At 33.0% G+C, this 70,754-nt stretch overlaps 10 protein-coding genes across 14 annotated transcripts; 3 read left to right on the top strand and 7 right to left on the bottom strand.

The window, feature by feature from the left end:
* Positions 1-6,165: 6,165 nt before the first annotated feature.
* On the bottom strand, positions 6,166-7,491 carry LOC122585822 (probable BOI-related E3 ubiquitin-protein ligase 2). The gene is made up of 2 exons (XM_043757947.1): positions 7,148-7,491; positions 6,166-6,860 (listed from the first exon to the last, which is right to left on the bottom strand). The coding sequence occupies exons 1-2, from the start codon at positions 7,445-7,447 to the stop codon at positions 6,360-6,362; spliced, it is 801 nt and encodes a 266-aa protein (XP_043613882.1). The 5' UTR covers positions 7,448-7,491; the 3' UTR covers positions 6,166-6,359.
* Positions 7,492-16,768: 9,277 nt separating this feature from the next.
* On the top strand, positions 16,769-20,024 carry LOC122585113. The gene is made up of 2 exons (XM_043757211.1): positions 16,769-16,989; positions 18,830-20,024. Exons 1-2 carry the CDS (start codon positions 16,861-16,863, stop codon positions 19,895-19,897), a joined length of 1,197 nt encoding a protein of 398 aa, XP_043613146.1. The 5' UTR covers positions 16,769-16,860; the 3' UTR covers positions 19,898-20,024.
* Positions 20,025-20,621: 597 nt separating this feature from the next.
* On the bottom strand, positions 20,622-24,248 carry LOC122606259 (la-related protein 1B-like). Of its 2 annotated transcripts, none has more exons than XM_043779232.1 (6): positions 23,703-24,248; positions 22,647-23,253; positions 22,414-22,567; positions 22,244-22,334; positions 21,367-21,438; positions 20,622-21,236 (listed from the first exon to the last, which is right to left on the bottom strand). In XM_043779232.1, exons 1-6 carry the CDS (start codon positions 24,072-24,074, stop codon positions 21,012-21,014), a joined length of 1,521 nt encoding a protein of 506 aa, XP_043635167.1. In that variant the 5' UTR covers positions 24,075-24,248; the 3' UTR covers positions 20,622-21,011. The 2 variants fall into 2 exon arrangements, with proteins under 2 accessions (XP_043635167.1, XP_043635160.1); XM_043779225.1 differs by having other exon boundaries at positions 22,414-22,573; positions 23,703-24,247.
* A 4,187-nt stretch (positions 24,249-28,435) lies between these two features.
* Positions 28,436-30,490, top strand: LOC122591089 (UPF0496 protein At1g20180). Its single transcript, XM_043763293.1, has 3 exons — positions 28,436-28,449; positions 29,263-29,315; positions 29,442-30,490. Exons 1-3 carry the CDS (start codon positions 28,436-28,438, stop codon positions 30,488-30,490), a joined length of 1,116 nt encoding a protein of 371 aa, XP_043619228.1.
* On the bottom strand, positions 30,459-33,936 carry LOC122585029 (protein Abitram). Its single transcript, XM_043757129.1, has 6 exons — positions 33,689-33,936; positions 32,800-32,848; positions 32,515-32,641; positions 31,864-31,934; positions 31,319-31,391; positions 30,459-30,711 (listed from the first exon to the last, which is right to left on the bottom strand). The coding sequence occupies exons 1-6, from the start codon at positions 33,858-33,860 to the stop codon at positions 30,601-30,603; spliced, it is 603 nt and encodes a 200-aa protein (XP_043613064.1). The 5' UTR covers positions 33,861-33,936; the 3' UTR covers positions 30,459-30,600.
* A 1,111-nt stretch (positions 33,937-35,047) lies between these two features.
* Positions 35,048-36,418, bottom strand: LOC122601078 (expansin-A11-like). Its single transcript, XM_043773853.1, has 3 exons — positions 36,286-36,418; positions 35,500-35,821; positions 35,048-35,364 (listed from the first exon to the last, which is right to left on the bottom strand). Exons 1-3 carry the CDS (start codon positions 36,416-36,418, stop codon positions 35,058-35,060), a joined length of 762 nt encoding a protein of 253 aa, XP_043629788.1. The 3' UTR covers positions 35,048-35,057.
* Positions 36,419-45,245: 8,827 nt separating this feature from the next.
* Positions 45,246-47,878, bottom strand: LOC122579239 (monooxygenase 2-like). Of its 2 annotated transcripts, none has more exons than XM_043751364.1 (6): positions 47,664-47,878; positions 46,948-47,094; positions 46,797-46,865; positions 46,515-46,701; positions 46,201-46,435; positions 45,246-46,103 (listed from the first exon to the last, which is right to left on the bottom strand). In XM_043751364.1, the coding sequence occupies exons 1-6, from the start codon at positions 47,756-47,758 to the stop codon at positions 45,568-45,570; spliced, it is 1,269 nt and encodes a 422-aa protein (XP_043607299.1). In that variant the 5' UTR covers positions 47,759-47,878; the 3' UTR covers positions 45,246-45,567. The 2 variants fall into 2 exon arrangements, with proteins under 2 accessions (XP_043607299.1, XP_043607308.1); XM_043751373.1 differs by having other exon boundaries at positions 46,515-46,680; positions 47,664-47,877.
* A 741-nt stretch (positions 47,879-48,619) lies between these two features.
* On the bottom strand, positions 48,620-51,006 carry LOC122602151 (monooxygenase 2-like). Its single transcript, XM_043774877.1, has 6 exons — positions 50,818-51,006; positions 50,418-50,564; positions 50,247-50,315; positions 49,783-49,948; positions 49,471-49,705; positions 48,620-49,369 (listed from the first exon to the last, which is right to left on the bottom strand). Exons 1-6 carry the CDS (start codon positions 50,895-50,897, stop codon positions 48,837-48,839), a joined length of 1,230 nt encoding a protein of 409 aa, XP_043630812.1. The 5' UTR covers positions 50,898-51,006; the 3' UTR covers positions 48,620-48,836.
* Positions 51,007-51,398: 392 nt separating this feature from the next.
* Positions 51,399-55,227, bottom strand: LOC122603592 (RNA-binding protein FUS-like). Of its 3 annotated transcripts, none has more exons than XM_043776342.1 (9): positions 55,105-55,227; positions 54,482-54,604; positions 53,727-53,807; positions 53,542-53,630; positions 53,364-53,438; positions 53,197-53,258; positions 53,051-53,125; positions 52,576-52,977; positions 51,399-51,901 (listed from the first exon to the last, which is right to left on the bottom strand). In XM_043776342.1, the coding sequence occupies exons 2-9, from the start codon at positions 54,602-54,604 to the stop codon at positions 51,810-51,812; spliced, it is 999 nt and encodes a 332-aa protein (XP_043632277.1). In that variant the 5' UTR covers positions 55,105-55,227; the 3' UTR covers positions 51,399-51,809. The 3 variants fall into 3 exon arrangements, with proteins under 3 accessions (XP_043632277.1, XP_043632293.1, XP_043632285.1); XM_043776358.1 differs by having other exon boundaries at positions 52,582-52,977; XM_043776350.1 differs by having other exon boundaries at positions 52,576-52,974.
* A 14,782-nt stretch (positions 55,228-70,009) lies between these two features.
* LOC122585976 (E3 ubiquitin-protein ligase ATL23) lies at positions 70,010-70,614 on the top strand. The gene has a single exon (XM_043758089.1). The coding sequence runs from the start codon at positions 70,058-70,060 to the stop codon at positions 70,448-70,450; it is 393 nt and encodes a 130-aa protein (XP_043614024.1). The 5' UTR covers positions 70,010-70,057; the 3' UTR covers positions 70,451-70,614.
* Positions 70,615-70,754: the final 140 nt, after the last annotated feature.

The raw sequence follows: 70,754 nt of genomic DNA, 5'->3' as shown, positions 1-70,754 counted from the left end.
TATAACCCATATTCATTTTATACTCTTATTTGAATGTTTAACTTTCCACCATTTTTATTCTTATTTCTTAACTACCATAGAAGATTCACTAATATTAACGAGTGAACAATCACAATCCTCTAAAAAACACGAGTGTATATCAAATGGGTTAATTTCAGATTTACAAACCCTTCAAGTTCATTTCCAATTTTCAAAGCAGTAGCTAAAGCCTAAACACATGTACTCTATTTCTAAACTCAAACAGCTTTCACATTTTTGTCTTATATTGTATGTTTTATATTTCTGGAATTGTTTCAAATTTGAGCGAGCTAATGCTCTTATTTCTGTGCTTTAGTAGCTAAAGTGGCAACAAGTCTGAAAGGACCCGACTCACTCGACTCGATAAAACGAAAATGTAAGATTTTTTTTTTATATAAATAACCCACTGCGTCGCAGTGGGTCGAGAACTCCCCACTGCGCCGCAATGGGAATCCTCAGAACAAAAAAAGAAGTCCCACTGCGCCGCAGTGGGTTTGACACTCTCCCACTGCGCCGCAGTGGGAGGAACTGAAAATAAGGACGAGGAATCCCACTGCGCCGCAGTGGGATACCTGATCAGCAACCCTAATCCATTTTTGACACTTGAACCATCTTGCAATCCTTACCATGACTCAATGAACTTCAAAGCTACATTCTGAAAGTTTCTAACAACATTATAAACACATTTTGACTATCACACAACAATAGTTAGTTTCAAAACCCATGAACACCACCAAACGGGTCATTTACCCAAATTGACACAATTTTCGTCCAAATTTCAACTTCACAACTTTATAACAGTTTTGCACCTGCTCATTTACATAATTCAACAAGAAATAGGACCATTACACCAAAATGTACCAAGAGCTAAAGGAAAGGGACAACTAGGTAACTACACCAATAGATCGTCATCCATCCAAGGATGACCTAAATACCTTCACGAACTTCCAAAATTTACTTCAAGCTCTAATTCAAATTTCTTCAATTCAACAACACTAGTTCCGTCTTCCGAAACTACCTATAAAAGTGTAAACAACTAAAATATAAGCAAAGGCTTAGTGAACATGCTTGCATACATTTATGAATACGAAAGAAGGCAAGTGCAAAGACTTTCACATGTAACCTATGACACCGTCGTGTCACATTTACATGCTCACTTTGCACACTATCAAATACATATATGGATCCATATAAGCTAAACAACATAATCATGATCATCTATCGGGGTTCTTAGGCCACCGGAGGTTCTTAGGCCTCATTCGATCAACTATCGGGGTTCTTAGACCCCGGAGGTTCTTAGGCCTCATAAACAATGCCCCACATGGGCTAAACGCCAAATCAATTACCATGCTCAGAACATTCACATGTCATGGTAATTGACCCAACGTATACACAAAGGTATGCAAGTATACTCACCTCCTCCGCAACAAAGACAACAAAGCTAAACAATAATGCTCAATAAGCTCAACCTATGATCATATCATAAAATGCATAAGCTTTCACTCACAATTTGACTAGCTTAATCTAATCATGCACAATTACTAGCCTTTTCCAAACCCAAAACCCAATCCATTTGTCATTGAGTTACTTTCATTCATACAATAACACTAGGTAGCTCATTCTACCATTTTCATCATTACTTCAATAACTAGAAAAACTCATCTTTTCTCATAAACCTAAATTATCACAAGATCTTATCAATTTCATAATCAAACACATTATATAACTCAATGACAACTAGGTTAACTAAGGAATTGGGGAAAAATTAACCACAATCCAATTTCTAGCAAAACCCCAAATTTGGGTCATGAACCCTAATTTCAAAAGAAAAGATAAAGCTAAATTGGGGAAATTCCTTACCTCAACAAAGAAGACAATTACTTAGGGTTTTCAATACACAATTTCTTCCCCTTTTTCCTTTTAAATTTTCGGCCACCTCCACCACAAATCCACAAACCCTAACTTTTTAATCTTGGTTGATAAGAGTTGTTAATGATGATTATTATTTTGATTTCTACCTTGGGCTTGGAAGATTAAACTTTGATTTAGTGAAAGCAAGAAAAAATGCATGAAGTGAAGAAGAAGAAGAATGAGTGAAGTGGGAGGTGACTCAAAAGAAAAAGAGGGCTGACACTCTTTGGAGATGCCACGTCCCATATGATTTTCTTGGTATTAAAATATCCGCTATCCGCTAAAGTTCCAACTAAATTAACCCCATATCCAAAAATTAAATATTAGGAAATTAATTTAATGTTAAAACTATAAAAAGGGGTTAATTTCTTTTACCTTTAAAATCTTGGGATGTTACAAAGTCGGTAACGACATACAATAGCTATTGTGACATGGCGATGTTTAGAGAGAGGTCAATTGAGTTTAGAGAATCTAAAAGTTGAGGTTTATTGGTTGATGTAATTAATTTTGGTAGAAAGTAATGAAAAGAGAAAATTACATTTTTGGTCCTTTAAGTTGGTAGGATTTTCAATTATTGCCTTTAAGTGAATTAATAACAGAAAAAATCCTGAATTTGGTTATTTATTTCACGTTTCACTCTGTGACTAACAGTCGTCTATTCTTCCTCACTCAAACACAAACCCAAATAACGGTGACCAAAAAATTGAAAATCACGCCTAAAAAATTAAAATTTATATTTATCTTTTATTTCTTCGAATCAGAACACGAAACATGTTGCAATCGACTTAGAAATCAACTGCGCAAGAACCCTAGCCAAAATATATTCGATCTAGACTTGACCGGAAAAACTTGACTCACCGAAAAAACTTGACTCGCCGGAAAATTGTAATCATCGAAAAAAAAGAAAGACAAAACAAAACAATTGCACTTCGAATCTAACCAAATTTAGCCAACTGATTCCGATCTAAGTAATTCCGAAACCAAATACGCCTGGTTTTGATCTTAGATGTGTGTGTGTGTGTGTTGAATGTGTGTTTGTGTGTGTTTCTGAGTGTGTGTGTGTGTGTCGAGTGTGTCTTTCTAAGTGTGTGTGCGCTAAGTGTGTGTTCGAGCCACAGTTATCAAGGTATGTGTTTGAGTGAGGAAGAAGAAGGAGAAGAAGAAGTGATTATGATAAAATAATGAATCTGCTCCATACTTAACGGATATAATAGACGACTGTTAGTCACATAGTAAAAAATGAAAATATGACAAACTTTAAGGTTTTTTTTCAGTAATTTTTTACTTAAAGACAATGAAGGACTAAAAATATAATTTCTCTAACGAATATAAAATAGATATTTATGGGACTGTTTGGATTAATGAAGGCATGAACAGATTTAGAAAGGATGGACAGCATAATGAATGCAACTTGGGAAGTGGTGGTACATTTTGAGAGGAGTGTTGTAAGGAAAACTACAACTTTTTTTGCAGCAGGAGAGTACAAGTGATGCAGGGCAGGACTACTGAAAATCCCAACAGGGGAAAAGTATTTGTCTTGTATATACAGTATGATACAGACAGCCAGTCGGCCAAACACAGTTACATGAAAATAAAGATTTTTATTTTAAACAATAAGTCAGTTGGATGCCAGTAAATTGGGGACTTTTTGCAGAGCAAATCCTCCATTTTCCTATACTACAACCTCCCCACCATCAAATCAAATATACAATTCAGGAAAATGCACTCAATTAACACTACCCCCGTCTAGGCTTTTTTCAAAAAAGCACTGTACCATTATATTTTATGATTTTATCCACAATGTAGGTTCGACGCAGAGATAAACGGGAGATGAAGTGATTGGTGCATCTTAGGAGAATAAAAAAAAAATCCTTTCAAGTTATAAAAAGTTTTAGAATTTAATTTTAAAATAAAAATAAAAATTTATAAATTATCGTCAAATTTTAATCTTTAATTTAATCAAAAAATAATCATCCAATTTTACTACTTCCTCCGTCCCAATTTAAATGTCCTATTTTGACTTTTGAAGTCTTTATTTCGCAACTTTGACCGTAAATTTTTTTGTTTGTGTTATACAATACTTGATAGAAAATAGATGGATAGATTGAGCTTTAGATGTACTTTTTATTGATATAACTTTCATTAGGTATTATGTTGTGGAAACAAAAATATTTACGGTCAAAGTTAGAAAATAAAGACTCAGGAAGTCAAAATTAGACATTTAAATTGAGACGGAGGGAGTACTAAAATCGTGAGCATCTCAATCCTAAAAAAAATAACTTGCGATGAAGTTGACGACTTCAATGGGAGGCCAGATGCCTACACCCAAGACGCTTAGGGGGGCGGTGTTAAGGTATCTTGCAAGCATCTTGGCTCTATTTCGACTCTCATATTATCTGAAAATAAATTTTAGATTTAGAGTTTGTTGAGTATGTAAAGGAAACCTAATTTTTCAAAATAAAAACAATTCACTTTAGGTGGGGTGGTTGTTTTATTTATTTAAGTTACTGTATTTTTTAAAACTAAATTTTAGTTTATTTAGTGAGGGATAAGAAAAGAAATGATTAGAAAATACCTTAATTATTCATTTTTGAGTTTTTTTAATCAAAGAAAAAAACGAGAATGATAGAATAATTTAAGGGTTTTAAGTCCAAAAGTTTTTTTTGACAAATTGGCTAGATTTGAAAGGAAAAAAAAACTTGTGTGTAATTACCACTCTAACCTTCAACAAAACACAATTATAAATGCTATCAAAAGGGTACTTTTGTAAAAGTATATATTTTTTTTATTTCTTTCCCGTAAACTTAAAAATGCATTTTATCTACTACAACTTTTTCTATTTATTTCATTATCTAATCATCTCTTTTATTTTCTATTTGTTTAAAACTCAAGAATGAAGGGTTAAGTTTGCAATCTAAATATAGTTTGGTTTTTTAAAAATAAAATAAAATGATTCAATTAAATTAAACAAAAAGATAAAAGTTATTACATTTCCAAAACTTTAATAAACTCTTTAATTCTTTATGCTTTTAGTCAACAGTCACAAATTTTATACATTTTTATATGCATATTCTCTAACGAACGATCACATTTTATTCATTCCACTACATATAATGTTGGTTAATGGTTGATTTTACAGACTTGATCACATTAAGCCACACACGATGCATTACCACATGACAATCTCATTCAAGAATAGAGAAGAAGTGCAATGCTTTCAATTTTCTATTAGTAACCAGATTCGTATCTAACAAAATTGAAACCTCTTTAGCTCTAAACATGTCTTGGTTTTCACGAATAATGACTTGCCTAAAACACGACGTTACTTTAAAAGCTTACAAGAGGCAATAACGGTTTGACCGGACTAGATCAAAAAATTAACAAATAACTTATCCTGGTCTAATTTTAATAATCAAACTTGATCTAACTTCCATAATCAAATTAACTATCGAGATAATGTGATTAGATCGGTCTAAATTACTTATATGATTTGGTTTTGAGATCATACATATGGATAAGGCTGTCAACTTCGACCCAACCCGAAACTCAACCCAAACCAAAAAAAAAATAAATCAGGTTAGGGTTGAGTATTTTTTGACCCACCAACCTGCCAACCCACCAACCTGATTTTTTCTGGGTTGGGTCCGGGTTAGGTTGTTGGGTTGTCAGGTTGACCCGCCAACCCAATATCTTTAAAATAATTGAATTATATATAATAGTTCATACTCTACATTATACTAATTCATACATCCTATTCTCATTTTTTATATTTCTAACCTAAAGTAACTTCAAATATGAAATAAAAGGAGAATTCAAAATTCTGTGAGATAATAAGTGATGTAGGATGAGGCGGTAAGTTTGTTAACTTTGTGCCAAGTATTAACAATACCCTCGTATTTCTTTTTTTTTTTTACCATTCGTTTTCGGCTTACACCATCAATGATAAAGCTTTATATTGGTTGATTTATTCCATTTTATATTTATATATATTTGCTTCTCGGGTCACATGGGTTGGGTCATAGGTTGACGGATTGTGAGTCAGGGTTGAAATTTCTAACCTGAAATTTTTAGTGGGTTGGGTTAGTGTCGGAGTTTTTCAACCCCGAACCCGAACTCATTGACAACCTGATATGAATGATCATATACAGTTGCACACTAAACAAAAATGTCATAATGCAAAATGAATACAGTACAAATAAAGTAAAAAGGAGTCAAAATTCAACAAGGAAAAGATTCTTTACAAGCGCCAATTTTTTCTTTACATTTCCCATCATCATAACCATAACCATTTTGGATCTTTGTTACAGATAGCATTGCCAAAAAACAAAAAATTGTTTGGTAACAAAAGACCCATTAAAAGTAGTAACATCAAAACCCCATAGTAATTTTTCAATTTTCTGACCATTTTACCCCCCTTTTACTGTAATAATCTACACAAAGAAAACCTCCAAACTTGCTTTTTTTACACTTCCACATACAGGACAAAACCTCAGTAAACTTTCACAATCCCTGCAACAACAGAGATGCCTGCAAGGCAACAATAGGACGCACGAGCTTCTCACGTGACACATCTTGCATACCATCCTTCTTTGTCTTTGTTGTTCATGTTGATCATCCTCATTACCATTATCATTATCACCACCATTACAAACTGATTCTGCATCTTCATGTTTTCTTTCTATAATTTGGCTAAGTTTCTTGCTTAAATCTGTCACAATTGCTTCACTTTCAATGGCTTTTTTCTCCCAATTTTTGGCTTCATGTTCTGCTATTAACAAATGGTTTTGAAGCTCTCTTGTTCTGTTTGTTGCTCTGTTCAAAACTTCATCTTTTTTGTCCATTATTTCCATCATTTTTGACTCATAGGTTTGCATCAAAAGTATCTCCCTTTTTCTTGTTTCTTCATTTAAAACTGCCTTTAATTTCTCATTCTGTTTCAAGAAACCACCAAAAATAAGCCATAAATGCATACCCTTTATTCAAAATAGTCTTTATACAAAAAATAAAAAACAGCCACATAAACAAAATCAAAACTTTAAGGCTTTTATAAGGCTAATGCTAATGCAAATTGTTTATTGAACATGACAATTTGTGAATATTTTCAGAGGATGTACAACATTTCATTATATTGCATTTTAATCTGACTAATAAGTTGTATATTTTGCAAAATCAAGATATTTAAGTACAAAAAGGGCTTAAAATTTGAAGAAAAACTAACCTGAAAATGAAGAAAACAATCCATTTCTAGCCTTTGTCTTTCAAGCTCAGAAGACAAATTTTGATATCCAAGATTCCCATTTCTTCTTGATAGATAATCAGAAGAATTCATGTCAAGCAATCTTTGATCTTGTTGTTGATGATGATATTCAAAAGAAGAAGAAAATGGTTTGTTTTCATCAAAAAGTGAAGAACCAGATGACATCAGAACCCAATCTTGAGGCAAATTAGAGAAGCCCATGTTGTTGTTGTTATTGTTCTGATAAAAATTATCAGAATACAACTGTGCTTGAACAGCCATAATTATAAGAGAAAAGGCCTAAAAAAAAGATTGAATCTTTGACTTTGTTGTTTCAGAGATATGAAAAAAGTTGTCTTTTTTTTTTAATTGAATTTTGCAGAGTAATGTGAAGAAAATGGTAGGTTAAAAAAGGGCTATGAAGGTAGAAAGGTCATGCTCTTTAATTTGTTTGTTTGTAACATCAGAGCAGAAGAAGCATGACTTTAATTTTTTCACTTCTTTTTTTAAACAGAAAAAAATTGCTTTTAAAGTGGCAGTGGTTTAGTTCCCTCTTAAATGGGGAAAAATAAAGTTTTTATTGTTTTTGCAAACTGAAAGAGAAATGAAGTTGGAGGGATGTTTTGTTTTTGTTTGAGAGATATAGAGAGAAAGAGACAAGATGTATAGATATATATGTGTGTATGTATATGTATATGTATATGTATAATGAAGAAATGGACTAAAAATAGTGAAAGGTTGAGAGAGTATTGTGTTGTTTGTTTTTTGGTGGTTAAATTGTGATGGGAGGGAAAAAGTCTGAGGGGGAGAAAAAGAGAAGTCATGCAGATTTTGTGACAGAAATAAAGGAAAAATTAGTTTCATTCAATCAAAGTTTTATTGGGAAATGTGAAGTGGTCATAAATCAATTACCTCAAACTTCTTATTCATATGACGCAGACGTTTTGGGTTTTGATTTTATTGAATAGTAGCTACTTTTATCATATCTTATGTAAACTTATATTAAATGCTACCCTTCTTTAGTTACATCTTATCTCATTTATTTATGCTTTATATATAATAATTTAAGTTTAATTCATTAGATAGATTATTAAGTATTAACTTTATTTTTCTTAAAAAGATTTTTTTTTTCTAAGTTAAAAGGATATATATCTATTTCAAAGTTATTAGAAGATGTGTAACATTAGTTGGGATAATGGTTCTCTCAAATTAAAATCAAAGATAAAAATTCGAATTTTAAATATAAACCTTTAATTTTAATTTAAGTTGAAACTTTTTATCTCTTAAGTTGTTCATTCCAGTTATTTCAACTCTAAAGATAAAGTTGTGACATCTTCATTAATTGTCTACTTGTCTTAATACTAACTCAAACCTAAAACTCCCGATACTTGGTTCACACCAACAAAAGTTTTCACATCTACATGGTCGTTGTGATCTAATGATTCAAAACTCAATGGTTACATTCCTAAAAAGGATGCGATTTAATGCTAAGTTGCTAACTATTTGCGGTAGATAGGAGTAGTGATGCATTGTGGTTAACGATTTGCGATCTTTAACATATGCACATTAAAATCTTGAAACTTTTTCTAACATACAATATGTTTAAACTGTCTAAACAAGTATGAAAAAAAAAGTCTATAATAATCAAGTTATTTGTACGTTGGTTCTTTTTGTATATAAAGTTGATACATAACAATATTTTCAGTGCCCACGCACACTGGTTGAAGTGTGTAAATAGTGATATTCGACCTAATCACAAGTAAATCAAAGCTAGAGTAGAATCAAGTTCTTGAAATTGATCAGTGTCTTGAATGATATTTTTCATAAAACAAAGGCTGATTGTTAGAAGGTTACGTTGGTCCTGCATCGTACGTGGTCATGGCTAAAAATCTGATGAAACAAATTTTACCTATTCACACTGTTTTTTTCTCAAAGACGTTCACGAATTAACCACCTTCTCCAACCTTGGTTGGAGTATCATCTATTTGGTCAAAGCATATAGCCATATGTTTTGATTGTTATGTGCAACGAGAGTAAGTATCCGTGTGTTGTGACGGTGAGATGGTGTGATAGATCATAAAGTGTGATAAATCATAGAGTGTGATAACCAAATGACTTAACCATACGGGTTCCGCCCTCAGATTTAAAATTTCGTCGAATGTATATCGAATGACATTTCTAATGAAAGGTCATGAAATTTAAAAAACACCCATATAATTTTAATAATTTTTGAGATAAAAGATTTTGAATGAATTGGAGAAATAAATGCTTTATGGAGAAGAAAAAAATGATTGGTTGAGATTTAAGGAGAGAGAAGTAGTTTTTATAGTTATTTTAGGTAAATATAGAATATATAAGGGGACATTTTAAAAACATAAATGTTGAAACTTAAAATTTAGAGAGAAATTTTTTTGCTTTATAATATAGTATAGATATAGATTATCTCTACTTCCTAATAAAACAAATCCCCCCCCCCCCCAAATTAAATATTTCTGTCTTTGAAATATCTTTTTGCCCTTGGATTTTTTTGTTTTTTAATGTACGTAACTACCTAAAATCCCTAAGGTTAGGCGGAGCGCCCTAGGGAGAGAAAGGGTACCGGACCGGTACCGGTTGGCATACCGCGACGACCCTCCGGTACCGGTGGGGTAGGGAGGAAGATGGGGGAATGTCGTGCCTCTTCTTGTGCCGCTTAATTAGAACGTTGCCAACAATAAAATAGAAAAAAAAAAAAAAGGGTCCCACATAGTAACGTCTCTTTTCTTTCTTTTGCTGCACTTGTTCTGTTTCTTTTTTTTTTTGTTTCAAACAGAGCACAAATCACACACATATATCATATACACATATTGTAGTTTGGTGTTTTATTTTGTTGTTTATTTTACTTCAATATTGTATCAGTTTTAAATTATTAAGTAAAATATTTTAGTTTTTAAAAATAAATAGAAATTAAATTAAATAGAAAAAGGGGGTGGTGAGACATTCCTTGCATTAGGGGAGGAGAAGCAAAATCGGAGAGGGGAGGGGAGGGTGGCGAGGCGCTCCCTCCAACCTAATAAAGCAGATTGTCTTTCCCACTACTGCCGCCGCATTGCGCGGTTACCATGCTCGTTTATGCTTTACGAATAAGATCAGAACTTTTTTAAGAAGTTACATAGTAAATGCAAAATACTGATGTTATCCATTATCTAGTCTGTTTCAAAGTAAAAACAAAATGTGTCTCGTTATAACTTACCAGTTTACTAAATTGAATGCATGAGCATTTTGGTAATTATATGCGTGTGGGTTAAATAAACCGATAAGTTAATTTGGTTTTAAATGTCGAGGGTATTCGGAGAAATCAAGTCTGATTACTCTTATACAAAAAAGGTTGATTTTATTGGGATATTTTTGTGATATACAACAAAAATTTATTACCAGAAATTATTGTAAATGGTTAAAATTTGTTATAGTTATATCATTTTTTTGGGATATTTTTATGATTATATTTTCCAACTATTTTTCTTGTCAATTTCAAGTTATGTGAGTTTTCATAACTTAATTTGATATTATGTTTAGTTTTTATGATGAAGGTTTTGAGTTCGAGACATTCCAAAGATATTTAAAGGAACTTCACAAATAAAGTGCTCAAGTGAATCAGGTTTGAGTCCTGCAGAGGGGCAGAGTTTTATCCCGAATAAATGTCGTGTTTTCAGGCGGTTTAATTGAGGGTTTCTCTTACTACTAAGTATTGAGGGTGAGGGGGTTCTCTAAGGCGAACCGGGTTAAAATAACGTAATTTAGCTAGATCTTCTGTTACGAGCAAATGATCCACACCTTTCAAAATAATAAAATGAGATCCACATATGCATAAATACATGTATAATAATTAATAAGTGACATAATTTTAGGAAATTTTCTTTTAGGCGTATTTATACATGTAACAACCCAAACCTTTTTAAACAAAATCGAATAAATTTTTATTTTTTTACCCACTGCGGCGCAGTGAGGCAAAACACCTCCACTGCGGCGCAGTGAAAAACTTCGGCAGAAAAAGGATAAAGACTCACTGCGGCGCAGTGAGGCATCACACACCCACTGCGGCGCAGTGAATTTCCACGGCAGCAGTTAACCAAAAGCCCACTGCGGCGCAGTGAGCTAGGACAGGCTCCCACTGCGGCGCAGTAGAGCTACCTGGAGCAAACTTTTGTTCAAAAATCAGGTTTCCTGCACTTGACTCTTTTTGTTAACACCAAAACACCATTTCAACTTCAACATTTCTAAATACCGAAACACGACATTTAAAGCATATAGATCATCCATACATTGAAATCATTTCTTTTTACAAAACTTTTGATTAACAAAATTCCACAAGCGGGTCGATAACCCTACTTGGGTGATTATCAAGTTAGTACAAATTCTACCATTACTAACGTTTCCAACGCAACTACAACTTTTTAGAAGTTCATTCAAAATAATTTGACCAAGGAACAAGTATCAAAAGCCAATGGGTACCAAAGAGATCATCTACCCAAATTATCCAAAAATGTCAACCTTCCGAATGGCAAGAGCTTCCAATTCTAACTTCACTCGATCGCTTCCTTACCTTTGCTACTACCAACTCCTATAAGAGAGTTAAACAACTAATAACATAAGCAACGCTTAGTGAATGCATACACATATAATCATAATCATCTCTTTTCCACTATGTGCATCAAGCACCATATAAGCCTAACAAGCTAGCCTTTTCATACAATTCAAATAACATACATTCATTTTCAACATGGCCATGGACATTTTGGCTAGTAGGAATTTACCCACCTACTAGCTCTTACAAACAAATTGACTAGTAGGAATTTACCCACCTACTAGTTCTAACAAACAACTATCAAATGGGTCATAGGAATTTACCCACCTATGACCTCGAGTAACAAGAACATGATTATATGCATATACATTCACCTTAAACTTGGCTAGTTGACACAACAAGGCTACAAGATCAACAATTTAATCTTCAACACCTATACAAGAGTAATCACATATCATCTATGAGTTCCATGACTAACTACTTACATTCAACAACTCTAAGATTATGGTGTTTGGCTACTAAACACCTTCCAACAAATCTCCAAATTCTCAAAATAAAGCTTTATTTCATAAACACTAGCCAAACACCATGAGATTCTTACCAAAGGGGATTCTCACTAACAAATTCTTTCAATCAATAATCCATATATCATTCAAATTTAGTTAGGGTTTTACTTGAAAACCCCAATAGCAAAAACCCCCAACTCTAAGGCTAAGAACCCTAAATTTTAATAACAAATCAAACTAGGGTTAAGAAATCAATACCTCAAGAATGAGAGACAAAGAATTAGGGTTTTCAAATTGAAATTCTTCCCTTTTTTCTTCCTTAATATTTCGGCCACCACCACCTCCAAGAAAGCCCCAAACTTCAATTTCTAATTCAATTGGCGATGATTATTGTAATTGCTTCAGGATTACAATTCTTTACTTTTAGTTTTGAAGCTTCAATTGCATGAATTTGAAGAAGAATGAGAGAAAGAAGGTAGTAAGAAGGTTAAGTGGAAACTTAGTGGGAAAACATGAATCATCAACCTTGGTGGCTGGCTTTTCTCCCTGCTAGCCATGTCCCATTACATATTTTGTGGGTAAAATATCCGCTAGCCACTAAAGTTCCAACTAAATTAACCCCTTAACTAAAAAAAAAAATACTAGGAAATTAATTAAATGTCAAGACTACAAAAAGGGTAAATTTTCTATTACTTTAAAATACTAGGATGTTACAATACAGTAGTGTAGATTTCGGTTTTATGATAAATGTCTTTTTAAATATAATTTTGTGTTTATACTTTATTATAAAAATATAACAATTTATTTTTAGAATTGTTAAAAAATATGTAATATTTTCACGTGGTACCCTTTAAAATATTTTTATATACATTATTTATTAACATTAATGATTAAGTTACACTATCAATTAATTATATTTTATAATATCTCCATGAACTCTTTACATCTATTACTTATATATATATATATATATATATCAATTATTTACACCATTCGCCGCCGTTTCCACCATCAACAGTCGTCCCCACCACCACACCGTCACCGTCACGGCTACCGCCACATTGTATGAGTACCGTGCTAGTTTTTATAAATAGTTATATCTTTCGTAAGAAGTACAAATAGTTAAAAGGATTAGTTATTCAAAATGTAAACAACTTACTCGAATTGTCATAGTGTGTATCGAACTTTAATCTTATGTATTGTATCTAATGAACTTTCAAATCTTGTACATTGTATGTATTCGACCAATCAAAAACTTACAAGTGACAGTGTATGTGATTGCCACGTATACTCGGATACATAAAATGCACAAGATTTCATAGTTTATTACATACAATGTAGAGGACTAAAGCTTCATATATATTATGATAATTTATGTAAAGCTGTTTACATTTTAAAATACAAAACGGATGCATAAGACGTTACTTAGTTTCTTCGGTACATTTCAAGTTACAAAAATAAATAAACTATTTTTCCTTACACGCAATACTCTTAATCATGATGTCACTCCATCCTAAATTCACCACGTTTTCATTTACCAAGCCCCTTACTATGTATGTTCAATTCTATTGCATAGTTGAAAGAGCTTCTTAAAACATGGTGATCCTTACATCATTTTTTAGTTAAATTTATACACGAAATATGCTCTATAATATTATAAAGTATTGTAAAATATATTTAATGATATACGCTCTAGTGTATAGATCATCGCACATTTTTAAAATCTACTTTGCATTACATGGTATCATCATCCGACTAACATGATTATTAAATCGAGTCTCCAAAATTTGATGTTATTAATTTAGTGCCAAATGTAAGTATACACATCATAGTTTGACACTTTGACCCCGCAAATTGCTTATTTGATCGATTCCATCTTTCAAGTTACTATTTTCTGCTTAGTGACATGTATATGTGTGTTGTCATATATGTCTTCAAAATATTGCTTCACGACATTGTTTCAGTCACGCACGTAACAACGTATGTATATTATATGATTCAGTTGCTAACATGAGTAGTCTTAATCGCTCTTGACCACGTGTATTAACTGTATGCATCTTTTCTTTCGACTCATATATTCATCTTGGTCTACAACGGTCATGCTTTTTCATACCTGCTTTGTCAGCTAGTCACATTTACACATAGATTGAAATCTTCTAAAACTGTAACCAACTTTACTAGTTTCTTCCTTTTGTATGTAGTAGACTTTATTTTGGACAGGAGTGATATTCATACAACAGAATCTGACTATCTACAACAAAATTGCAAGATTTAATGCACAGAATACAACTAAATAATGCAGATACTATTGTAGATGTCTAAATCTTGTTGTAGCTACGTATAACTAATACAGTATATCTAATATCGACACTAATTAAGCATTGTTAATATAGACTAACGGCGTGGTAGAAAGCAAAAAGTAAAAATAACATCGTATGAGTCATGGAAAATGTTATAAATTTTTGTGACGATTGATAATAGGTAAGGTAAAGTTACAATCAAAGTATCAAAAAGTTGTAAGAAAATTATTACCAATCTTGTAAGATGCTTTTGTAAATATATTTTATTCCCTTTACACGTTAATTTACAACTTAACCCATATAGCAATAACTAAAGTTCATCTAAATCTTCCCGAAACAGAAGAACACTTAAATATTTATAGTTTTATACCTTCTGTTAGGTTGCTCATTATCAACTTAGCTTAAGTTAGTTCATAACGATGGTCTTCCAAGTCATTTAAATAGAAAAGTTTTATACTTTGAAATAATTGTCTATTTTACTAAAAAATAGCATAAAAATTTAATAGAGTATAAAGATTTCTCATATTGATACCATGAACAAGTTATATTTTGGAATATAATCCAAATTTACCAAGAAAAAAAACAAAGACAAGCTATTAGTCATTTATAATTATTAATTAAGGTATTCAATTATTCATGGTTTCGCCTAATAATATAAAAAATGAGTCTAAATAATAGGAGCAATATAGCTTTAACCCATGTTAATTTATACTTACTATCTTATATAAAAATAACAGTCTCTTTGTTAATAGTTACATATGTTCAAGATACGCTTAATGATTATATACATTATTAGTTTTTTATATTTTAAAATATCTCCATTAACCCTTCACATAAATTATTTTTATATCAAGTATGTACACCATTCGAAGCACCTCTACCCCAACAATCATCCTTTACCACGGTACCACCACATCGATGTTGTGCTAGAAATAAAAGATAAAAAAAAAATCCAGATGAAATGTATTTTTTAACAAATTTGTTACATATAAACTATTGTTAGCTATGTAACCGTGACGAAGAAGTTTTTGAAACTTAAGTAGTAAAAGGCATACTTACGGTTTACTATGTCAAAAGAAAGACTTAACAATTTTATAATGATATTAGCAAAGTATTGAGAATTTATGATCATGATTAACAAATACACAGGTTCCCTTTTCCCCATTATCGTGGCAAGGTGCTACTCTATAGTCGCATTTGCTTTTGAAATTTGATCATAAACCTTAATAAATAAGGAGTAACAATATATATGTAGATAACTAATCGAAATAGAGCACACGACAAAGATGGTGTTTGAGCACACTTATATTGTTCGATAGGTCATAAAGAATTCGGATCACACCAAACTAACATGATATCTTTGTGATTTGATAACGATAACTAATTTTTTTAACCTTGATTTGTCATGTTACGTGCACATGAATTAGTTGAATTTTTAAATTGGGTGTCTGTTTGTGAATGTGCTATATGTATTTCAGTAGGAACATGTAACATTTTTAAGAAATCGAGTTAGTTCGAAAATGACATCACCTTTATATTCTCTATATAGCAAGGTATAAAGAAATAGTCGGTATTATCAAACAATTTTTTAAAAATTTTTTTATTTTACGAAACTCAATATCCCTTTGATGATTTAGAAGCAAAAGATGACTTTATTAACTTCTAACTAACCATCGTTTAATTTAAAGCGTAGTTAACATAAGTACATAACACAATATGAAACAAATTTACAAAAAAAAGATTAAAAAGAACAATACAAAATGAAACAACATGCTTAATTTATGTATGGGTAGAAGATTATAACTATTATGACTAATGATGGGATTTGATGGTTGCAGATTGCCGGCGCGCAATATTTGAAGTGGATCATGAGTGTTGATGCATAAGACCCGGTCACTCCCCAGGTAAACATTTAAGGTGGTGCGGTGATAGCTCAGTGATGAGCATAGCATCGGCTATCACTTTTTTATTTGTCTATTTTCTATTACAACTGGTGTTTTATAAAGAAGTAAAGATAGTCAAGTAACATTTGATTAATCCAAACAAAAAACAAAAATGTAAGAGTTCAGTTTTATTTAATTATTTATTTTTACCAAAAAAGACATGTCAATGAAAAAACAAAATAAAAAAAAAAAAGGAAAAAAAGAGAAGACAGTAGAAAGCCCGGAACCCGGATACCCATTTTCTTTTCTTTTTTGACCCAAATTTCCGCCACTTTTCCAATTGGATTTACCCCCAAAATTAACTTTGTATCTCAGCATTCCTTCCTTGCCCCAAAAACCATTTCTCTTCACCCTCCAAATTCCTAAATTTCACTAATTAAAAATGGTTTCAGATAAAATTGAGCCAATAACTTTAGCTATCACTAGTAAACTAAAAGCCCTTTCAAAATCTACTCAAGATTTTACTAATAACATCCTTGACAACTTATCACTCTCCAAGCGTCGCCACCCGGTACTATCATAAACCCCAAATTATATCTATAATTTTTGTATCTCTATTTATTTTGTATTTATATATATGTTTTTATGTAATTTTGAGCACCCATATAAATCTTGGAACTGGGTTTTTGTTTTTGAGTAAGTTAGCCCCCAAAAGTTAGGTGCTTTCTTTATTTGGGTCAGTTAAGATAGTTGGATGGATGTATTGAGTTTGTAACTATTTTAGTGTAATGTATGTAATAGGGATGATGATAGATATAGTCTGTGTATTACTGATAAATTATGAGATACTCGTATAAAAATACTATAACTTGGTACATTTTGCTGAATATTGTGTTTTTTTTTTTTTTTTGATTTGTGGCAACTGTTGTTTTGTGGTTGCATATACTAGAGGGTGTTTCCAAGCGCATGTTTTTATAAGTGTGTCTTTACACAAAATGCAATAAGGTAAACGCGCTTGAAATAAACGGTCACAAACATCCTTCAAATGTGCATTTTTGTTTCTGCGTAACAAGCTGGTAAATCTTGGATATTTTTATTTGTTGTTCATAGGAATAACATATGATGATTCTCTTACGAATGTTCATGTTTTGATTATAGTTGAGTTTGGACTAGACTTAGTCTCTTATATATTTTCTTGGAACGGTGAGAGTTTGCATTTTGCCGTGACGGGCTTCCATTTTGGCATCAAGTCCTACTTTTGTGTAAAACGGATATAGTTGAATACTTGGAATAGAAATTGTTTGGGTTCAATGTTAGGGAGTGGATCAGTATGCAATTGGTACATGAAGTTGTTATAGCTTCCACTGTTTTAATTTGAAAGTCTGCTGTGATTTCTTGGAAAGGAGTTAGTGCATATGTTGCTATTTTATAGTACCATTTCTGCCATAAAAGAGTCACAGCTTTGTGGGCTAGTTGATCTTTACTTAACTATTTGGGTTGAAACCTGACTGGCTTGTTTACTCTTAGAGAATCTATACTCCATATATAAACAAACTACCCATCTCCAAATTAAACACTCTACCTTTAAATTCTCTATTTTACCCTTTTAATTTACACTACCACCAAACACTTTAATCCTGAAATATCAAAAAGTCTCCGCCGTCTAAAACACACATAGCCATAGGTACGGTGATCTGGTAATCACGCGGGTACCGCTAATTAACCAGCATTTTTTTCCTATGCCCCACCGCATCGCGCGGGTACAAAACTAGTAGATTATTAATGTGGAGAAGTGTGTAATTGGCATATGAAGTAATAAGATTAATTACAATATTTTGTTTCACCATTTTATGTTGTATGCTTTAACAAATCATTACATTGCAATAACAAACTCATAGTAAGACTCTTTCTATCACAGAAGAATTGCGTATGACTCAAAATTTAGATTAAAACCCACCTGGCTGACCAAATTGAGATTCGACATCACGATGATTTTCGTGAGGACACATAGTATCGAACTTCAAGTCATATATGTGCTGCATATTAGATATGAAATGGGGCAATTCTTGGACTAATGGATTGCTATTTATATAGGTGGGAAAAATGTGCGAGTAATGGGTCAGAATCAGTAATGTTTTCACCTCTGTCCAAGTTTCTTGATTTTTATACGAGTAATATCTATCTTGTTTATGATATTTCAGTAATATTTCGAGTTTTTGGATTAAATAATTTGGATGCTTTTATGTATTAAAAATACACTTTAGATGACTCCCGACTCGTTTTCTTTATGGTATTTGTGTGATTTTACTCTTTGACTGGTATAACATGGCATTACCTGTACCAGACTCTTGATTAAGTAGATAGCAGAAAGTATCATTTCTTGTGATCAACCTTAGTAATATGTTTTTCAGATTCAAATCTTGAAGAGGTTGCAACGAGAGGCATTTTCTGATATCATGAAACTCAGGGACAGACAGGACAAAGTGGAGCGGTTACTTTCCTTCAAGTCATCTAAAGTAAGTCCATTTCAAGAAGCCAGCACCTCTGTAAGAGGAGAGGTAGAATTATTGGGGATGCTGTTAATGATCGATAGAATTCATGAAGATAATCAAGATGCCATTCGTCGAACCGGAATCAAAACTGGTATAAATTCCCGGTTCACTTTCCAAACTACCATTCAGGAAGATGATTCTCTTACAGCAGAGTTTGTAGCAAGTGACAAAGGGCAACTTGATGCTTTATCTAGTCCACTTTCACTAGCTAAAGTGCTTTATGCTACAAATATTAATGACCGGTGCGCGTTAACTGCTGCTCCATTGGGAGCTAAATGCAACGATGTTGGCCTTACGGGTCCCTTAGTTGGTGGACCTCCAATACTTAACCAACACATTGGTAGTGGAATTAACTTAACGGTGAAAAGATCTAATGTTATTGTTTCATTGGCTCAGTTTGTATCTTTTATGGGAACTCAAATTGATAATTCACGGGCGACTCATTGTTTAAGCACTTTCGGTCAAGTTGCATGCCAACTATCAGGAAGTACTAAACTCTTGCTTTTGGGTCTGCACAAAATACCCAAAATTTCAAGTGATATATCTCTTGGTCCAATAGCTTTACCAATTGGTATGTTTAGATACCGTAAAAGTGATGTGGACGCACTTGATGGTTCGTTTGGGTCTACTGCTTTGGTTCTTGAGTCGAATCTTGATGCAAGCACAAGAGTAGGAGGGTGGATTGAGATGAACAACTCTGGCGCTAGAAATCTACATTGGGGTGTGTCGATATCTGATCTTCCTGAAGATGATTTTGGGTGGGGGTTGAGGTTGGGTGGGTCGAAAAATTGGGATCATTATGAAGTTGAAGCATTTTCAAAGATAATGTTTGGGGATAAGTTTTCGGTACACCCTTCACTTGTGTATGTGATAGATGGTTCAACTCAATTTCCAGCATTAACTGTGAAGTCTAGTTGGTCTTTTTAATTGCATAAATGTAACTCCCATCTTTTTTTAGGAGAGTTTTTAGAAACTTTGGCTCATATTCTTCCAACATGATCAACATATGCTATGTAGACGAATTTATAGCTAATATTCAAGAAAAGTTTAACCAGTGTCAACAATTATACTTTTGGAGTTTTGGTTAGTGTAAGGCATAGAATATTACTAAACATTTGGAGACAACACTTGACAAAAAAGATGATTTACATTTTCAGAGGCTCCGGACAGACATAATAGATACATGGAGATGTCTTTTATAAGAAAGTTATCTGTATGATAAAGCCTTGCACCTATTGATAGATTTTAGATGATTGTTCTTTCTTAAATGGTCCTCCCAGATAATAAATGATCTAAAAAGCTTAAAACAAGGTTGAAATATAACAAAAGTGTGCTTGTTTTCATTGCAAAGCTCTTGCAATTGATTGGAAAAGTTATGCCTTTTGTTTAGAGGAATTCTCTACTGATAGTTTTGTTACTACATTTGATCTACTAGAACACTTTTTTATGTACAGTTTGCATAAATGATAAGCAAATGAGCTGGTAGCATGGATCCAAAAGGACCAATAGAAGAGCCAAAAAGTTGCTTTGAATGGCATACACTCAGAAATCTTATGCAATACTGCGTTCAGAGCAAAGGGTCAGCCTTCCATGGTTACAAATGCAACCAAAAGCGATATAATATCTACACAAACATAACACAAACCCAAACTAAGAACAAAACCAGTCACTAAAAGAATACCCTACAGTGTCGCACTAGTCAAACAAGTCAATGTATCATAAATGTGTACCCATTCCAGAATAGGGTATAAAGCTAGCACTTTGAAAGACATGTAAGAATTCAAGCCATAAAGATTTAGATCATCAAAAAATAGTTAGTCTTCGATCTCCCAAAAGTACCAAAAACTCGGGATCCTATCTTCCAGCCAGCCATGATAAATCAGCAAAAACTAGCTAAATGCCACAGAATCATCAGCAGCATATATACAAAACCATCAGCCTCATTAATCAAGCATCCAAAGCTCTCCTATGTACTGGAAACTGCAAAAATCCGGCACGGGTCAAAGGTATTGACTTTGACTTCTTGGATGAGCATTGGACTTTAGAAACAAGGTTCCCCGCTAGTGACTTCCCCATTAACAAGATTTGAAGAATCTGATCCCGCGACTTCTTTTTCATTACTAGGCCCGTCTTCCAGTGTGAGATTCTGCAATGAAGTTTCTTCCACAGAATTCTCATTTGCTTCATGTGACGATGTATCCCCTTGACTCTTGTTGGAAGATTGTACCCATCTTTTCCAATCAGTACGTCTCCTCAACTTGTCACCCTGCGAAAGTATAAACCACATTTGAAGATAGTTATGTAGATTATGAGCAGAATAAGACCACCAACATGTTTAAACTTCAAAGACCAAAAATAGCATATCATAGCATATTTGTTCATGCGTGGAAAGGCACCTGAATTTCAAGAGTAGTTGAATCTCTCAAAGATTTTGTAATCATTTGGATGTCATTCGTCAAAAGTTGAACCTGAAAAACCCCATGAACCAACATTAACAGTACAAACAAACCGTTCAACCAAATATGAAATATCAAAATGAAGAAAGAAAAGGCATTGATGTTACCTAACTTGTTACTACAGAAACCTAACTTTTTGTCAAATTTATAGAAACTTTAATCAGGTAAAATATTAGACAAATAGCAAGCACAATTCTAGTTCATATATCAATCTTGAGTTCTTGACAATGAAATGAATAGAATAGCGAAGAATTTCTAGCAAAAACCTCCTTATCAGGCTTATCACACCTAACTTCCACCAGTTTCTGAACTTCTTCCACATATAAATAAAATTTCTTTGAATTTCAGTAACATGGTAAGTATCTGAAAATACTGCAAGCCTAAGGTAAGAAAAATAACTGATAAAACAACATAAAATCATCCTTGATTGCACTAGAATAAGGTGTTCCCTGCTTTAGCTAACAAAAAAACATAGCAAATCGTAGCTACTACTAATATACTAGTATATTTTATAGCACATATGTATTGAATAAAAAGATACGCATATAACTATTGGTAGTTTAACAAAAGGACGGTTCAGAAAAATCATAGCAAATCATAACTCTGATGGTTGAACATTTGTGATTTTGTGATGAATAATAAAAGTAAAACAAAATCTAAACTCTGATGGTTGTTCCTGAAATTTTCCTTGAGAACTATGGCGGCATATAATAAGCAAATAAACATCAAGTACAGCACTTACAAGCAAAACAATATGTATTATGTAATAGAGGATAGAGTTCCTACTTACACAAGAAAACGTAAGAATATTACTTACTCGACGAAAACCAGCTATTAATGAGATAGGTACCCATCCTTCATCATCCATGTGTGACCTCAAAAAGTTATCTTTCACCAAGTTGTCATCACTGTGATTAACAAAAGAATTGCATAAGCCAACAATTAAGAACAAAGTCCAGCTACTACTTTAAAGAAGTTAAAACTTACCTGAAATAATATTCAATCTGCTTAAGTATTGGATCCTCGAAAGAAGAATCCATACGAGGCATAAACATAGAACCCGATGTTCCAGGGGGAGGCAGAGGAGGCACACCCCTAAATGGCTCTGGAGCTAATGTAGGCAGATATACATATGATGCACCTATATCTGAATAAAATTAACAGATTACGATCAAAACTTAATTAACAAACATCAAGAAGTGGGTCACTTAACCACTCACCATAACCCATTGGGGGGCCATACGGTCTTATAGGCTGATGAGGAATAAAAGAAGCAGGGCCTGGATGAGGTCGAATAAATCCCCTAACTGGTGGTGGAGGTGGTGGGCCCACTCCCATTTGATGACTTCTAGGACCCCTCCAATCACGGTCATGATGATCACGCCTTCCACCATTGTTCACCGGCCTAGGACCAAAGTTATTATTCCTCCGGGCTGGATTCCTATTCAAAGACTGATCCTGCCCAACAACTCCAACTGATCTAGGGGACCAAGTATTCCCCTTAAACGGAGGTGGTGGTGGTGGTGGTACCAAATTACCATACACGTCAAAAAGTGGAAACGGGGGCGGCATTGGTGGTGGTGGTGGCGGTAGCGGCCTTATATAGCCTGCAGATGTGCCACCAACACTACCAACATTACCCGTACCAGCACCACCAACATTACCCGTACCAGCACCACCAGTATTACCATTACCAGTACCAGCCCCACCAGCAGCCCCTGCTCGTTTCATTGATCGGTTTCGCTGATTCATATGGTTTGAATTAGTGTGATGAGAGTTTGCATTACTTTTAGCCTGTTTTGTTTGTTGTTGCAGTACTACAGGTGCCTGAAAACAGTCAATAACTCCACTTTACTATTAATTCCGTTCAATATATACGCACACATACACGTGCATATAATAAACATAAACAGATACATATATATACATAGCACATCTACATATACAAACACAAAGTTGGTGTTTAATTCACCTTTTTCAAATAAGAAAGTTAAAAACACTCAGAATTTATCAATTTACTCATTATTTGAGTATTTATTAACACTTTGAAGCATTAAAATCTAAAAAAATCACACCTTTTATTTTATGCATCTATCTCAGGTGCATTTGCATCAAATTTGTGCATGTTAAATTTTGAAGATGTATGAGTGCCTATTTAAGATATATATATATACAAACATATATCTAATAATAAAAAACCCTACTAAAATATAACAAATTAATAATGCAGCCACATTGTTGTATAAATAAGTATAAATAAAACAGTAAAAACAAACCGAAACGGATCCATCGGATGCGGGTTTAGATGAAGATTCGGGCAGCTTGAATCCGGGTCGGGTCGATTCAGATAAAGCAGGCCAAGAAGCAGCCCCCATAAGAGGCTCACTATTTCCATCAATAACACCATTAATTGCAGAAGGTTTATTCCAAGCAGACTTTTTTAAGCCACCGGCGGCATTGTTTTCCGGCGGAGTCTCCGGAGGCGGTGCCGGATCAGAAATACCCGGAACCGAATCCGACCCACGAACAGCTTGGGCCCACGGAACGGGTAAACTTCTTCTGGTGACGGCGGATGTTGGGCTTTTAACACCGCCGTCATCGCCGGAATGAGTAATGGCGGCGGCGACGGTAGAGGAATCGGCGGTCATCGGAATAATAAAAATTTGATTTAATTTCGTCAAATAAATATATATTTGTTAAGTAAGCATAACAATAATAAAAATAAAAATAAATAAAAAATATAAATATGTAAACTAGGGTTTATGAATGTGGAAAGTTGCAAAAGGAAATAGGTGTAATTTTGTAAGTATTTTTTTTTTCTTTCTGATTTTATTAAATTTAATTAATATAATTTTAATGCTAGTAAATGTATTAGTTGAAAAATAGAAACGGAAGGAAGGAAGGTGTGGGGGAATGAAAAGGGAATACAAGACAAGGGTTTCTCAAGTGAGTTGTTTTTGCTTAACAAATAATAGCCCATAATAAAAAAAAGGTTGGGTTTTGGCCCATATTTGGAAAGATTTTAAAAATGGAATGTGTATTGTGTAATTAACGTTAGGATTCTAAGAAGTTGTTTAAGGTAACTTTTCGAAAAAAAAAGTTTAAGGTAACTTTTCGAAAAAGAAGTTTAAGGTAACTTTTGGAGTTGGACTATCTTTATTCCCAAATAAATCAAATTTCTCTTTATTAAATATTTATGTCTTTGAAATATCTTATTTGACCTTGGACTTTTTTGTTTTTGTTTTTTATTTTACGTAACTACCTAAAATCCCTAATAAAACAGACCGCCTTTCTCACTACTACCGCCACATTGTGCGGGTACCATGCTCGTATTTAATTATTTATTTTAGACAATCTACCTATTGACTATTTGGATCATTATAAAATTTGTATTTGGTTATGTGAAATTCTATAAAGTATTAATTTTTGTAAAATACTAATGATAACCTTTAAGGCTGTTACCATCATTCTTCTTTATAATAATGAAAAATCAATTTTGATATACCAATAATGTGAAGTGTACCTTATCGCTCTTGACCTAGTCCCATGCACGAGCCTTGGTGCGTCAGATGTACGGGGTGTGTTAGCTTAATGAAGAATATTATTTCATTGAAACCCCACTTTTTAAACCACAATAAATTTAATTAATGTAAAAATATGAGACCCCAACATTAACTGATTACTTTAATTAATCATGTTTAACTCACAACATAATTTTAAATATCGATATCTTATTTTTCTTAGTTTTAATTTTGACATGATTTAGTTTGTTGTAATCATCTCATATAAACATTATAAACACAGGCGAGCTAAATAATAAGTATATCATTGACAAAAACTAGTAACTACTTATGTCTAAAATAGGTTAAAAAGTGACAAATTTTCACCTAATGTCGTTCAAAAACCCAAATATTCACCTAATTCCAAACAATACTATGTTTTTAATTTGGAAGCCAAGTTTATACATTTTCTTTTGTCATGTTGATAAGTTTTTGGCTATAGCTTAATTACCTTTTCCGTTTTATGATGATTTACATTCGCTTGATGGATTGGTTGTAAACTTATTTTTCATGCTTGTAATCTAGCATCAAAAAAGTAAGAAATAGGCAGTAATATATCAATGGCCTTAAGTTAGTCATGCCGTCATGGTTTCACTTTGTGGGTGAAATAAGGTGTCACACCGAGTGAATGTAATGATGATATATGGAGTATAGGCGATGAGGATTAATTAGTTAAGTCATTATTCGAGCCTACGGATGAGTTAGATGAGTCATTATCCGACCCTATTTGACCTTAATTTTTTTGGCAAATCGATCTCTATATATGAATTATATATGCATCCATGCATTCATTGCTACATATGTTATATATGTTATATGGCTTCTTGTTAGCAGAGGAGCTTATGTAAGTAATAAAACTAAAAAAGTGCTTAAGCATATATAAACTTCCTATGCAGAGGTGGCTCAACAGTAGTACGAGATTAGGCGATCGCTTTAGGCCCTCAAATTTTTAAGGCCTCAATATTTTGTATATTAGACTTAATGTTTGGATTTAGAACTAAGTATCATTATACAATTTACATTGCAGTAATGCCTTTTTAGTTTTTGTATCAACATCTACATCTTTTTTATTACTAGTAGTTGAATAACAAAAGTCGAGCTATTTTTTTTGTTACTTTAATTTATATCGTAATGGATTAGGCCTCCAAAATTGATTTCGTTTGAGACCTCTACAAACTTTGAGCCGCCACTGATCCTATGCATATGGAGTGTTCTTTTTTTATTTTAGAATAACTATGATTTTATTAAAAATGTGCTTCGACAAGATGCCTAAGCAACACAAGTACAAAAATACTTACAATATAAAGGAATGACTCATTGCCCATACAGGTCATGAAAAGCTAAATTTCATATCACGACTAGAAATTCAAAAATAAGAAATGGATACAATAGATTGAAAGACATCATAACTCGACTCGACAGTTGCCCGATATATAACATGATTTCCGTGTTTTCAAAGCGACCAGCACCACACAAAACAAGTAGCTTCTAAGATTCTTTTGAACCCGGAGGGAAGATTTGACTCATTTATCCAACCTAACATCATCTTTGGGTTATCAACGGGGATATCAATGTGGATCCACTTTCTGAAATGTGTAGCTAGTTGACTAAAAAAAATGCATTGCGAATAGAGATGCCGGATGGATTCAACCTTGTGTGGACATAAAGGACACGAAATATCAACAACATCCAAACATGCAAATGACATTAAGAATTGAAAGCTTACACTTGAAAGAAAGTCTTCATGTGTATTTATAGGCCGCCAACAAAAAACAGTTTGGAAAGTTTAACATAAAGACAGGAAGGGATACATTAAAGTTTAAAACCTTTCTTTCACGTATCCATAGTTAAATCTAACTAAACACTTGGAATCATTAAAATCCAAAAAATCATACTTTTATTTTATCCATCCATCCATCTCTAAGTACATCAGGTGATAGAGTTATGTGATGACCAACTAGTCAAGGGTGATCGTAACAATTTTCATTATGTCTATAAAAATTTTTTTTTTAGTTTTATTTTTATGAATTTATCTAGTTTGAAGGTAATTGTTACTTAAAATCTCATACACTCAGTTTTAACCTTGTTAGTTACATGAAATCTATTCAACAACTCTAGATTGAAAATTTTGACTTCTGTCACTTAATACATCTGCGTCAAACTTGTACATATCAATGCATTCATTTATTTTATTGCAGATTAAAAAAAGTATTATTTTTATGAAAGTTTTGATTTGTATGATTAAAATTATATCATTTTTATTTTAAAGTTATGCTTATAATTTCAACACCACCGGTACCATCATCACCACCACCAACAAGAACGGTACGCAATCCTTGCTAAAGCGAGTTATAAGGGATGTAAGATGTAGAAAATTTTACTTTCACCTAAAGGTTAAAAACTATTTCCACAAAAACCTTTGACCAAACAGGTAAAAAATAGTAGAGTATAGGTTCAACACCCTAGTATCGTAAATACATGCATACATATCTTTATATATGAATGAATCTATGCATATTAGCATATACATTACATGAATTTTAAAAAATGTAAATATTAAACACCAAATATACTTATATATTTACTTCAAATGAGACTTAAAGTTGCCTAAGATAAATTAATATAATCCAGTTATGATTGCTTAATTTGCAATATCAGTCGAGAAATATCTACATATGGATCCTAAATTGATAGGTTCATCATGACACTACTGAAATATAGTTGATATTATATACATCATTCAAAAGGTTGGTTTACTTGAGGACAAGCTTCATTTGGTTTGCTTCTACCAAACCTTAACTAACACCAATTTTTATCATTCATAATTTTTCTAAAATGGGAAATACTTTAACAATACATAACTATAACTATGCCTTTTTGTAAGTCGATTATCCTTAAAAACGGTTTCTTAGATTAATCCAAATAAGCAGGAAAATCTACAAGGGACAATTACTTGGATATGTTTCCAAAAATATATAACAAGTTAAGCCACGTTAATTATTCTCTACTTTCTAATTTGATTTATTCATTTGATCCAAATCTTTTTTTTGGAAGACGTATGCTTCAAAAACTTAGTGGCTATAAACGTTACAATCGTCAAAATATCTCATAAACAACAACTAGATAGTTGCGTTTAACATCAAGTATTATGCAACTATTTAATACATCTAAACTAGAGTTTTAAAAGTTGCGTTTAACATTTTCTTAAACTAAAAACTTATTAATTGGTAGTTTGTCATGATCGCATGTGTTGATCAAATTTTATTTCTTTTTGAATAATCGACAAGTTTCTTTAATTGTTTGACTCGTTTATACCATTAAATCAATAACAAAATGAGTATGTTTCTCGAAAGTTTGTTAGACTTTTAAATAATTTATTTATCTCAAATTTGTTGATAACAACTAGTACGGTTTTCAAGCATCTTCATGCGAAAGCATAGCAGAAATAAATGGAAAGAAGAGGGTAACGTGGCAGTGGCTTACGTAGATATTTCCTTACACACATAAGTTGTTGTGCCTTGGAGATTTTCCTTTTCTAGATATAAGTATAGTTAAGCTATATTATAACTTAAGGAAAATGAACAACATATTATATATTTAAAAACTTATACATTATATATTAAAAACCGTTCCATGAAGCAAGGTATAAATTTAATGCACCCAATTAGTTTTTATTGACAATCCTAAGGGCTGTCATTAACAAAACCCTAACTTAAGGAAAATAATAATGACAGCTCTAAGGGCTGTCACTAACAACATATTATATGCTTAAAAACTTGTACATTATATATTAAAAACCGTCTCATGATTTTTCTAACAACAAGGTACAAATTTAATGCACCCAATTAGTTTTTACTGACAACCCTAAACGCTGTCACTAACAAAACCCATAACTTAAAGACCATAATTTTGTTATAGATAATATATACATTTCGTTTAGTTGGATAACAAAAAAAGAATTTCTTTTCTACACTCATAAATGATGATGTTAATTAAGGTTTGCTAACTAACTAACTAAAAGCCCATCTCTTAATTCATTTTCTTCAGCTCATAAATATCTCTTCTTCTATAGATACACACACACACTTGTATATAATGATAACTTGAAAAGAAAGCAAACGTGTGATAAAACAAACTTTGAAACTGGTTTCTTGTTGGTGGCATTATATAATCATAAGGCTATATATAAATACACAAGTTGGCTTTCAAGTGTAAGCTTTTTTGATTTCTTGAAAATATTTTCATCAATACATCCCCATGCATATTGAATTCCAAGACAAACAAAAATGAAGTTTTCCAAGTTCAAGTTTTCTTCAATTAGATCAAGTGGTATGTTTCCATGTCCCCATTAATTATCATTATTATTATGTATATAACTAACCATATATGTGTTTATATATGTTATAATGATCTGGTTTTATAGAACCTTAAGAATGAATTCTTATGGTTTTACAGGAAAGTACGATAAAGAATCCACGAGTAGCTTTATCAATGAGACCGATGTCAACGAAGAATATAAGAAGGCGTTTAGGACGCAGTCTTATACAGATATTTATAACCAAGTTCAGACCCATATGAGGTATGATCGTGGATCGTCCTCGTCTTCCATTCATGATCACTACGTTCGTCTATGTGATATTCTTCTTGAACCGCAAAGTGAAACAATAGCAAACCTAGACAAGACATTCAATCTCCACCATCTACTCCTCGAGTTCTTCAAAGCTGGCGTAGAAGCATGGAAAATTTGTGAAGATCTACTTGAGTCAATCCATCAGATTAACACAAACTATCGTAAGGTCGAACAAATCATCAATCTAGCCCAAAGGGTTCCAAACGGTAAGCAATGCCCAATATTATACGAAGAACTTGCTTCTTATTCGTCCTTGATGAATCCTCTATCAGATTTTGGTCCAGAAAAATTTCCCAAGGTACACACCAACCATAAAATGTTGTTGAAGAGGTTAACCACAAAGCACATAAGGATCAAAAGAAAGGATAAAATCATCAAAATTGTGAAGAAGTCAGGGGGCTGTGTTCTTGTAGGTTTGTACGTAATTTTAGCCGTGACACTGCTAGTTCTCGCTTGTCATGGCTTGGTTGTGGCAGCAGCATCTCCAGGCTTGATAGCATGTTCATTGGGGTTAGTCAAGAAGGCATCTTCAGAAAAGAAAGGGGCCAAAATGAGTGATCTCAAACGGGTTGTGATGCAACTAGACGTGGCTGCAAAAGGGGTTTACACAATGATCAAAGACCTTGATACAATGGGTTGGCTTGTGGGAAGATTACACAATGATGTTGAATTTGGAAGGTCAATGGCTCAAAAATGCATTAAAAACCGGAATCCTGATGTGTTGGAGGAAGTTGTGAGGGAGTTTAATGTTCACGGAAGATGCTTTTTGGAACAATTGGAAGAACTCGAAGATCATATTTACTTATGTTTGCTTAACGTTAATAGATCTAGAAGACTCTTGGTAGAAGAAATAATTCCTGGATCACAGAACTGATTTTGAAAAATTCGAACTTTCTGTAGCTGCTTGATAAGTTACATTTAGGAAACTAGAAATGTAAACATTCTTGGATATCTAAATAAATTTGATACAAAATGTGGAGCTTTTTAAAACTGTCTCAACTTCTTGTACTCGTCAAAGGTCATGAAGGTATCTTTGGCCTTGAGCCAGTCTGCTGGTTTGGGCATCATAATAGCAACGTACCCTTCTCTATACGCCTGCAATTGACCACAAAATGTTGGTGTCACAAGGTTTTGTCACGTCTCTAACTTTCAATTACTATAAATTCTAAACTTTTTATCCACGTAACTTAGAGTCATTTGCACCAAAAATTAACGTGTGTTTTCCCATTGCATACAACTTTACTTTTTACCATTGTAAACGACCCACTTCGCATTTTTGTGCAATTATATGCAGAGCTATTGTAAGTTTGTAACATACTCCACTTTCTTTCTCTTTTCAATGTTTACAACTCCATCAGTCCATGGAAATATAAGCATGTTAGAAACAATGGTAAAAAAGGTTGTATGCAAAGGACAAAAGGGTAACATGGGAGTATGTTATGCAATTAATCCAAGTAATTATGCACCCTTTTTGGAGAAATTCAAAGCTAGAAGAAAAATCCAAGGCTAAGGAAACATACTTTATCTAAAGGCTAATTGATAAGCTAAATGACTAAAATTACATAATGGTTGAATCTTAAGGTGATCCAACATATTTTGAATAGAGTTTGTATAATGTTACCAGAAGCGGATATACGTATTTCATATATGGCATATAAATCAAGAGTTAAGTATAATATTTGTCTGACAAAAGTATACTTACTGATGAATTCAACAACTCCGGCTGCTTGATTAACCGTTCATTCACTTCCAGCAGAGAGCCTTTTATACAACATCTGTTGGATATAAAGAATATTGAGTGAGGTTAGCTTGCCTATGGAGAATGGGACGTGATATCCCTACCACTAACTTTGATACATATATCATAGGTATGCATTATTGACTTGTACAACCTGCTTTAAAAGTTGAACATTGTAGTAATTTTATTAAAAATGGTGGTAACATTATTACTTCCCATGGAGAATAACTAAGACTCTGATATAAAGATATTGACTACTCTTTAGTTCCAAAAGTTTTGGCAGTCAAATGGACATCTAACAACCTTAAGACATATGAGCAATTTAACAATATGATGATGCTAAATTTGGATAAGAATTCAAATCTTAAAGTTAAACTGTAAGTCAATCTTTGACTGGAACAACGGGTGTGTTAGCCTTTACCACTCTAGCATCGGCACATTTAAGAATATTTCTGAATGTAATACCGAAAACACAGAAAACATAAAACAAAGTGAAGAACATTATCTACCTCACAATATAGAAAGCATTCTTGGTGCAAACTTTACATAAGGCCGTGTTGGACTCAAAATATTGTGCATTCTACAAAAAAATAATCAAGATCAAGATAGTAAATAGATAAACATAAACCATCTGCCTTGAATTATATACTGAAATTAGTATAACAAGTTGACAACAAATATCTGTAAGATAGACAAGCTCAATTTTCTTGTCAAGTTTGCTAGTTAGAAATTCAAACTTATACGAATAAGACAAAGTCAACAAAACTGCTACCTACATTACTTGAAAGAGATACAAGCGATATAAAAATGTCACCATTAAGGTGTTTGGCAAAGTACATATCAATTTGAAATCTATATCATGTTGAAATCTAATATCTAAGTGCATCTTCTCATTTACAGAACCAAAAATATGGAGTCTATATCAATTATTGCTATCAAGAAATTGTACTAATAGATAGTCTAAAAATGGTTGGTGGTGGAATTCCACAATGAACCAAATTTTTAAATGAAAAATGTTGTTTCCTGTACAAAATAAAAAGACTCTAAAATTTCAAGCGCATCTCATTTTCTTCATTGAAATGGTTTTATTCACTTACACTGCGTCAGCAAAGCAACCGTAAATATAACTTACAATGTAAAAGGTTCAAGAAAGGATGTACCCTTTTGCGTTTCCCAGTGACCTTGATCTCACTTCGGTTTGACTTTCCAACATTGAAATCAACTTCAGTGATTCCTCCTTCATCCTTAAAGGCCACATGACCAGCAGCCAAGCCAATAACACACAAGCTAAATATAACAAAAAACAGGTTGTTAATGGTCTAAATTTCTATTTTTCGTTTCTTTTCTTGTTAGTAAATAGTTTGTTCAAAGACAGAAGTAAAGGTTTAATCTTTTCCTTAAAAAGTAAGGATGTCAAAACAGAGATAGTTTTTCAGTATTCATACCCATTTGGATGGCGATAAATATACTGATCATGCTCCGGCTTCATTAGATCTAAAAAGATTCAAAACACAAGATTCATATTAAAACAGAAAGCAAAATCAAAGATACTCAAACAAACAAGCTAAACGTTGATACTTGCTCCATCTGTAAAATAAACTGACGACAAAAATCAGGACGAAACCATAATACTTACAAAATCTTACCCAATCCGTATGTGTATGCGTTATATACAATATAGAATACGTAACCCATTACAGAAAGAAAAAACATATCTTGGAACCATCTGGTACAGTACAATACTTGTCGAGGTCAGAGCATTTTTTATCAACATACTTTAGTTTTTCTTCATTTTGAAATGTATTTTTAAACGACATCATTGGAACAGGAAAAAAGTTTGGGTTTTACGCGTTAAAAACTTGAAAGTTCACTGCTAGCCAGAATACGCGTCCTGAACCCGTTTAACAATCAGACCAAACAAGTTGGCGGGTGGTTTTTGGGTGTCAACAGGTTGGTTTCAGGTCAGACAGCCAGACACATAAAATGGGTTCAGGTAAAGTGGGCAAAATGAGTTGGTTCAGGTAAAATGGGTCAACGAGGTTGGTTTCGGCTCAAATGGTTCAAATGGGCGGATTTTGGAGGGAACCTGTCTCGTACTGATAACTAACTGATGCTATATATTACCGTTTTTGATACACACATTCTTAAATTTTCATTCTCAATGTGGGTAATGTACAGACACCCAAAATAAGTCAAAACTTTGACTTTTTAAAGTCAAACCAATCAAGTTCTAAACTTCAAATACATAGTCAATCAAAGTCCACATTTTACTTCAAATTTCACTAAAAAGTAAATAAATTAATTAATAAGCAAAAACTAAAAAGTAGTAGTTACCAGGAGCAAAATATGTAACAAAATTGAAGTCAATTGAAGAAGGGGGAACAGCTGGGAGATTGTTGACATCTGGAAGTAAGAGCGCGTGTAGCTCACTATCACCGTCATCGCGTTCACCATCACCGATGATTATCACATCAGCCGGAACTTCATCGGCGTTTTCTGTAGTCATTTTAAGTTACATATATATTCAAGTATATTTTGAATTTTTATTACAAGGGTTAAACAAACCTAGCAACAATTTCCCCAATTTTGTTATTTAGTTAGAACCGATTGGATAATCCATCATGGTATTATGGGTTTCCTTTGAAAAGTCTGTGGATATGGGCTAAGATACCGAATTATTTAGGCCCAAATAATCGGGTATCTTTACATGTTGTAGGTTTTTGTTATACTAGGCTAAAGTATACCCGCGTGATATGAACCGTTGATAGTAGTGACATCAACGGGGTGGCGGTGACCGGTGATGGTGGCGCCGACATAAATAGTTATAATAACAATCAATATAACACGAGTAATATGTTTAATATACATAATTAGGGTTTGGGTATTATAAAACAAGTATTAAAGTAAAACAAATAAGACAAGATCTTGACTCTTAGATTATGGTTAAATTAATTCACGAAGCAATTGATGCATGATGATTTTTATGATGCACGATGATCTTCAGAGAAATATATTGTTTTATTTATTTTACTTTAATACTTGTTTTATTTTACTTAAAACCTACATAATTATATCAAATTTGAATCTGTAAATTAATTAATTAAAAGATTTATTTGTTAAGTAGGTTTATTATATAGATTTAAAAAGGATACGTATCACTTAAATGAAACACCATGGGTCGATTAAAGGATTACAATGTCATATTTGTATTTAGATGATCTTAGATTGTAGAAAACGTGAACTAGACTTGTTAATGTTTAGTGAAACTGTGTGTGTAACTACTATCGATTTGATGCGCAAAAGTTACATACGAGCGCGATTCGATACTCGTTTTTTTGTTTTACAACTAGTTCTTTGTATAACTGTATAAGGGTTCTTAATTAAATTCAACAATTTGTCAAATATATATGAATTACTAAGGCTCACACCCATATAAGAAAACATTAGAAAAGAAGAATTCAAGTGCTTCTTATTACATAATTACTAAAGAATACACAAGTATAACGAGCACATTTCATTTTATCACAAATATTTTGGGTTTCCCCGGTTAGATTAAGGAATCTTGTTTGGTTCCTTGAATTACATCCCCGAAAAAGAAAACCCGGCGGGCTGCTTCTAGAAAAAGAGTAAGCACGCCGCCGCCTCTTAGAAAAACCCCAAATCCTAAACCCTGAAGCACACAATCTCATATATATAGGTCTCGTTAGAATTGTAGACGGCTCGAGAAGGTTTGACCAAAACCCCAGTTAGCAGGGACAATGTCCATGAAAGTTTTAGTGACACCATCCGTAGTTGTGACCATGAAGGACATAGATTGGCCGTCTAGATACGAATTTGATTGCCAGTTAGCTCCCCAATTCCTCGACATTGGCAGCCAACCGGTTTTTGAGCCCTTGATCTTCACTGACTGAATAGCTCCAGCCCCTCCAACATTGGTTATCAAAACAAGCTCAAAGTAGTCTCGTCCATTGATAGTAAATCTAACTCCCCCATGCTTTTTACATGGTACCCTGAAAACCAAAATTTATCAGTAATTAAAGTGCTACAATAATATGTGTCATATACATTGTATATATAAACATGGCATAGTAGTGGTGTGTCATATATATAGTCTTTCTAATGAAAAGAAATTTAATTAGAAAGACCTTTGAAAAATAACTGGGACGATTCCACCAGCGTAAATGCCGATTTTCTCCCAAGCAGGCTGAGCCATATCGAAATGTTCAAGGGGTGGGTTGCACCAACCACCTGCATTGCTAGCCTGAGCAAAATTTGGTGGACAAAAGTTTGTTGCGGTGATGGTTACTGACACTCCTTTTCGGCACCACTTTGGGTCCGCCTTGTAATCACATATGATCTTATAACACTGGCCGCAAGCAGCTCCGTCGTTAAATAGAGCAGTACTCAACGCAGCAGTTCTTGTGCCGTATCCAGCTGAGTACAAGTTACCATACCCACAAGCACCCCCTGCACCAAAACAAGTTAAATTATCAAATAAGATTTCGTCTTCTTTATGGTTTGTAATACATTTTCTGCATTGCATAAATTGTGATACCAAAAGACATAAAAACAAGTGTAATAACCGTATCCTACAAACTAGGACGATATATTGAAAAAAAACAGCTTTTGTACACAAATTTCGACATTATTGAAGTTTGTAGTACCTTGTTGTGACAAGGGGCCAAACAAAAAAGTGCTATTGTCAATGCATTTTTATAAAGTACAAGTAAGGCTTGTATGTCAATTAAAAGGTAGATAGATAATATCCCACAAATTTAAAGAAACTTAAAACCTTAGACTAACATAAAACTATGTTGTACACTTGTACCAAATAATTTGTTGGTTTATAAATCACCTAAAAAGTATTTAGAAATTAAAGTTAGCTCCTAAGACAACATCATACAATGAATTTGAGCTCAAAAAAAGCATACCCATTGTCCCCGAGGCATCGCTGCCTCCATAAAAGGTCGCATGGCCTCTTTTCCATGCCGAAGCTGTAAAAGCATCGGCATGAAAAAAGAAAAAACATATAGTTGCGAGTGAAAGAATGCAAATATTTGCCATTTTGGGTTTGCAATGGAGATGAAGCAAAGTAGAAGAAGAAGATGGTTTGGAAGAGATTAGAGGAAGAGGTACTTAAATAAGGACCAACCCAACAGCATCACATGTAAATCTGCAAGTAGAGAATGCAGAGAGGGATTTTTTTAATTACCATTATTTATTTGATTTGTTTATTCAAAAAATAAATAAAAATATCCCTGCATAAGTGTGAAGAAATTCAGAATCTGATTTAATCATTCCCACGTTCTATCTCTAGCCATTTTTCTACATAGCATTCACATGGTTTTCCCATTAGAAGAGCCGTAAATGGATCAAACCCATTACCCATATTGCTTCTATAGTTCTATCTATCATGTTATAAACATGTAAACGTAATTATGAACGATCTTTTGATTTCACATACGAACGCAAAGTTGGATATATAATGACATGACATAACAACTTAACAAGTGTTTTTCATATGCAAGATTAGCCTATTGCATCTCTGTCTGCACAAATTTGCAAGGAGTGTATTTTGAGTCAAGCAGTCTGGTCCCAAGTTTATCCCCTTGTAAATTTTGGGACTAGTTACGGTATGGTCCTTGTATCTTATATGCATGATATTTGGTATCGGTAATAAAAAATGTCAGCACTTTTTCGAAACACGAGATGGATGCCTGCGCAATTTTACGGTAATAATGGTGGCAGTAGTGTGGTGGTGGCGGTTGAAGGGATTAAAGATATGGAGGGTAGTATTGGAAGTTTAGACATAGCTTGTTTGGGAAGAGTAATATACAGGGGTAAATTAGTCTCATCAATTCATAATTTGAGGTTTTGGCATAGGAGAGCGGTTCCTCATTTATAAGGTATTATAGATAAGTGTCAAGTTGATAACCTACCTTACATCAATTGTCGCAATATGTTAATCCTCGCTCATTTGTAACAAAAGGTGATGAATGTGTTTATACTCTTTGCTTCAAAGTATGAATTATAATGAGATCAAGACATATGACAATTTCAAAACTAAAATGATGTATGAAAGAAGTAACTTTCTAATTTCTATTACGTACTACCCTCATTTTTTTATTGTCACCTCTCAATTGAGGTGACTTAATTAGAGCAATTGGGTCGATCGTCCAATAATTGAGTCTAAGGGGAGAAATGTGTAAATCATATGTCATAGATTGTATGAGTTAAACTTGTTTTTACATCTATTGAAAATGTGAGCACTCCATCCCATAATGTGAGTATGTGACTAAGTAATGACACATAATTTAAGAAAGTCACTTTCAACCATAATTTAGAATGACTTTGATTTGTTAAAAATTGAAAATGGATACTTAATTAAATCAGGACAAACAAGATTGGTATTGTAGACATAAGACATCTATTATGGGACGGAAAGAGTATTCGGATCGTGATGCTAAACTAGATATGAATGATCATAGATACAATATAGAGAGTTGGCATTAACGTGAAGAGAAATTACGAGTCCTTTTATTACTTGTAGCGTGTATAGAAAGCCGATCTCTCATATAATATTGACTTCAACACACAAAAGAATAGCAAGCCCGTGTCGTATTGTTGCTTAACGAAGAAAAAATAAAAACTGTACGTAATAAATAAATGAGGAGAAATAATATTACTATTAAAGATTGATGGATGGGTGCAGGGAGGGGAATATAGTTGCTTAAAAAGATATAAATGAATTGGACTATCACATGGCTTTGGTACTTTGACCTTTTGTGGATCTAAATTCTAATGAAGTTAAATTATGCAACCTGCAAAATCATATTTTTATTTTCACATTAATATTCTAAGGCCTTTGCAGATTTTTGGAGGGAAAACTACAAATATTTGGATTCAAGGATCCTCAAAAATGTTTTCTTTGTTGTAGATATTTTAATCAAGTAAGATAGTAAAAGCTTGTACTTGGATGGGCTTGCCTTCTGAAGATTCGGATTTGATGGCATTATTATGTTATGATGATAAATAAAAACAATATCTTCTTTGGAAATATAAAAGTATTTTACATTAGTAAACACAGTATAAATATTTAGCTACTCCATTAGTCAAATTTGGAGTATCTTAATACGAGTATAATGATTTTTACAAATTAACTCATCATATTCACAATAATAACAAGTTTATAATGTGATTGACATTAAGTCATAAGGAAAACTTTACCAAGTTTTTTCTTTTCTTTTTTTATTTTTACATTTTTATAAATCGATGATTGTTTGTACAAAAGTTAGTCTATGGGGTAGATACAAACATAGAATGTCCTCCTTAAAATATTATTGGATAACATGGGTAGGGAATTAAGTAGGCGTACAATTCATCCTCTCTATCTACGATTTGGCTTAATGATTGATCTAGAATTGACTTGTCTAAATATAAAATTATAGTAGGGTGTCGGTTCATATATAAAAAATTGTTAGTCTTCTATGCAAATGCTACCTCATTTCAAACTAGATTACGCTTTTAATTTATTTTCTTTTTAACGGACCACTATTCCATCTAATCATCTCCACAATTTGATTTGTGTGTACATATGAGAATCCATAACTTGGGTTATTTATCTCTAATATTGCTAGGACCATTTAAGTCCCTTGGGGCTTTGGTCCTTTTACACTTCAACATCCACCGATTCGGTTGGCTTTCATAAAAAAATTACATAATGGTGCATATATGGTTCAAGTTAGATCCGATTCAAACCTCATAGGATATAACTTTGGAGTGAACACTCAAATACACGTACAGCGCGCTTGGTTCTAGATACAATTAACTTTACGAATATAGTCACGTTTCTAGTCTAAGCCGAGACTATTGCTAGTCGTCAATGGAAGCATTGCCTCCACCTTTCTCCCTATATCGGGCATGTTGAGAGATCAATAACCTTTAAATCGGTTATCAACCTAATATCTGTCTATTAATCCCTTTGTCATTAATCCTCTATATTTGTTCCTACATATCATGCATCGTATATGTTGCAAAAAAGAAATACTTGATGAGAAAGATTAAAACTATGCTAATGCATTTGATAGTAATCCGTATGACACGGGATAATAAGTAGTATAAAAACTATCTGTACGTATAATTGATTGAGTTTTGCTATCCGTATTGTTCTCTGGCCATGTGTTCATTACCACCAGCAATTAAAAAGCCTTAACAAATTAAAGCTTTCTGTAAGTCAAGTCATCTAATTATTTTCATCAGCTTTAAATGCATCGCATGATTTTTAATTCGTACGATTAGTTTATCTGTCTAATATTCCCTCATACGTACGAAAGATTCATTCAACCATATAGCAGATAGATAACAACTAAAAAAGTTAATTGTCCAAACCAACTGATCATTAACTTTTTCTTTATATTTTTTTAAAGGTTGTTATTTGGGTGTTAGTCCAGCGGTCAGGGGGTTTTTCACATTCTGATTTCCTTCTGGGAGATCTCGGGTTCGAATCCTGCCATATATATGCAAATGGCCAAATGTGGTGAGGGGTCTTAACAATACTATACGTCTATACCTATCCAACACATGGAGAGCAAACTCTTAAGTCATTGTCGGGAGTTGAACCAGCATGGATGCATCCATATGGGGGTGTTAGCCATTTATTCCTGGTTGACTTCCAAAAAAAAAAAAACTTAACATATCACGGTTATCGCCTGTATTAGAAAGTGGTACCCATTTTTATTTTTTTAGATCTTGGGATCAGTACCGACCACTTTTGTTGGTTTTTGGGATCAATAAGGTCGTTACTTCCTTTCAAAAAAGAAAAGGTCGCCACTGAAACATGTTACGAGAAAATGGTACCGAATTGCATTTGAGATTGGGATGAATACCATGTTTTAGTGATTTCTAAAAAAACACTTTCAATATCGAAACCGGTACAAGATGGTAACAATTCTGTGTCCATCCCCAACTCGTATGATATATCTCACTATATTATAGAATATTTGTTCTTGTTAAATTTTTTCAACGTTTCAACATTCTATTTTTATCTCTCCTCAAATGTTAACTACTTAATTTTTTTTTCTCCTCCATATATCATTTTATTCCCATGATTCACTCAAAATCTTTTATCTCAAAAACCGTACATCGATAAATTATAAATATTATATGAGTGTTCTTAAAATTTCATGCTCTTTCATTAGAGATGTCATTCAATATAATTTCGATGAATTTATAAATCGGAAGGCGGAGCCCGCACGACTCAGGCATTTGGCTATCACATCAACTCTTATGACCTAAACCTATCACCCCCATTATTTCACCGCCGCAACACGCGGGTACTTTGTCTCGTATTATATATATACACACATTTATGAAGTAGTGTTTCAAAATCTTAATATATATTAAAAAAAGCTGACCTAACCTCAATTGATCAATGACATTTTTCAATTTCTCAAAATTAATTAAATTAGTACATGTCTAAATTAATGTACACTTTTTGGTTTTTTATTACCAATTTACATTTTAACCCAGTATAAAATAATTCCCTTACACTTTTTGGTTTTTTATCACCAATTTATACTTTTACTCAATTTAAAATAATTATAATAATTGATTTGTATTTTTTAGTTTTACATCATCAATTTACACTTTAATCCACTCTAAAAATCAAATGTAGAAAACACTTGAATAAGTAGTGCTCGTCATTTTGGCATCATTTAAAAAGATGCACACTGACTTCGACTATTTGACGTTCTATACTCTCAACAATTTCTTTTTTCAAAATTACCCGTCTATCACTTTTTCCTTGATGTTTACGTTGATCAAACTAAAAGACTTGTTTGGTCTATTATAAATAATTTAAATACTGATGATATCGTCATAACATTATCTATGTTTTCTTCTTTCTTCCGTGCTTCTTAATTAGCTCCACTTGACCTATATATATATATATATATGTGGGTCGACTTTGAATCGTGTCCTCATCGCATAGTAACTTATTTACTGCGTGTAACAACTGAATATAACATAATCACATTTGAAACTACTAACACATGATATTGAATAATGGTGAATGTACATTGAAAATGAATATACATAAGTACCACATGAAACTACCTAAATGAGTATGAACATAAACAATTGAAGGGTTGCTTTCTAAGCAATTAATTAAAAAAAAATGTTGGAGGTTTCAAGTCCACATTCTACCACATGTAGCTTCCGTACAAATAGTGATAAATCATAATAGTGAGCCATGTTGGTGGCTGACCTTGTGATAAAAACTTAGTTGAATTATATTTCAAGTCATGGCCAATGTTAAGTGGCTATCAAGTTTAGATATTTAAGTACCAATTAAATAACACGTAATTGTGATCATTAGGCTTGAATATGGAACATGCTTTGATATGATCCGCTAATGGCTTACATGTATATGTGTTACTGTACAATACATATAACATGTACGAACTAAGAATTAATTAACGATATAACTTTAAGTAGACCTTCACCGATATTAATTTGTTGTACTTGATTTTCCACAATTTGGATTTTGTTCAATTGATCACATAGAGAAAATAGAGAAGGTGACGTGAGAGCAGCACGGTACTAACTTACTAGTAATACATCAGCATTAATTAAGTTGGTATTATAGGGGTTGTCTGTGAAACACTAATTAATTTAAGGGAAAATGATCCGTACTGCAGACTTTACCTAAGCTTAGATACTATCACTTAAAAAAAATCACAAATTAAACCTTTGAATTTGATAAATATACATAGTCCTCCTAAATTTTACATAAACTCCACTTGAATTATATATAATCCCTCTCTGTTTTACCTAATCTAAGTTAGGTACTGCATATTTTACTTAACTTTTCCCCTTAATTTAATTAAATGAAGGTATTGTATAAATTCAGGGTGGCAAAACATTCATATTGTAAGCACCCACTACACCAACGTGGGTGCTGTTGCTCTCTGTTCTCATATATTCGGGGTCAAGCTAGTGTGTACATTTAGTACTCTTCAAGGGTTAAATAAAAGTTATTTTCTTTCAATTAATCATTTGCAATACCAACATTCTCATCGTATAAAACTCTAAGTCAAGTCATCTTTTGTATAAATATTGCAGTCAGGCTTTGCCAACTTTAAGCCCGCATCAAGATATTAATGCTCATATATTGAGCCATCGAGTGAACTTAAGCCGACATCAAAAGAGTTGGAGTGTAGGCTGTGGAATTCCTGATCGGATAAAAACAGAATTGAAAAATAATAATAAAAAAAATTCAAAAATAGATTTCAAAGAATAAAAATCATGCTATTCTTTATGCATCTCTCTCCAATATGTAATGATTTATGAAGAAATAGAAATGGTTGGAGATGTCTAATATATTTATTTATGTTATATCTATATCTATATTTCTATATAAAGCAAAATGTCTCCTTTTTTGAACTAATTAAGACTTTGAAATGACTATATATTACTATTTTTTATTCACTAATTTAAACATATTCACCTATATACTTATAATACTTTTAATGAGGTTGTATCGTGTATAATTTAACGAATATGAAATTTAAGCCCAAAATATAAATACTTATAACTTGTAGGTTCATAGCAAATTAAGCCCATTAAGTTAATGAAGTGCATGCCTAAGATAAATTCTTACAAGTTACAACTTACAATGTACTTATAGGCTAATAGCAAGGCCCATTACGTTAATGAAGTGTGTGTTATACTTATGAGCTACGACTTACGAAGTTAGAAAGCATAACCAAAAATAGTACTATTGCAGTTGGTTTCTAATAGCTTACAGTGACACATGAAACACATCAAAGCGACTTGAAAGCATTTTGTAATAATTATACTTCTTGAATTTATTCTTTGGAGTATCGTACGTGTAATACAAAAGGCTTGTATTCTCAAAGAAAATTTTCCGTTACCTTGGCTAATTTTGGTTGAAATATACAAAATAAGAAATCTTAGGCATATATGTAAGTGAATAAATTTCCATGTGCTTGTAAACTAAACTATCGGTACAATGAGAGGATAAAGTTGGGACATTGTATGATAACTTATGTATTCACCAGACCCAAGCCATATAAAAAAAATCCTAGATTTGCAACTGCTACAACTTTATTTTTAATGACAACAAAAACAACACATACTTTAATCTTAAAAAATACCGTTATCATTTTAACTTAGCGTCCAAAGTTCATGAAAATGGTTATTATAAAATACTAAATTTACTCTTAATGAACATCCATTATGGAAATAATTTTTATAAAATACCAAATTTGGTCTTAATTTAGTCTTTTCGTTCTGTAACTAGATATTAGGCATTTCATGTAATTGCCAGTTGCTTGGCGTTTTGTTGTGTGGATGTTGCACTTTTAGCGCATAGACATTTGTAAAGTCGATGAGGATCTACCTTATCGCCTGTTTTTATTTGTGATATAGTAACATAAACAAGGGGTAACCTTTTACCTAAAAAAGTTTGCTCTTAATAAATTAATTTACATTTAAACCTTTATTTTAATGATTAACACTTTAATCTCTTATCTTCTAAAAAATTTTACTATCACAATACATTAACGTACACCACCAGTGGCGGTACCACATGGGGGGCAAAGGGGGCAAATGTCCTCCTCAAAATTTAGATTTTGTCATGTATTTTTAAATTTTTCACCGATTTTAAAAATTTTCTTATAATTTTTTAACATTTTGACCCCTTTTATATTTATATTTCACGGATTTTTTAATTTTGCCCCTTCTGAGATTTTTTTTTGATACTGCCTCTGACCACCACCAATAGTACCATTATCGACACCACTAGATCGCTGTCCATACCACCAACGCCGCATTACACAGATACCTTTTGAAAAAATAGGCTATAATGTATTTTTATATGTTTGCATTTGCTATATAACATTCTAGCCAACCGTCATGAAAATGACTTAGTGTTAATGATATATTTATATGTTTATAAAACGTCTCAAGTTTGAATCTTATATAGTGTAAGATTTGTCATGAAATTGTTCGGAAACGAAAATAGGAATAGCCAGGAAAGCATGAGTAAACTGAATTGCCTTTTTCGTATAACCTAAACAAACATTACAAGAAAAATGTCGATTAGTGATGACTTTGTTTAGTAACAATTAAAATTTGGTCACTAATAATCTTATTTAGTTACCATTAAGAAAAAGTGGTCACTAAATTTGGTCACTAAACAAAATTAATGGCAAAAAATTAAATAACATTTTTTTTTTGTTTCTAAACAAAATTAGTGACGGACCTTTAGTGACGAAAAGTGACCACTCAAAATTTGGTCACTAATTTATTATAATGACCAAATTTTCGTCACTAATTTTGTTTATTGACCAAAATTTGGTATTATGAAAAATTAGTCACCAAAATTTTGAGTGGTCACTAAAAGTCCGTCACTAATTTTGTTTAGAAACAAAAAATGTCATTTTTTGGCCACTAATTTTGTTTAGTGACTAAATTTAAAGACCACTTTTTTTTAATGGTAACTAAATAAGGTTATTAATGATCAACTTTTAATTGTCACTAATCAACATTTTTCTAGCATTGAAAAAAGTCTCATATGGCTTTCTACTTAGCCACTAGCCAGTCAACCCACCAGGCCACCACTCTTATTTTCTATCTACATGTCATTGAGTGAATAGTTGGACCCTTTAAATTGAGGGAAGTGATATTCGTACCATTGTTTTTAATTAATGTACCACAATATATAAGTTTTACAGCTAACTGTACAAACCAGTATTGCACATGTGTGATACATTAATTAAAACAAATGGTACCAATATCATTTCCTTTAAATTGAAATAATAGATCAGCTATTGATGAAAAACCTATTAAAACTACATAGTTTAACCAATTATTGTAATCCTATCTTTATTGAATAATAACATGAATCGGGCTTTGTTAAAATCTCATACACATGTTTTCACTTGTGAAAAGTATGTGGTTTTTAAAATGCTTTTAATTAATCATTAGATCCCTAGCTACTCTAAAACTTTGAGATGTACAAAATATAAACATACTCAAGATAAACAATATTAAACGTGGGTCAATCCATCTTGAGACGTATTCACCATGAAGATCGTGACGTTTTCATTCTTTATACGAGTTTGATTACCTCTTACGTAATGGGTCTGAGAAGGTTTGTTGTGGCCCAGCTAAGGGACTAGAACTTCAATTCAATAGAAATTAAGGTCACCACAATCAAACTTAGCCATCTGAAGCAAAGCATTAGAAGTATGGTTAGATAACCATACTTTCCTCAAGAAACTCATCAATTTTCCGTTGCTTTGTTGTATAAACCCCACACAATATGCAACAGTAATTAGACTAACACTTCTCCACCTCCTTTCCCTTTCATATTTCATTAATCCCTTTCCAATTCTATCGAATTCATCATCTTTTCCAGATGTTTTCTTCAAAAAAGCCTCTCCGAGATGCCTACTAAGCACTATGGCATCTTCAAGAGCAGAACACCCACCTTGGTTTATGTCGGGCGTCATGGGATGAAGGGCATCCCCTGCTACGCAAACGTTTTCTTTAGCTATGTTACCAAATAGTACATTCCATGGCAATCTTATCTTCAATGTTGAATATGAAATGTTGCTTAGAGACGTTTTTTCCAGCACGTCTAGTGCTTCTCGTGGCATCTTGTCGATTAGTCTCGATACAAATTGCTTCATTTTCCTTGGGCTTTCTTGCAACTCTTTTTCATCTATAAGAAAGGAACATAATATATTAGTAAAACAATATATAACATATCTTGACTTCAGATATATGGAATGTGTACTTATTAAATTCAAAACTCTTACATGATGGAACTTTAGATGGGGTAAACGTGCAAAACCAATACACGGTCTTGTCATCAATCGGACGAAAACCAAATCGTGTGCCACCTCCAAAGCTGAGATATGACAGAGGTTCAAAACCTGAGCCATTTGGGAAGTCTGCCAAACCACGAATAGCTGATCTCCCAACACTTACAGGTGTTGCAAGACCCAACCATTTAGAAACAACCGAGTTAACCCCATCACACCCTATCAACACCTACAAAAATCCTACTAGTAGTACAGTAAGTATGTATCTCATTGTTTACCAAATTACAGGTATTTTATCAAACCGCTACCTTGGTTTTGAGAATCGACCCATCAGCTAGTTGTACTAGTTTGAACCGGTTGAGTTCACTAATGTTTGTAACCTTTGAAGAGTATCTAATGGTGTCGTGTGGTAACTCGTTGACTAATGTCTCCAGTAAATCTTTCCGCCTAACACATCGACTTTCATAGCCCTTGCTAAGATAAAATAATTTGTGGCTAATTCATCAAATACATATGCAGTATATAATCACAGACTGCTAAAATCTACCAAATAGAGTAACTAAAAACTGTGGAATAAAAATGTGACTTACAATTTCCCATCTTTGTCAAGTACTTGCCCTGGAGTAAAAAGACCAGTATCAGGCAAGGCCATCTTGAATCTGTCAACCACATAACTAATTTCAAAATCTGAAACAATAACTTATCTCTAATAAATCATGACTATATTATTAAAAATTTTACCCAGTTATTTGAGTAGACTTTTGTCTTAAGGAGTCTCCAATTCCTACAACATCCAACGCCTTCCAAGCATTGGTCCATAATGTAAGCGCAAACCCGGTAATTCTTAAGCTCTCTGATGACTCCAATACCAAACTCCTTAAACCCAACCTTTACAAAAATAAAATATAAGACAAGGTTAATACTAGAATGTAGAACTTGTTCCTGTTGTCCTGTTGATTGTAGCCAACAAAGTTTCTTCATTTTAGTTGTTGTTTTAGTCCCTAAAGTTCTGTTTCATATATAGTCGGTCTAAAAAACAATTCGACCATTTTTCTAACCATCACCGAGATGTTTATTAAAGAAAACACACTTTCAAATACTAGTAAGTCATAAGGATAAAAAAAAAAAAGAAATCAATGGGATAAATAGTGTACTATGGTTGCAACTTGCAAGTGTTATATCTACAGCAATTTTTAATCATTCACAACAATTGCATACTTTATACAGTTGTATACTATGCAGTCTAACATGTGCATTTGTTGTGTGCGACAAAAACCTGTTGTAGATACATCACTACCCTTTTAATAATAAGATATGCGTATATGATGGGAGCCCTGTACCACCAAAATTTTCTAATCTACCACACTGTACACTTAATATAACACACACTACAATTACATAATAGTGATAGATTTATTAGAAACTGTGGTAAGATTATCTATTCCCATATATGATACCTGTGAAGGGCTAAGGATGTAGTAAGACCAGCCAGTCCAGCACCAACAATTAGGATATCTACATCTTCATTATTATTATGATTATGAACTTGCATACTTAAAAAATCAGATTGGTTATATCTATATATAGCTCTCCTTTCCAGATTGTTTGTTTTGATAATTAAGAAGAAAGTTGAGGGTCTAATAAAAATAACAATATGTCAGAATGTCTATAATGCTTGGTGCCTTGTGGATACTTGTTTTTCTTGTTATGGTCTACCAAAAGTTATCACTATGAGACACACGTCACTGCGTACATCATATGTTTTATCCGTCTTCATCATACAAAATGTTACATTAGATACTATGATATAGTTACAAAAATCCAACCCAAATTCAACTTATATATCGAACATATTAATTGTGACAGGCCCATTTGTGACCCAAACCCACTTATTTCATATCAAATCGAAGATTATAATGTTGACACATTGTATAATAAATACTTAATATTGAGACATTTGACTTTAGGCAACACATTATATCAACATTGTCAATTTCATCATATATGTAACATATATACTATAGATTATAGATTCAAATATTAATCTGAAACAAGAAAATAAATTGAAATGCAATGCGTTGATGACATTCTCTAGCATGTTTATGACGAGAGAAGTAGTCACAACATGGATGGAATTGAATATGTATCACTCCACATGGTTGCATATTCTGATGTATATATGTCATATATCATCTACTCTACTTTCTTGATGGATCACTTCTTTTTTTGCTGATTATAGTTTTCAACAATTCTTAATCTACGTTAATTATCATGAACTCATGATCATTAAATCATTAATTCTTTTCCCATAAAGAGCCAACATGATACCACCAAGGCACCAAGAGGCTATGGTCATATAATGACAATTTTATGTATTGTACCTGTACAATAACAACAAAAATACTTACACATCTTATCGTAAAAAATATCATTATCATTTGTATGGTCCAAGATGAATTCAAATCAAATACTAATTCTTTTTATCTCGTAGAAGAAAATTAATAGAAAAAGGCTCGAACAGAATGTCATTCAGACCGATGGCCGTATCTATTGTAGCAGGATTTTGTTATAACAAAACCATCTTTGGATGGCAATACTGTTGGCATCACGGATCATATCCCCTTTTCGGATTAAGAAACAAGATTACCACAATCATAGTTTGCCATCTTAAGGAAAGCACTAGGTGTGTAGCTTGAAAACCATGCTTTCCTAAAGTAAGTCATCAATATGCCCTTGCTCTCTTGAATAAATCCCACACAATATGCAACACTAATGAGACTAAAACTTCTCCATCTCCTTTCCTTTCCATATTTCTCCAAACCCTTTTTAATTCTCTCAAATTCATCGTCTTCTTCGTTCGATTTGTTTAAAAAAGCCTCACCAAGACACCTACCAAGCACAACCGAGTCTTCTAGAGATGAACATCCACCTTGGCCAATGTCCGGAGTCATGGGATGCAGGGCATCCCCGGCTACAGTAACGTTGTCTTTCACTATGTTACCAAATAAAATGTTCCATGGCAATCTAAACTTCAATGGTGCTATAGAAATACTACTTAGCGACGTCTTCTCTACCACGTCCTGTGCATGTTGAGGCATCTTGTTGATACGGCTCAATATAAATTGTTTCATTTTCATCGGGTTTTCTTTCCAATCTTCTTCGTCTATAAGATTCAAAACATTATAATACTTGAGTTAGTCAATGTTTCCAAGCCCAACTTTTTTTCAAATTCAATATAATTATCACAAACTTAAAATAGCTTACACGATGGAACTTGAGACGGGGTGAACGTAAAAAACCAATACACACTCTTCTCATCAACAGGAACAAAACCAAACCGTACACCGCCTCCAAAATTGACATGGAACATGGGATCTAAACCTGAACCATTAGGAAACTCCACCAAACCACGAATAGCAGATCTTCCAACACGTACGGGAGCCCCAAGACCCAACCATTTTGCCACCACCGATTTAACTCCGTCACACCCTATCAACACCTAAATACATAAATCCATATTAGAAATATTGTATCTCAATGGTTCACCAAACCAAAACCACTTAACCAACTAGCTACCTTAGCTTTAAGAATGGACCCATCAGCTAGGTGAACCAGTTTGAATCGGTCGAGTTCCTCAATATTTGCAACCTTCGAGGAGTACCTAACGGTGCTTGGTGGCAGCTCATCTACTAGTGCTTCTAATAAATCCTTTCTCCTGACACACCGGCTTTCATATCCCTTGCTAAAATTGAACCCAAATAAAAATACTACGAGTATATAGTAAAGCAATGCAACAACTATACCTTACTGTTTCTAAAGAAAGAATCACCATGACTTTGTGTATTTACTCCCTCTAAACTTTATGTTATATTTCAGAGTTAAATATTTTGACATGTTTGTAAGTTAGTCATATATGTAGAGTTAATCATAAGATGTATGATGTTTTCTCATTAAACAAAATGAATGATATTTCAGAATAAATTTAACATCAAACTATAGTAAACAAAGAAAGGTAATCCAAATTTAAAAATGCAACTTACAATTTTCCATCTTTATCAAGTGCTTGTTCTGAAGTAAAAAGACCGGTGTCAGGAGATGCAATTTTGAATCTGGAACCAAATGACTACTTTTTAGTATCAATGAATATAATATAGATATAGTTACCCAAATAACGCTGTTATTTTATCACTTTAACTTGTGTAAGAAATTACCCTTTCATTTGGGTGGACTTTAGTCGTAGGGAGTCCCCTATTCCTACAGCATCTAATGCCCTCCAAGCATTGGTCCATATCGTAAGAGCAAATCCGGTGGTTCTTAAACTCTCTGATGACTCCAACACCAAACTCCTCAATCCCAACCTTCAAAACATAGACCAAATAACTTCTTGAGACAAATACAGAAAAGTTACATTTGTAGGGCGAAATATTGTTATCGTATGTATCTGACATCCTATAACATGTAATTAAATTGATGATGTGATAAGATATGGTGATGACATCGCAGGTTCGCATATATGTATGGCTGCCGACGTGTCAATACTTTGAACAGCATACATATAAAGATTTGCAAGGTATAAATAAGGAAGGAATATGATAGAACTTAGAAGAATACCTGTGAAGGGCTAAGGCAGTAGTGAGACCAGCTAATCCAGCACCTACAATAACTATATCTACATCTTCATGATTCTCCATCTTTATACTCACTTTTGGGGTCTCTAAAGTTTCTTTCTATTTCAGTAAAGCTCTTGAAAAGTAATTTAATTACGACTTTAGGAATAGCATGGAGTTGTTTCTATATATACATAACAACACATGATAAGTCAAATATATATAGTGATGGAGTACATCGTCCAGGAAGTTGCTTGGGTTCTTTAATTCAGCACGTTAACATATGACATCAATGCATACGTGTGGTACCAAAGGCAGCTAGCCAACAAAAACCATGTCTTAATTAGTTCACAAGATGGATTTCTTTGTTATCACCAAATCATAGCTTCACATGTCTGCAATTTGTAACATGTTTCTTTAATAAAGAGCCACTGATCAACTAATTGTGCGGTTAAAAAACCTTGAAATTGAGTGGTATAATTTAATTCTATCAACATGCTATGTGAAGTTGACGTACTTGGGGCTAAAAACAGAAAAACTAGAATCAATAATGTCTAAAGGTGGGAGTTAGATTGACCTATAATCTTCAAGTAAAACCAAATTTCTTCTCAAGAAATAAGAGTATCACATACAACTCATGAAACAAAACCAATTACCTCTAAGGAAAAAGAAAAATCTTGTGTCACGCTCACTGAATTTAACTTCAGTCAGTCATACACACAAGACCTACAAACATAAAACAAAATATTTAACCTAAAGAATGAGAGCAAAAATTACATTAAAATCGAAAAAATAGAAACATTAACAGATGACATGAAAAACTCAAAGCTCGCTACTAAAACTTAGTCTACACTTTTAGTACAAACTGATGTTCCTAGGTCAATTATCGGGAACTGGAAAAAATGAAACAAAACATAGAAATGGAGCAGGCAGACGTCCAAACATTCATGGAAAGCATATGAAAGCAGAACATTCATGAAACCCTGTTTTTTTTTCTTAGTCGCCACCAGCTGCGACCTGATTTGGCCTGTTTGATCTGAAACCACCACGACCCCTTCCTCCACGAGTTCCCCTCCCACGACCACGACCTACAAGTCATCGAACACAATCATATTAGCTTAATGTATCTTCTTTCATGAATTAATAAGATTAAAAATCAAAGGTCCTATGCAACGAAAAACATTCCTACATATTAACCAGCAACAATTATGACAGCAGTATACTACAGGGAACACTTGATAATATATAAGTAATATATACTGTAAACATTTGCTACGGGAGCTTTTAACGTGTAAGGTTTCTATATTCACATAAAACTAAAAGACTCACATAGTTTATTAAACAGACATTTAAGTTCTGATATTCGTTGTAACCCTGGAATTTCAAATTATGATACTCTTGCAACAATGACATTCAAGTTGGTGTGTGTTTGTGTGTGTGTGTGTGCATAACACATCTAATATCAACATATGCGCTACATATACATACAGAAGGAGAGTACAGAAGTACACATTAGTAGTCGATAAATGTCATAATCAAAGATAGCAAAAAAGATATCAGACAGGAAGCACTAAGTGTGCAACTGTGCATTTTCCACAACCAGTAGTCTTCATTTATAGAGTACAATTTATTTGTTTGGCATATTGTGTAAGTTAGGTAAACAATTTATGGTTTCAGTGTAGATTGATTGATGTAAGCAAAATGGATCCGCATAACGGATTGATAGGCAAATCTAAACAATCAGAAAAAGTTAAAGTAATACCTCCACCTCGCATGGGATTCTCTTGGTTATAACCTCCTGCATCTTGCGGAGCATCCATATAAGGTTCATTATTGTAGCCTCCCCTTCCACGACCACGGAAATTACGTCCCCTGGCCCTGGGAGATTCTTGATTGTAACCCCCCACATCTTGCTGATTATCCATATAAGACCCATTGTTATATCCTCCCCTTCCACGGCCACGGAAACCACGACCCCTTCCCCTAGGAGATTCTTGATTGTAACCTCCAGCATCTTGCTGATTATCCATATAAAGTGCATTTCCGTAGTTTCCCCTTCCGCGTCCTCGAAACCCAGAACTTCTTCCTCGGCCTCTTCCCCTGGGATAACCAGCAGGGCCATCCCATCCATCATCATACTCGTCTTGTCCAAAACCATTTCCTGCTGTCATGACCCAAAGTCAAACTAATATTCACACAGAAGATCTAAATCTAAACTTATATGAATAAAAAAATACCTGGTGCAGCTCTAGACCTTCCCCTTCCTCTTCCCCTTCCACCACGCCCTCTGCCCCTTGCAGTTGGTGAACCCTCTGCAAAGCATGAAAATTACAACAAAAATACTCGAAAATAAAATTTACAAAACGTGTGTAGGATAACATACCTCCTTCGTATTCAATATCAGTTGACACCTTCACCTGGTCAGCTGGCAGTGGTTCCTGATACCTGAAAACAGATTAAGTTACCGTTATGTTTACATAAATCATTTTACGGTACTGCAATATTGATATTATCATACACATACAGAATCAGTGTTTAAACTCAACTCACCCAATAGATGATGTATTCAGCTCCTTCTTTGATAGAGTTATAGTTATCATCGAAACATGCCTCGTGGTTTCCAAACTGAAACAACATTTAAAAAAAAGAAACAAGAAGCCAGCTTAGACAAACCATATGAAACACCAGTATGCTATTTCTTCAAATAAGAATGCGGGTCTAAACTTACGGAAGTAATCCTTCCTCTAGGGGTTCCCAAGTGTCAGTTATGTCTGTGGATCCAATAGATGTAATTTGATGCAGACCAACAATTCGCCTCTGCATTACAGATATGCAGTTATTCTAAAGTCGATCAACATATATCATAAAAAATTAAAATAAAAGATGTATGAGAAAATGGATTGCATGGAAAACCTTTATCAATTCCACAATTGTTACGGTCTTGTTAATGGCTCTACCCATGGCTTTAAACTGAATTTCTTCCGAGCCTTTTTCCTAAAAAATAAATAATCAGGTTAATAGTGAAATCAGATACTAGTGCAAATACCTCAAGTCCTCAACAACTAACAATTAAAAATAATGTTTTGCTTAGAACACTACACGTTAATGGTTCGTATACTTATCATAGACAGTACACATTCAACCAAGAACAGAATTCACAGGAAAACTTTACAAAGATAAAGTTACCCACTCACCCACGGGCCATGGTAGTGAAATATAAACTCTTGATAGGAAAACACAATGATCGTAGTGAGAAATTGAGAATTATATTAACAGAATATGCAAAAGACTAGAAATAACAAAAAGCTAAAACCTTTTGGCAAAACATTTGTATCAGAGCATCAATCAATAATTAGAATACCACTGTGCATAATCCTAATCAGATGATACACATACAGCATATGTCGATTGACAACACAACACTCCGACTTATGCCAACAGTGCTTGTCGTGAAAAGCGCATTCATAATACACACCTCCAATGGTGCTTAAATCATATATTACTTGAGCACAATATATAAGCAAACAAAAACTAACGTATTTTTCATATAGGCAGTCAGAAAGTGCCTAATCGTTAAAAGCCACTTAAAAAAATCCAATCCCAAATCCTAAATAACCTTTAACTCCAATGGACATGCACAACCGGCATATATTGTTCAAAAGTACTACCTGGAGCAAATTCATGGCGTAAGTGATATAGCTCCGCATCCTTCCTTGACTAGTAATGCGAATCTCATTCTCGTCAATCGGTTGTTCTGCTCTAGGCTTCTCGACCTTCTGGTACCGATCCATCTATCAACACAAAAAGAAGAAAAAAAAACACTCTTAACACTCGTAAATCTCCCAAAACAAAACATTATACCGAAAACACAAACGCCAAAACTCTGTTACGCAATCCGCTATAAACCTACCAGATTTACACAACTACCAAGTAAGTAAATATCCTAGTCTACCCTAAACACTAATAATAATTAATTAATAAAAACTAATGCATGTACATGCACTTGAAAATTATTAACAGAAACGCAAGTACAAATCTATTAATTACAGATTATTTATTGACATGTACATAAAATACATATATATATAATATATAAATTCTAGGGCTTTCATATAACAGCAGATATTAATTAACCTAATTAAAAAAAAAAACAATTAACAAATTAATATGGCAATAAGAATAAGATGGGTGAATATATAATAATGAATCTGATTAATTGAATTGAATTAAATTAAAAACAATGATAGAAATAGAGATTAAATAATATATATGAAAAAAGAAAGTGATATACCTTTAATGTTTTGTTGGTGTGGTATCCGGCTTGAATATGTATTTTTGTTGTTTATAAGCCCTAAGAAAAAACTGTAAAGATAGACAGTTTTGTTGTATTTATATCTCACACACACACACCTGCTGCTGGGTGCCCTAAACTTGTTAACTCTTTCTTATCTTAAAAACCGTTTCAACTCGGGTTTCGGTTTCTTCGTGAAGTTGGGCCGGGCTATTGCTAAAGGACTTTAGTTTTTGGATTGGTCCCATGTTTGAGGATTTAGAGTTGGGTTGTTTTGTGTGTAGAGGAACTAGTTTTAATTTGGCCCATTAGTGGATGGAAAATTGTGTCAAGTATACTATATTGTGTGGATATGTTTTGTAGAATTAACTTGAAGTTTTTTTAAGATGCGTTGTAAAACTATAAAAAAACTATAAAGAACAAACAATAAAAAAAACACAAGAATATAGAAAATGAGGAATTCTATTATTCATCTCATAAAAAGGCTATATTTATAATACAACAGTGGATTCATCTCCAAGTAATAAATCTCCTAATATAACCAAAAGATCTCCTAAAGATATGGACATCCGTTCCATATTTATATATAACAAGATGGTACGAATACTTTTTTTTTAGTGTGAAAGAAATATTCATACGGCTCATTACATTTTTTTTTAATTGTGTCACATCTTAGATGGTGCAAGTTATATACATCCTTAAATACTTAAACTTTTTATTTAAGAGAAACTACATCTTCATTTAACTTCACCAACATTTGTGGATTATATCATTATAATATTATTTATATTTTTGTTCCTTTTCTCTTAACAATTGAGTGCTATTTAATCATCGAAATAGAGTTACATAGTCTCCAAGCAGAAAAGATGATAATGCAACCAAGATTCGAATCCATGTCATCTAATGACTTACTAACATCAATTGCCAATATGTTAAGAACATGTTTTTTGTTCAGCCTTAATTGACATGGTCTCCTCCATGAGTCCATCACATAAAAACATCGATGTTGTCCGGTTGCCGCTAGCCTATATATACAATCTTTTTTGGGTTATGAGTTACCCATGAAGATTGTGGAGCACATATTCGAAAAAGGCATAAGCAAGTATAACTTGTTTTTAGATCTCCTGGATGTCGATATTGTTAGAATATGAACACATAAACATACATAATCACGAGTAAGCGCAACGGAAGAAATCGAAACATATATGCAATCAAATTAATTAACAAAGAATAAAGTTGAGTTGTGTACCTTATGCAAAGCTCGAATAAAGATAATAATAACAAGATTATTATTAATGATTAGGGTTTAAAGCAAAACCTCTCTACGATCGCACACTAGACACCCCGAATAATGTATGCTAGTACTCGATCACAAACCAAACAAACATTTTGCTTGAACCTTCAACTTCAAAGTCGAAACCCCTCAAGAAGAAGGAATTTCGGCCACTTCAAAGCAAGGAAGAAAAAGGAGAGAATTTGCTTATGTGAAAAAGTATATGAAAAAACCTAGAATTAAGCCTCTATTTATAGGACTTAATTAGGTTTTCTTAGCTTGGAAAATAAGCCACACCAAGGCTTAAACAAGCCTCATATGGCCGGCCCCTATATGGACTTTAAGTCCAAATCCATTTTCCAATTTTCACATTTTAATCCTCCTTTTTAATCAATTAAATATAATTAACCCTTTAATTATGTTTAATTAATTATTTCGTGATCAAACTAATCAATATATTACTTTAATATATCAATTAATATTATCGAGTTACTGTGTCATTTCGTGTGACCCCGTAGGCTTAAATTATTCTCGGACATGCGATTTATAATAAAATGATCACACTCCAACAGCTCCCACTTGAGCATGTTATTATAAAGGCAATAACATTGGTTGGCGTCTAGCAACACTCCAATGCTCCCGGAAATATTTAAGAATAGATTCTTAAATTTGCCAAGTTGAAATGATTTAGTCTTTAATATCCCTTTGTTCACGTACTCTTGTTAATTATGAATATGGATCAATGTCATTTCATAATTTAACGATTATGTTTCTCATTTCTACAATTAATCAAGATTACCAAATTAGTCAAGACCTCCTCTTGAGTTCATTTGGGTATGGCCATACAAACATCTTAATTAATTAATGAGGGCGCCAAATGGTATCATACTTCAGTTGCAAATTGAAGGAACAAATCTTGTATTGACTACAAGTGTCTGGCCATGTCATTTCTTAACATTTCTGAAAATAGCCCTTTATTACTGCCTTGTTCAGGACAGTTAGGAACTATATCAAGAAATGCAATCCACACATGCATAACTCACTTGTATCTCAAGTCAAAGGATAAATAAAGTAACCATTTCACGAATTTCATTTAATGACGCCGATCCATAAAATGATAATTCGTTCTCTGGGGTAAGTCCAATATTCACCTTTTAAATATCATGTGAGTTTGGTACGATCCACCATCTTCAAAATATTCCCTTAAATATTTTCGCCAATCTCTCACAATTGTCTTATTTTAATTATATTCCCATATAATTAATCGACAATAGATATTTAGAATATTCAACTAATATTTATGGATTTAAACATGCAAATATAGGACACAATTATTATAAAAATGAAACCACTTATATCGCGTATAAAAATTTATTTATGAAAATAACAATTGTTTAACATCCCATTATCCAAATACCAATCACAGATTTACATGATATAACTTAGCAATAACCTATGCCCACGGCATACTTATTAACCTTTCCTTTTAACAATGTCTTTGTAAAAGAATCCGCTGAGTTATAATCTGTGTGAACTTTTAGTAATTTGATTTCACGCAATTCGCTTTGCTCACGAACGTAGTGATATCTTCTCAAGTAATGTCTGGCACCTTTCTGAACCTCAGGTTCATTGGCAATGATAATTGCTCCCGAATTATCACAGTACAGTTCCATAGGTGTGTTATTTGAGGATTATCATATAAATCCAAAAATAAACTTTCTATTCCAGACAACCTTCATGTCGTTTTCTCTGAGACGACAATATACTCAGATTCTGTTACGTACATAGCAATTGTGGTTTGCTATTAGCTCATAGCATTCCACCATGTCTTCATTTAAAATGAAGACGTATCCCGACTGATATTCTTGATTCATCTTCATCAGTCATGAAATCCAACATCACAAATTCTATTACCATTTGAATTTTGATCAGGATTTCAACCATACACCAAGAATAATTCTTTAGTAGCCCGCATCTACTTAAGAATACTTTTCACAGCAGTTCACTGATCCACTCCGGGATTTTGCTGATATCGGCTAACAACTTTTTGAGCGAAAACACAACTTCAGGTCTAGTGCATCTTACCGCATGATAGATCCCACAGCCGAGGCATAAGGAACTCTTTGCACACGCTCCACCTTTTCAGGTGTAGAAACACCGTTCTTGCTAGACAAATTAAGTCCTTCTTGCATAGGCAAATTCCCGCGCTTAGAATTTTCTATCTTGAATCTCTTCAAGATCTTATCTATATACGCACTTTGACTTAATCCGATCAACCGTTTACTTCTATCTCTATAGATTTTGATTCCAAGTATGAATGTTGCTTCACCTAAGTCTTTCATAGCGAAACACTTTCCAAGATAAGATTTAACGTCTTTCAACATTGGAATGTGATTTCCTATTATCAATATGTCATCGACATACAAGACAAGGAAAGTAACATTACTCCCACTAGCTTTGCGATATACACATGGCTCATCAGGATTCTGAACAAAATCAAACTTTTTGATCTCTTCATCAAACCTTTTATTCCAACTCCTTGATGCTTGCTTTAGTCCATAATTGGACCTTTGAAGTTTGCATACTGTGTTGGGATATTTAGGATCGACAAAACCTTCTGGTTGTACCATATAGACTTCCTCGTCTAGAAAACCATTTAAGAAAGTGGTTTTGACATCCATTTGCCATATTTCAAAGTCATAGTACGCAGCTATGGCTAAGATAATCCTAATAGCTCTAATGTCCGCAACCGGAGAAAAGGTTTCCTCATAATCAACTCCAAAGAGTTTAGTATAACCTTTCGCCACAAGACGAGCTTTATAGGTGTGTACATTTCCATCCATGTCGGTCTTCTTCTTGAAGATCCACTTACACCCAACGGTTCTACCATTTGGTGAAAGATCAACCAAGCTCTAGACTTGATTATCTTTCATGGATTTCATTTCCACATTCGCAGCTTCAAGCCATTTGTCAGATTCCGGATCTGATAATGCAACATTGAAATTAGGAGGTTCATTCAAATCTCCTACCACGTGTTCTTCAGACTCAATCATAAGATTTAACCTTTCATGAGCACGTATTGTTCTTGAGGACCTACGAACTGGAATCGCTTCATCTTCAACTTGAAGTTCATCTTGAGATTCATCTCTTTGAACATTCCCCCCCCCCAAGTTGAAGATTGCTAGTATTTTTAGAAGTTGACACATCTTCTTGATGCTCATCAAGTTCAACAATCTTCCCACTGTCCTCTTGAGATATGAGTCTCCTTTCAAGGAACTCAGCAAATCAAAAAGTCTTTGACAATGATTCCGGTAGGAAAGTAGAAGTAGTAACCCATCGTTTCCTTTGGGTGTCCTACAAAGATGCACTTGACAGATCTGGATTCAAGTTTGCCAGGCGTGTCTCGTTTCACGAGTGCCTCACATCCCCAGACCTTTAAGTAAGACAACTTAGGAATACTTTCCATGCCACAATTCATGCGGTGTCTTGTCAACCTTCTTGGTTGGAACCATATTGAGAATGCATGCAGCAATCTCTAGAGCATAATCCCAAAATGAAATGGGAGAGTCTTAAGGTTCATCGTTTATCTTACCATGTTCAACAAGGTTCGATTTCTCCTTTCACATATACCCTTATATAGGAGTAAGCTCTTAGATAAATCCACAAGCTTTTAGATGATCCTTAAACTTTTGGCTTAAGTATTCTTCATCTCGATCCGAACTAAGAATCTTGATGGTTCTATTGAATTGATTCTCTACTTCACTTTTAAATTCATTGAATATTTCAAAGACTTCATGTTTATGTTTAAGCAATTAAACATCACCATAATGACTGAAATCATTCATAAAAATGATGAAGTAGCTAGCCTTTCCTTGACACATGCCTAAATGGGCTACATACATCTGAATGTAGTAGTCCAAGTAATTCCTTAGCCCTCTCCGATTTTATGTGAAAAAGGTATTCTTGTCATCTTGCCGAAACCACAAGGCATGCATTTGTCAAATGATTCATCATTTGATTTAACGATCTCTTGTCAAATGATTCATCATTTGATTTTAAGATCCCTTCAATTTCAAGTATGCATTTCTTGCTAACGACAACACATTTATCAAATGATTCATCATTTGATTTCAAGATCCCTTCATTATGAAGATTTCCAATGTGTTTCTTGCTAACGACAATCCCAAAAAACACGCAATTTATCAAATGATTCATCATTTGATTGCAAGATCTCTTCATAATGAAGATTTCCAATGCGTTTCTTGCTAATGATAATGTCAAATCCATGCATTTTTCAAATGATTCATCATTTGATTGTAAGACACCGTCCCTTTGAAGTCTTTAAATGCCTTTCTTGACAAAATTAAACAAGATGACTATGTCAAAGATAATTAGAGTCCAAGTTAAACTTGACTCTTTGCTATTGAATTATTATTTGTATAACAACGCATTAATTCAATTTTGAAGATACTTGAAGCACTTGCCGAACCAACTTGCTTCTTCTTCATATTCAACTCAGCTAGATATTTTAGCCGTATGCTCCTTTTGCCAAAAGGGTCTTTTAAGGTTTTGAGACAAACACAACTTGTTTTCTCTTACCAAAAATCTTGCCCTTAGCTTACGGTTGTTTTGCTTTCCGAACATTTCCCCCCTTAATCATAAGAACTCGGGATGTAGCAGATTTCCTTGGAAGCTCTTTCTCATACTCAATGAAGTTTAGCTGTGGTTTTACTAATGTTATGCATATTACAATTGCGCACGAACTCCTAAAAAATCCGCTTTTTAGATTCATGCCAATAGTAATATGCAGATGATAAGCATAGTTTAATCTTCCCAATTGCCCATGAGTACCTCTTCAACTAGAGTACTTGAGGACTAACCGATGTTCCATGCTCGTGTCGCAAGTCATGAAGTTGATCAACTAGGTCGAACAACTCCACTCCGGCTTGCTTTTAGTACAAAAACTTGAGTTCAGTGAGCATATCACATGGAAATGAATGCTCAAATTGCTCTTGAAGGTCGGCATTCATGCTTTCCAACATTAAACAAGCAACCTCATTGTGTCTATCGTACCGAGCATTGTATGCAGCCAACTTTCAAGTTGAAGCATTCACTCCCGGAACAACGGTGTCTGCTCATCAATGACTTAAACCCAGTCATTGAAGTTTGGCTCCAGAAAGTCTTTTCCTTTATAGCATCGACCTGAAAGTCGATTGGTGTATGTTTTGAGAAGGATTTGTTGTTGCCATCTTCAAAACAGACAAACGTTCAATTATCGGTATTTTTGATAATTAATCCTTAAGAAATGTAATTTGCCCTTGTTAAATTCATCTAACAAATTACTTTCACTAAGGCTAGGATCCAACTTGACATACAATCATTTCATCAGTTGATCTGCTAGAAATGACGGTATTCAAAAGGTAATCGAGAATCGATAATTGCATTCATGCAACTCCTAGAATTATGGGACTTACAACAACACTGTAAAGGGGTATTAAGTGTTTTGTAAACATGTTTTGTCCCATCTTATGCCACGGGTTAAGGTCTCACCTCTTAACTCGTTTTAAGTTGCCCGATTAAGAACATGTAGATACAACGAGTGGTAATCCACCTTGAAGAAATACAATTCACCTACGTCTCACATAGAGCAAAAAGCACTGGCAAGTGTTCTTAGCAAAGTGGGTGGCATTGACTTAACTTTAAATGGGTATTGCATTTGATGTGAATCAAAAGTTTATGTTTGAAGACTCATGCATAATCTTCGAAACACAATATTTAATAAAATTATTTGTATAGTCTTAACAACACAAGAGAGCTCGGTAGTTCCATTTGAACACACAAAGAAGCGCAAGGGCAAAGGTTTGTGATGAACGCAATTAAAAACCCGTCCTTTTAGAAGGCTAGCGCACTCCGACTTATACCTCTCTTAGAGTTTGTTCAAATGGGTGAGCCAGTGTATCTCAGGGTTGCAAGACTCCAATTTTATTAATGAAATCTCCATTTCGATAGTTCTTAGTCAAGTTTATTTTCAAAACTAATTTTTGTATCACCTTTATACAACTTATAAACAATACAAAAATTAATAAACTTTACTAATTCCGAACTACTTAATCAAGTAACAAGTTAAGGTAGGCCACCTAAACATGGTCACTATGGTTCATGCATATGTTTAAACCCGGCTCCCCCTTCCGGAAAAGAGGACCACATGCATCAAGTTACCTTGATTGCGTAAGCCTTTAAATAAAATAACTAACAATTAGCACATAAACTCATAAAAAACATGCTGACTGGAAACTTCCAGTAGCTTCACGACCAGTTTAATCCTGTTTCTGGTCCGATTCAGCTTTCGACCAGAACTACAAAGTTGTATCCCTATGAGTCGAAAATCTACAGTCCGAATTTGGGCTTCTAACTCATTACCGATTAATAGATATGAATTTTTTAGAAAACTGTCGCACATCAGGAAATTTACACGAAAAATTCACATTGTCACATAATTATCTAATAATCAACCCTAATTATTGGATCATCATGCTTTACAAAATATATCTCTATATATCCAGTAAAATCATAATAAATTTTGCATGAATTTCTTGTGATTTTACTATTATTTAACAACTTTAAATAATCAAGATACACATAATCATGCAATTCATCACATTAATCATGTCAATTCACAATTCAAAACTTGTTTGAGGGTTTCAATCTCCATTGAATGAGGTTGAAATTATAATTAAACAAAAACCTTAATTTTTATTTAATCAAGATCCGATTTAATTAATTAAAAAATAAGAAAAACAACCTTTTAATTATTTAACAATTAATTAAAATCAACAAACCCTTAAACCTCCCTTCAAGTTTTGATCTTTGTAATTAATAGATCACATATGTGGCTCGTGATACCACTGTTAGAATATGAACACATAAACATACATAATCACGAGTAAGCGCAACGGAAGAAATTGAAACATATATGCAATCAAATTAATTAACAAAGAATAAAATTGAGTTGTGCACCTTATGCAAAGCTCCAATAAAAATAATAATAACAAGATTATTATTAATGATTAGGGTTTAAAGCAAAACCCCTCTACGATCGCACACTAGACACCCCGAATAACGTATGCTAGTACTCGATCACAAACCAAACAAACATTTTGCTTGAACCTTCAACTTCAAAGTCGAAACCCCTCAAGAAGAAGGAATTTCGGCCACTTCAAAGCAAGGAAGAAAAAAGAGAGAATTTACTTATGTGAAAAAGTATATGAAAAAACCTAGAATTAAGCCTCTATTTATAGGACTTAATTAGGTTTTCTTAGCTTGGAAAATAAGCCACACCAAGGCTTAAACAAGCCTCATATGGCCAGCCCCTATATGGACTTTAAGTCCAAATTCATTTTCAAATTTTTACATTTTAATCCTCATTTTTAATCAATTAAATATAATTAACCCTTTAATTATGTTTAATTAATTATTTCGTGATCAAACTAATCAATATATTACTTTAATATATCAATTAATATTATCGAGTTACTGTGTCATTTCGTGTGACCCCGTAGGTTTAAATTATTCCCGGACATGCAATTTATAATAAAATGATCACACTCCAACAGATATTACTAGTATTACTGGCTTGTCCAGCTTATCACAACATCGTATATATCTTAGTTGTAGATTACGAATGTAATAAGTAATATTCTAGTTCAGTTCATTTGTATGTATCAAAGAGATTTGATTTATCAACTTTCCAATGCATATGTCAAACATATTAGTAAATGAAATGAAATAATTGCATTAGCTCATCAAAAGATATAATTTAGATCATCAAGTTAATAAGCAATAGTGCATTACATTTTAGGCTTACAAACAATCTATAAGCAAAAGTTTATAAACATATCTTATTCCATCCAGGCATCTACTAATCAAATATTTGATTTTTTGTTTTTCATTTCTTTTTCTCTTTGTTGATTGATCTATATCGTATGCCACATGTATTCGTAAAATTTTGTTAAATGAACATTATTTACAAAATGTTTGTAAATCTAATATGTTCGGGCTCAAACCAATTCAATTTCTTGATATTGTCACAAATTAATTCACCACATACACTCATAAAATCGACCTATAAACTACTAGAAATTTCCATACCCGGTCATCACGCCTTATGTGAAACCTTCCATGTAGCCCTTTTCATGTTGTGAGGCCGGCTCGTTGCTTTACCACACGGTGTGGCTTGCAAATGCGTCACCAACATGTCGTCCCATACCCTTGGGTCTAACCCACTACTCATTCCATATCACATATGTCTTTATTAAGAACAATTCGTATCATTACCACATGACAAAGCATAAAAGTGTCATTTCAAAGCTCACGCAAACCACTTTCGTCTTGTCCCTAAAATGGCTCACACCCTCTCGTCATCGCATCCAATAATCAATAAATGTTTTACTATTGAATGAATTGCCAAGGGGTGCACATACACAAAATGACAAAAGGCACATTAATTAATTGTACATGTACAAACTATAAAAAAAAAATTAGTGGGCTTAAATACAACGAAATTTTCATGAACTATAAAAAAAATTCGAATGATGAAATTTTCATTAACCTCGAAATGAAGACATAAGTGGGCTTAAATACAACGAAAAAAAAAAACTAGTTACAAGCTAAGTCTAACAGTTATTAGCTAATGATAAAAAAGACCCTGCAGTATACATATAATATACAAACATATCTCTACATATAATACATGGAACAATATCCTTGGTTAGTTGGCTTGTTAGAATATGTTAGTTAAAACAAATAAGTAAATTATACAAGTAATCATAATATTATCTTAATCTTAATCTTAATATATACTATAAGACAGTTGAACTAATAGCTTATTAACCAATCAAATTGTTCGATTTCATCAAATTGACTCTCGTTTATGTCATCATTTAGATAAACTATAAATTAAAAATCTTAATAATCATTATCCAAATATATTATTATATTAGTATTTATATTAATAATTTATGGAAAAAGTCTCATTAATTTATACATTTTTGTTTTTCATCAATAATTTACACTTTTTACCCCTAAATACTTAATTTATATTTATTTTTAGCCATCAATTTGAGAAAATTTTACAAAATTTATAATCATTAAATTAATTATTTCAAAACTTAATGACTTATTAATCAATCAAATCGCTTAATTTTATCAAATTGACTCCCGCTTATATCATCATTTAATTTAATTATAAATTAAAAAATTATAATAGTCATTATCCGATATTTAACTCCATTTAAGAAATATTTCATCTCTCAATCAAAAAGGTACATAATTTTCTTCTTTGTTATATATTAGTTCTGCGTATTAATGTTGATAATATTGTAAATCCCGTGTCCAGTGTTAAACACGGGTCTAAAATCAAGTACTAATCTAAATTATAGCAAACAAAATATTCTACTCTATTATTTTATGATACAGCTCTTAAAACATCTGTAGACAAAATAAAGGGCCAAAGCTCAAAGAGGGCCGTCAAATTTAGTACTATTCTAACCCCGATTATTGAAATTGCAATTGTTGACATTACCCTTAAATGATTACGTTTTTGTGGAAGAAGATGAGTCATGAAAGTAATAATGGTATGAAATAGTAGCAGTGCATAAATTTGGTTGTTGGAGAACTAACCTCCTTTTATTTTATACTCGTAGTAATTTTAGAAATAGTTACATAAGCCTAGATAAAGTAAGGGCGAATAGTAGAAAAAGGTTAATGGTGGGTGTCCAAGAATATAATGTGAAAGCAAGCCACTTTTTATCACCAATTTTTTTAAAAGGTGTCATTTATTTCAACCTCTTTAGAAAAATAGAGATAGGACAACTCATCAATTTCTCATGTGATTTGTGAAATTTAAATTAAGTATAAAATATATTGTATATATATAAAAAAAAAAGATTAAGAGTTGGCTTTACAAATATTGAACTAAGCTAAATTTGCCCGGGCTTTGACTTTGATCGACAAGTTCTACAAAACACACAGTTTGGCAAAATTAGTACTTATCGACGGGTACTTGTAAGTGATATATTCACATGACGAATATTATAAGAATAACCTATATTAAATGGTGTAATATAATTTAAGAGTTGTGGTTGGACACATTTAAGGATACTACTGCAGCTTTCAAAAAATGATTTTACAGTTTAGACTTTTCTTTAAGGACAAAAGAAGAAAAATAGTATGCTTTTAAGGCCCGTCCAAGAAGAACAAATATTCACATTTAGTTCTACTGTAATATCTTCGTAGTAAAGGGCATACATTATTCACACCATTATATACTACAAAGTTCAACTATGTTCAAATACATTATGCTTCGTTTAAATATAATTTTGTGTGTATTCGTTAATTAACATCCATAAAATAATGTTGACCAAAGCAATCACTAAACACTTATGAACAACTATGTTATAAGAACGTACGTACACTTCAACAATATTAATTTTTTAGAAGTTTTTTCCTCAATTTTGCTATATTTTACTGTCACATAATTGGCATATTTAAATTGACATAACAACACATATTTATTTATTTCATCATTTTATTTTACATATGTATATACATAGATTCCCATTCATAACCCCACTCGTTCTATTCTTCTTCGATTATATGAACAAACCAAATTATACACGAGCCCAAGACTGCTAAAGGTCGAGACGTATAATAAACAGTTCTAATTAAAAAACGAACACCTCTTTGGTTAAACCAGAGAGGCCGTGGCAGTGGTCTAACTTGTAGATTGAAATTAAGTAGTAATTTCTCATCAATTTTTGAAAAAGGTAACATGAATATTTTTTTTTTAAAGTAAAGTGGGAGAATATTGGGAAAGCAATTCCAATGAGCGGCGCGTAACATACAAAAAGCTTAAAAGAGTAATATATTTGTGCCGTTTATAATTATTACTCGTAGCAGCTATCGTACAAAAGTTAACGGCGTAAGTCAGCGCCGTTAGATTTTAAAAAGGGACAAAACGGCATTAGATCGAGGTCAAACTGTCAAAGTGTCAAACGGCTGTTTTCGTAAGCTTTCTTGTTTCTCACGCTACACGGCACTTTTTTTCTTATTATTTTCCATTGCTTCTCCATAAAACACTCCACAAGTGCGCACCACCTTTTAGTAGATGATGACGGGCCATTAGTTATGTTTAAGAGTTACTAGCCATACATGATTTCTTTCAGACAAAGAAAGAATAATAATAAACATTCGACTTCTGCATTGTAGCTAGCTTATGTTTGATAATTTATACGAGTAAAATAAAAGAAATATTATGTCACATTTTTCGTATAACTATACCTTTTTGTGTAATAACAATTGTCAATTATTCACAACAAATTAATGTTGTAATATTAGTAGAGACAATATTTATATGAGCTCCAATCATTGAGTTGTAGTTAAAATTAATTCAACAAGTTGTAATCCAATGTAAGCATCGGCCATATTATGATGTTCAATATAAGTCGAAACAATTTTTATTAGTTGGTTTACTGGTTTTATACATGGTTCCTGACGATGTCTCTTAGGTGAAAGGGGACACTATTCTCTTTCTATTTTAAAAAAAGCTAAAAGTAACGATGAATGTAAATTTGGGTATACCCGTGACAAAAATTCGAGTTCTGATAGACCCTGGTTTGGTCAACAAACTAGAAACTGGGTTACCAAACCTGAACCGGTTAAAACCCGGTTTTTGGTCAAGGGTGAATCATTATTTTTCCCGAAACCAAACACGACCCTGTTTGAGAAATAACGGGTTTTCAAATCGGTCCAAATTATCCGAACCGGTTTCAAACAACTGGCTTTTCTAAAAACCGAGCCAAGTTTTGAATAATTGGTTTTTAACTAGGTTTGATTTCAAGTTTTCCAAACCAGTTTTTGAAAAAACCAATTTGAATAATGCTCAGTTGCCCACCTTTAATGCATCCAGGTTACACTTAAACACGTAAGTCATGCTGATTAACCATAAATTACTTAATGAAAAGTTAGACCATAACTAATACAAAAGTTTATTGTTTTGTGAGTGGTGGCGGGATCCAAAAACAATGGTGGAACTTGAGCATCTTTATAAGAGGAGTCAAAATTTGATTTTCAGTTTTAAAGGTATCATGATACTCGTAAAAGATTAAGTTATAAAACAAGTATAAATTTAGGAATTTACATAAAATTTGTTAACCACAAACCAATTTTTAAAAAGCAATAACCCCTCATGCCTTTTATATTTTTCGCTACTGGACATGAGGTTTACTCGTGAAGAATGACGAGTCTTTAGTAAGGCGTGGTTAACATTAAGACTTGAAAATAAGTATTAACCATCTACGACGTTCCTCTACACTAGAGGTGACTAATATGTGATTAGGAAACATAATAAAACAAATCTTAAAATTGAGTTGGTTATTACAAATCAAGTATTATCAAAATATAACAAATTAGATAGTCAGTTTAAAAAAACTAGAGGGGTACCACGCAATGCAACGGTAATAGCGGACCCGGGTGACGGTAACGGCGTTAGAGCTGACAGTGTGGTTATTAGTATAAAAACTATTGATGTAAAATGATAACGTACTTATTTTAAAAGATGAAAGATGTATGCTATAATTAAATTAATTAAGGTTATTATAGGTATATTAGGTGAACAAATTTAATTTATATCCAAAGGAAAGTAAGGGGGTATATTTAATGGAAGGAAATTTATCAACCCAACAATAGTTAGTGGAGTGGTAAGATTAGTGTTATAAAAGTCATATATCTCATGTTTGAGTCTTGCCCACAACAAATAATGGTTTTTTAACATTTTAATAAATCTAGGGGTATTTTTGACTTTTCAAAGGCTGAAAATTTAAAAGAGGAAAAAGACTATTTATTTTATAAGGGTTTAAAAATAATTTTAATAGATGAAAATTTTCATGGTGCAAAACAATAGTCAATTTAAAAACTAAAATAATTGTTTTATTTATCGAATTTTATTTGAACATTTATTTTATTTTTAATCAAAATCTATTGACATAACCTTGTGTTTAATTTCATAATCCACCAATTGCAAAAATGCATGAATGTATGTAGATTAATAAGTTTCTAAAAATAACAAAACAAAGTAATTGACAACTTTTGAATTATGAATATTATTATATTGATGTGGCATTCTAAATGAGTAAAAAAGGTAATGAGAATTTTTAAGGTAAAGAAACACTTTATTCAGGGAATAAATTAAAAAAATATAAAAACACTTCCAAGTTCCATGTCAAAACAAACTATAATTGCACAAAACACAATTTTGTTGCTTTTTGAAGGCATTAACGTGCTTTTAATAATATTCATAAAATAGTAACATCTTATTCAATTAATAACATAACACTAGAAGAAAAGAACCATCCAATTATTCAAAAGCAAAACTTCCCCAGTTGTGTCCTCCAACATACATTGAGGTGTACTTTACTATTTTTGAAAAAAAAATTTAATCACTTTCCTAGGAAGCTTACACATGGGCCTCGGTGCGCACAAATAACCCCCGAACCCATGACCCAAAACCCAAACCCTCATACACCCCCTTATAAACCCCCTTCCCCATCGCATTTCATTTCCAAACCCTCAACTCACACCAATTAACCTGCCAACTCGTCAACCTGGACACAGAACATCACAACCATGCTCTTCTCAATTTTTCTAGCCCTTTTCCTACCTTGTGCGGGAATGAGCGCGATATTTCTCGTCTACATTTCCTTGCTCTGCTACGCGGCCCGTCGTCACAACCAACAAACCAATGAAACAGTAAAACCCGTGACTGAAACCGGTTTGTCTAATGCCGAACTCGAAAAACTACCTTCTACGACAGGAAAAGATCTTGTTTTGGGTAACGAATGTGCGGTTTGTTTGGACGATATTGAGCCCGAACAACTTGCTAGAATGTTTCCAGGATGTAACCATGGGTTTCATTTACATTGTGCGGATACATGGCTAGCCAAAAACCCGGTTTGTCCTGTTTGTCGAAATAAGCTCGATTCGGATTTCTTTGTTGCATCCGAAACAAACCCGTGTTGAACGAAAAAATTATCGGATTTTTATCTTTTCATTTATATGTGACTAGCTAGCTATGTCACATTTCTTTACAAAATTTTGATAGATAGTAAGTTAGTAACATCTTTTTTAATAGAATGTAGTGACTATGATTTGTTATTTGATTAAATTGAATTATGTTGAAAATTTTATTTGTTGTCAAATGAAAGTATTGGTTGAAATGTGAATTTTAGTGATGAATATGAATATGGAAACATGGCAACAAAATCAGGAGGGGTGGGATTAACCCGCCGTCTGTGGGAATTAATTAAGTGTATCAATTTTAGGG

The sequence above is a fragment of the Erigeron canadensis genome, chromosome 1, assembly GCF_010389155.1.
Source record: "Erigeron canadensis isolate Cc75 chromosome 1, C_canadensis_v1, whole genome shotgun sequence".
Classification (NCBI taxonomy): Eukaryota; Viridiplantae; Streptophyta; class Magnoliopsida; order Asterales; family Asteraceae; genus Erigeron; species Erigeron canadensis.
The sequence above is the reverse complement of the archived record's forward strand: the minus strand, read 5'-3'. Positions and strand labels throughout refer to the sequence as shown.

Coding starts and splice junctions, on each gene's coding strand:
- LOC122585822 (XM_043757947.1), bottom strand. CDS start 7,447: ATGGCTGTTCAAGCACAGTTGTATTCTGATAATTTTTATCAGAACAAT. Junction 6,861..7,147: donor ATTGTTTTCTTCATTTTCAG/GTTAGTTTTTCT, acceptor TTCTTGAAACAG/AATGAGAAATTAAAGGCAGT.
- LOC122585113 (XM_043757211.1), top strand. CDS start 16,861: ATGGTTTCAGATAAAATTGAGCCAATAACTTTAGCTATCACTAGTAAA. Junction 16,990..18,829: donor TCTCCAAGCGTCGCCACCCG/GTACTATCATAA, acceptor TATGTTTTTCAG/ATTCAAATCTTGAAGAGGTT.
- LOC122606259 (XM_043779225.1), bottom strand. CDS start 24,074: ATGACCGCCGATTCCTCTACCGTCGCCGCCGCCATTACTCATTCCGGC. Junction 22,335..22,413: donor CAGATTGAATATTATTTCAG/GTAAGTTTTAAC, acceptor TGTTAATCACAG/TGATGACAACTTGGTGAAAG. Junction 21,237..21,366: donor CAACTACTCTTGAAATTCAG/GTGCCTTTCCAC, acceptor ATACTTTCGCAG/GGTGACAAGTTGAGGAGACG.
- LOC122591089 (XM_043763293.1), top strand. Junction 29,316..29,441: donor TTCTTCAATTAGATCAAGTG/GTATGTTTCCAT, acceptor ATGGTTTTACAG/GAAAGTACGATAAAGAATCC.
- LOC122585029 (XM_043757129.1), bottom strand. CDS start 33,860: ATGACTACAGAAAACGCCGATGAAGTTCCGGCTGATGTGATAATCATC. Junction 32,642..32,799: donor ATTTATCGCCATCCAAATGG/GTATGAATACTG, acceptor TGTTATATTTAG/CTTGTGTGTTATTGGCTTGG. Junction 31,392..31,863: donor AATGCTTTCTATATTGTGAG/GTAGATAATGTT, acceptor TATATCCAACAG/ATGTTGTATAAAAGGCTCTC.
- LOC122601078 (XM_043773853.1), bottom strand. CDS start 36,418: ATGGCAAATATTTGCATTCTTTCACTCGCAACTATATGTTTTTTCTTT. Junction 35,822..36,285: donor CGATGCCTCGGGGACAATGG/GTATGCTTTTTT, acceptor GTTTTGGTGCAG/GGGGTGCTTGTGGGTATGGT. Junction 35,365..35,499: donor GTCCCAGTTATTTTTCAAAG/GTCTTTCTAATT, acceptor TTTGGTTTTCAG/GGTACCATGTAAAAAGCATG.
- LOC122579239 (XM_043751364.1), bottom strand. CDS start 47,758: ATGCAAGTTCATAATCATAATAATAATGAAGATGTAGATATCCTAATT. Junction 47,095..47,663: donor ACATCCTTAGCCCTTCACAG/GTATCATATATG, acceptor ATTTTTGTAAAG/GTTGGGTTTAAGGAGTTTGG. Junction 46,702..46,796: donor CTTGACAAAGATGGGAAATT/GTAAGTCACATT, acceptor TTGATGAATTAG/CCACAAATTATTTTATCTTA.
- LOC122602151 (XM_043774877.1), bottom strand. CDS start 50,897: ATGGAGAATCATGAAGATGTAGATATAGTTATTGTAGGTGCTGGATTA. Junction 50,565..50,817: donor ACTGCCTTAGCCCTTCACAG/GTATTCTTCTAA, acceptor TATGTTTTGAAG/GTTGGGATTGAGGAGTTTGG. Junction 50,316..50,417: donor AAGTCCACCCAAATGAAAGG/GTAATTTCTTAC, acceptor ATTTGGTTCCAG/ATTCAAAATTGCATCTCCTG.
- LOC122603592 (XM_043776342.1), bottom strand. CDS start 54,604: ATGGATCGGTACCAGAAGGTCGAGAAGCCTAGAGCAGAACAACCGATT. Junction 53,808..54,481: donor ACGCCATGAATTTGCTCCAG/GTAGTACTTTTG, acceptor TTTATTTTTTAG/GAAAAAGGCTCGGAAGAAAT. Junction 53,439..53,541: donor CTAGAGGAAGGATTACTTCC/GTAAGTTTAGAC, acceptor ATGTTGTTTCAG/TTTGGAAACCACGAGGCATG.
- LOC122585976 (XM_043758089.1), top strand. CDS start 70,058: ATGCTCTTCTCAATTTTTCTAGCCCTTTTCCTACCTTGTGCGGGAATG.